The sequence below is a fragment of the Humulus lupulus genome, chromosome 7 (genome assembly GCF_963169125.1).
Source record: "Humulus lupulus chromosome 7, drHumLupu1.1, whole genome shotgun sequence".
NCBI lineage: Eukaryota > Viridiplantae > Streptophyta > Magnoliopsida > Rosales > Cannabaceae > Humulus > Humulus lupulus.
In genome coordinates, this window is record NC_084799.1 from 52,991,409 (window position 1) to 53,063,497 (window position 72,089).

The window sequence follows — 72,089 nt, forward strand, 5'->3', positions numbered from 1 at the left end:
TCAAATCCTAACTCGTTGTTTCCATTCTTGGTTAGGTATTTAAGTTCTTTGAACTTAAGGTTTCTTTTCAGTAAGTTCTTCTTGGTGGTTTAGTTCATTTCTTTATCATCTCTTTCTTTAGAAATACTCACATTCTTATTGTTGGTTTTAGGAGTGTTCCAAATCTCGTCCTTGTTCTCACAAATCTCGGTGTTGGTAAGGAAAATAGGATAGATTTTGTATGTTTTTATGTTTTGGTATATGCTATGATTTATGTATTATATGTTTTAGTTTTTTTTAGCATATAAATTGTTTAGATAACAACCACATAAATTGTTTAGATAACAATCACATAATTTGTTTAGATAACAAATATATAACTTGTTTAGATAACAAGTCCCAATAATTTATTCCTTGGGCATATGATTGTTTAGATAACGAGCCCCATAAATTTATATGACTTGTTTAGATAACTAAGCCCCATAAATTTATGGGCATATGATTGCTTAGCTAGCAAGCCCCAAGAAGTATGATGGCCATTATAATGCATGTTTTATAGTATATGTTTAGTAGTCTTATGTTTATGTTTTATGCTATATGTGCTAGTAGATTTTCCTTGTTGGGCATTAGGCTTATTCCTTTATTTTTATGTATGCAAGAAAATAGTTATCGCAGCGGAAGGATTCTTGGCTGGTTGGTTTGTGTATTAAGGATGAAGGGATTCGATGGACTGCGTGAACGATTCGAGGACGACGTTATTTTAGTCTCTTTAAATTATGTTTTATGTATTTTTCGCATTTAGTTTTTTAAACAATTTCCTTTAGTTTAAAGTTATGTTTTAATTTAAAACAATGGGATTACATACCCTGCATTTATGTATTTCAATATTTACTTTGGAGTTTTTAATAAAGTTGTGAATATTTCTTATGTATGTTTTCTCAAAAATAGTAGCTAAGTCTAGTAGTTTTAATGGTCCAAGATCTTAGAATTAGTTGGGTCATTACATGTTGTAATTAATATTTCTAAACTATAGGTTAAACTTATAAAATCCATAACTATTGCTATGAGTATCCAACTAAATCCCGGCTTGAACCAATATCCGCTAAAACTAACATACTATAAGCTATTACTACCTACTACTACTGCTATCTAACTAAGTAAAATTTCGGGACGCTACACATACTATAAACTAGTAATGTGTTCCAAGTAATTCTCAAAATATGATATGATATAAGATAGAAAAAGAATATAAACAAGCCTAAAGACTTTTCATAAACTTTTTGATAGAATTCCATACCATAACAAATACGAGTCAAGGGAATGGACCCTTGTCCTTTGATTTCCTTATAAAGAACACGACGAGCATAAATACCTTCTTTAACTTATATTTTGATGGATTGAATGTCTTTCATAAAGAATCAGAGGAAGATTCGATGATTTTTTCTAGGAAATCCCCAACGAAAAATTCACACTATTCCTTCTTTTAGATCAAATCGATCATAACCACTACCCACATTCCACGAAATTGTGTACCACAAATAGGAACTAAAAAACAAAAAAATATGCTGATTTGGGTCGGGCATACTCGATTTTCATTTTCAACCTTTAAAGATTAAAGAAAGAAAAAGAAAGAGTAAGGCCATTCCATTATTTTTTTTCAACAAGTTTTGATCTTATCTTGCTAATGATCTAGATTCCTATCAAGATCTAGAAATGTAAAGTCTAAGGAAAAAGGAAAAAAAAAGGTAAAGAAAAGAAATTCTTCGATTTCTTCTGGAAGCAGATGAATAATCATCTGCTTCTCACGTTCCGTGAATAGCCGGGACATTGAGGAATATCCAGAAAGACATTTAGGGGGAAAGAATTGTCTTTTATGTATACTTTCTGCGGTTCCATTGCAAAGCAGCACCCAATACCCCTGCAACTCCCATCATATGAAATGGGTTCAATGTCCAATTATGAAACCCTTGGAAAAAGAGGATGAATTGAAATATAACTGCTACACCAAAACTTGGTGCAAAGAACCAACCAGACTGAGTTATCAGTATTTATCAAAGTTGTTCCTATCTAACGAAACGCTATTGGATCAAATGACAAAGACATTGTTGAGAAAAAGATGGATTTTCCCGGATGAAATGGTTGTTTCTATCTGCTACAATAATGAATCATTGGTTTAACTGAATAACTAAATAAAATAGATAGACATTTCTCTTTTTTAGTTAGGGATAGTTACTCTATATATTTTGATATTGAAAATCAAATTTTTGAGATTGACAACGACCCTTCTTTTCTAAGTGAACCAGAAAATTCTTTTTGAAAATTCAAGTGGCTGAAGCCGAAATGAAGGAAAAATAAAGAGTAAAGTTAGTGCATCGACATAACGAAGCTCCCTACCACGGAACAGATAGGCCAGTAGCTAGGGGCTTGTCTATTACTAAGGAGAAAAAAATGAAGAAATCAAGGGAAAAATCTATATAGGGGTCGGCCCAGTGAGACTAAGCTCAGGCCGACCACCATAGGACTTCCCTAGATTTGGAAAATTTGATCGAAGTCTTAAAGTGGGGGTCGGCCTAGTGGAACTAAGCCTAGGCCGACCACCCTGAGTCATTGAGCTTACAAAACGTAAAAGAAAAGACCTAGGTGGTTGGCCTAGGCCTAGGCCGACCACCCTAGGATATTAGAGACCCAATAACGTGCAAAAAAGAAGACTAGGTGGTCAGCCTAAGCTTAGGCGACCACCCTAGGGATTGAGGAACACTTTGGCGCATCAAGGAGACAAAGAGGAGCTAAGGTGGTCGACCTACCATCTTAGGCCGACCACCCTGAGGATTTAAACTCCAGAAAATCGCAAAAAGGCTAGGGTTCAAGTCTCCAAAATATTGTGCAACACAAGGAGGATCTAGGGTCAACCAAAAATGAGGATCTGAAACCCTAGAAATTTCCTATGCTAGGGCACATAAGCCTGGAAATTGCCTAGCCAAGAAAACCCTAGGGGTAGTCAGCCTAAACCCTAATTCCATAAGCCTGGAAATTGCACAGGCTAAGGAAACCTAGGATGGTCGACCTATGAGGGAATTTGAAGACCTGGAAATTGCCTATGGCTAGATGGGGAACCCTGGAAATCATTCAATCCTAATTTCCTAAGTCTGGAAATCACCTAAGCCAATGAATCTAGTGGGTAGTCAGCCTATAGGGATCTAAACCCTAAGCATTACACAAAGAGGGGTAAAGAACAAGCCAATTTTTTTTTTATTATTAAAGAACAGTCTTTGATTTAAACAAGTCAATTATTTTGGATAAGAATACTTATCAAAGAGGAGACACACAGAGTTGAAGAAGAATTGGAGAATTCCAAAGCTTAGAACTTCTTAAAGGAGGCGCATGGGTCAAGAATCTAATGAGTGAGGCCCTACTTATAGCCTCTCAGGCTAATCATATTTTTAGGAATTCAAAATCCTTGAAAAATATCTGGTATGGTTAAAAATTCAAATTCCTTGAAAAATATCTATATTTTTAGGAATTCTAAATTCCTTTAAAAATATCTTATATTTTTAGGAATTCAAATTCCTTGAAAAATATTTTATATTTTTAGGATTTCAAAACTCCTTGAAAAATATATTATATTTTTAAGACTTCAAATTCCCTTGAAAAATATACTAGATTTTTAAGAAATTAATTTTCCTTGAAAACTCTAGTTATTTTTAGGAATTACAAATTATCCTTGAAAAATTAGTGCTGAGCAAATTACCGATAGTTGATGAAAATACTACATAATGTTCCGAGGGACTTTACTTTTAGAGTATTGCTACGATATGTTTCTCGGGCCAGATCAAGTTTACCGTAATGTTGAACACATTACGATAAACTTGGGGGGAAAATGTTATCCCTCAAAAATTCAGGGATGACGTGGTGAATGAGAAAGCGGCACGTGGCATCACAAATCAGGGAAAAACGTTGAAGTATTGAAAAAAGGCCGATAAGCAAAAAAGATAGGTCCAGGACCTATAGGGAAGTCGACCAAGCCTAAACTCCCTAGGGGTGGTCGGCCTGACCCCAACCCCTAAGGGTGGTTAACTTGAGATGTTCAAAAGCCACATGGGTGGTCGCCCACCCTATTCTTCATAGGGTGGTCGGCCTAAACTCCCAAATACACTTTGTTGGATAAAGTTCACACTCGTTCAAGTTGAAATCATCAGGCCTAGCACCCGGAGGATCAGCAGGCCTAGTACCTAGAGGATCAACAGATCTAGCACCCAGAGGGTCATCAGGCCTAGCACCCAAGCTCTGAAGGGTCATCGAGCCTAGCACCCAAGTCTCATAGACCAACCGAGACTTAGCATTTTCCCATAGGTTTCAATCGTGCATTGTCTACCATGATCCAGAGAAACAACGAGAAGACCCACGATCTCATAATCATGGGGAGGTGGACACGTATCTCCACTACCTAATAATCATGTACCAAACTACGATCCCAGTATTACTAATCATGTAACAGCCCCTGGGTACTATAAATGAAGGACCCAGGACTTCATTAAAGGGGATCTGACGAATATTTTGGGAGAAACTTTGGGCAAATTAGTAACGAGGGAATACTTTTGTTCATCAATGTAATTGTCTATCGAGTGATTCAATACTAAAAACTAAGTGGATTAGGTTATTACTGTTCATTAGAACAGGGCTGAACCACTATAAAATTTTTGTGTGTTTGTTTAAGATATTTGTACTCTTTCGTATATTATATTTATTTCGTTCAAAATGTGTCATATACTGTACATACGATCGTTGGCCAATTGCACAGGTCAAATATATATTTATATATATAAAATAAAATATATTTATGTTATTATATACATTTTACTAAGAAGGAAAAACTTATTTTTCTTATGATATACATTATATATAATAGTTATATTTGGTTAGTTTTTTGTTTCCTTTATATTAAAACTAGGTAAGTGCTGAGTGAGCTCAATTCAAATTGTCTTTTAAGTAAAAATTACTTATTTTGGCAAAACAAGCTTTGTTTTTTAAAAAATTACTTATACGAGGAATTTAATTTTTAAAATAATAAAAAAAGGTGCAATGAATTAGAATGGCAATACATTTAGCCCGTTCGGTAACCCTTAAAAAAATATTTTTTTAATTAAAAATCTGAAAATATGGTTAGGAAGCATGTTCGACGATTCAATTTTTTTATTTTTTTAATTAAAATCAAAATTAATTAAATTTTGAAAACATAATTTTGAAGCTTTTAAAAAAAATTAGAACATATTTTCATTTGGTTCTCTCGTCTTCCTCACCTTCCTCAAGCAGCAAAGCCCAATAATGGCGATTTCTTCCTCTAGCTTCCACTCTCCACTCTAATTTCTTCAAGTAAGATTATCATCTCATTCTCTTGTCTTTGTGATCTATATCTCACTCTCTTTCTCCCTATATCCCTCTCTTATATCTCTAAGATTTGTTTCTCACTCTCTTTTAGTTTAAATTTTAGATTTGTGCAAGAATAGGTTCTTAGAGGAAGATTTTATGTTATTAAGGTATGAAGTTCTGTCATTTTCAATTTTAGGTCTGTGCCATTGAAATTGTTTTGTATTTCTCTTATTTCTGCTCTTAATGTTTTTTTTTATGCTATTTCTCTCTATCTCTTGTCAATCTGTAATGTGTCGTTTATTTAGTGTTAGGGTTTTGCACAAAATTTGGGTTGGACTTGTTTGATGGTCTACAGAACTGGGTTTTGAATTTGATGCTTTTGGTTTTCTGTTTGTGTATTGTATCAGTATTTTGTATGTCTATTTCATTGAATCTATGATTTTAGTGTTCAATATCTTGAGTACGTATTGTGTTAGTATTTTGAATTCGTATGTTATTGAGTTTTGTAAGGTTAATAAAATTTGTACAGTTGACTCCATTGGTTGATGGATCTTGATATTAATGGGTCAACTTTACGAGGGAAGAATCATCGAAAATGGTGTTGTCTTCTTTATTACGTGTGTTGATAGCGTGAATTGCAACTCTTCTTTGCTAGTATACTTTTTTGTAAGAGATGTTGAACGCTGTTTTGATGAACCTAAAATAGTTTGAATTAGGACAGATCAATTTTACATTTTTCCCCTTCCTTTTTTAGCTGCAAAAACAAGTGTATTTACATTTATTAGTTTTGGATCTCAATTATCAGTACATTCTATTTTTTAGTTTTCATTAAGCATGTAGAAATAATTCCTATGTTTAAAGAATAATGGATTAAGCCTTTCTAGCAATTTATACTCATAAATTCATTTTAGTTTTATATTTTATTGATATTAATATATATATATTTATATTTGTGCATGTATAGATATACAATTCAAATTTGTGAATATGATGTCTTATAGCTTTTGTGGTTAGAACTTGAAAGCAGTAAACAATTTTATGCAAGTGTGAGATTGGATATCCTATTTTCTACTTCTCTAGTTATCAAATATACTATGTTGACTATAAGCATCCTTATGCACTTTCACCATTTATTCATTTTTCTCTTTTTTCCCTTTTAACAACAAATTCACTGAATTATGTGCTTGTTTTAAATATGGAACAAGAGGAGATTTGTTAGCATCACTGTAAAAAATATATTGTTGTATGTACAACTTTGTACCTTAGGCATTGTTTTACATTCATAGATATTTATTTTTTCGGGGTTGTGCTGATATTGTAACCAAACGTTAATTCTTAATGCTCACCATTGTGGTATTTAAGCCTTTTGCCTTTGTCAAGTGTTTAATTTGGTGTTGCTTGACCTCCACTCTCATGAGAGAAAAGAAGTGTGTTCACGTGCCTTTGCAACTTAGTAGAAGGCCATTTATAAATTTGAAATATGTGAAATGAGTAATCACAACATAAACTTGCTTACAACTGAATATTGATTATTAGTTAATTCTAAATAATCAAATGAATATCTTTCCATATTTTTGTTTGTGAATGTTTTGTACATTTGCATTAGCAGCTTGTGCATTGTAGCCCATTTTGGAGGTCTGCCAACTCCTATCCTAGCATGCCCTTTTAGTTGTTTATATATTGATTCTTATGCCGAGAATTTGTGTTTGATGAGCTATGTATCGATTTTTATGAACCTTTTTCTGGTTTGGTTTGCACAAGGCATTGTATTTTACTTTTATTTTCTTGTTGCTTTGAGTTGTTTGTTTTTTGTTATGTTTATTTTAAATATCTTATCTAGTTTGTTCTTGATCTGGTTTTACTAGTTTCTTGTGTTGTTTTTGGATAACAAATATATGGCATATATCTAGCTTCTTATTGTTGTTCTTGAAATGACTGTTTCTTTGTCATTTCCTTTGGAGACTTATGTTTGGACTCAAAGACATGAAGAAATTTATATTGAAATTATGGAAGAAGAAGTTTTAAAGGGAAATAAGAATACCACAACCTTTACAAAGCAATCATGGAAACATATAAAGGAAGAGCTTTATGCATGAGCACAAAGAAATTATAGTGATATGCAACTAAGGAACAAATACAATCAATTAAAGCAAAAGCATAAGGATTTTAAGTCTTTACTGAAAAAGACTGGTATGGGATACAATGCAGTGACTGGACAAGTTAGTTCGACTGGTGAAGTTTGGGATAAACTTATTCGGGTAAAAATTATTTAAAATAGATTTTATGCTTGTTTTATTTTAATATGTATTGGTATATTTTATCATTATAGTTTCACTTCATGTAGGTTAAAAAGTATGCTAAAAGATTTAGAAAGAAATGTTGTAAGTTTTATGAGAAATTATGCACTATCTTTGGTGATTACACTACAACTGGTTCCAATGTTCATCCTTCAACTCGAAGTCCTTTTAATGATGATGATGATGATGATGATGCAACATTGATAAGTCCTTCTACTAGGAATGAAGAAAGTGGTTTTGATGAGGATGGTAGCAAAAGAAGAGGTAAATCAAACGCCATTTCGAACTCTCGATCAGTAAAAAGAGCAAAGTTTTCATTAACTTTGGCAGATGCACTGGTGACATATAATGAAACTACAAAGTGAAAGACAGAATTAATAGAGAGATCAATGGCAACATCTGCATCACATTACTTATTGAATGAGAGTGTTGAAGCTCTTAATCAAATCAATGACATTAGGGGAGAAGTATACGCAAAAGCTATTGAGAAGTTTGAGGTGTCTAGAGCAGTGTTTCTAAAGATGCCAAAGCATAGAAGAATAGATTGGTTGCTGAATTTGAAGTGAAAAGTTTAGACTTTGTTTAGTTATGAACTAGATGACTTTGCTTAGCTATGAAATGAAAAGTTTAGTTTTGTTTAGCTATCGACTGAATAAATTTGTTTAGATATTGACTGGATGACTTTGTTAGCCATTTATTAGATGACTTTGTTTAGCTATTGACTAGATGACTTTGTTAGTTATTGACTGAATAACTTTATTTAACTATTGACTGGATGACTTGTTTAGCTTATTTTGTTTTATGGTTTGAGTTGGATTTTGAAAGTGCACAAATTTAATCAAATGTTTATATATTTCGATGGTTTGAGTTGGATTTTGTTTAGCTATTGATTGGATGACTTTGACTTTCAGTGTTTATATATTTCTATATATTGAATGTAAAATTTAAATATTTTTTCTACTATTAGGGTAAAATGTCTTTAAACATTGTTCGGTTCAACAAGGATAATTTACTGGACGATTCAGATGATGAGTTTGGAGAGATTTTGCTATATTTTGCTTGCGAGGAATATAATCAATTATATCTATCTAAGCGACCTTGCAGAAATTCAGCACTTCCAGGCCATGAATACGTTATGGAAGTGTTGCATGACCATTGGAGTAGGTGTTATGTTTGTTCAGAATGAACAAAGATATCTTCAAACTATTTTGTGGTGTTCTAAAATAATTTTTTTTATTGAAGAATTCACGATATATGTCTGTTGAAGAACAAGTGGCTATGTTCTTATTTGTGATTGACCATAATGAATGACATCGTGTGGTTGCTGAATGATTTCAACACTCCATTTCAACCACTTCTCATTATTTTAGGAAGGTTTTAAAGGCAGTATGTCATTTATCCAAAGAACTAATTACTTCGGCTATTCGATTCAATCCAAGATAATATCCATTTTTTAAGGTACAAAAATTTGAATTATTTTTTTCCTTTCTTTCAATATTCAATATAAAAATTCCTCTCATTTATTTTGTATTTTAGAATTGTGTTGGAGCTATAGATGAGACTCATATTTCTGCGCGTGTTCCAATTGATGAACAAATACCATATCGAGGTCGGAAAGTGGATACAACTCGGAACGTTATGTGTGTATGTTCATTTAACATGAAGTTTACATATGTTGTCCCTAGATGGGAATGATCAGCTAATGATGCACGAATTCTTCTAGAATGTGTCACAAACCCAAATTATGGATTTCCAATGTCGCCCCAAGGTAAGTGTTTATCAAACTTATTATGTTGATTGATATATTAAATATCTATATGTAAACACTAACACGAATTATCGTTAGATCAAGAAAATATTATCTTGTTGATTCTGGCTATACAAACATGCATGTTTATTTTTTTGCCATATCGAGGGGAAATGTATCATTTGGGCCAATACACAGATCTTAATCCCATGGGAAGAAATGCACTTTTTCAATTATCGACACTCTTCCTTGAGAAATGTCATTGAGCGGTGTTGAAGGAGTGTTGAAGGCTCTCTTTCCAATCCCAAAGAAAATGTCTTCATATGATCTAAGAATGCAAAAGTACATTGTCATTGCTTGTTTGGGATTCACAATTTTATAAGGACTAATGCAGATGTGTATTTTGATGGAGGTGAAAGAAATTTTGAAGTACAGGCAACTACTTTACAAAACACAAATGGAACTTTGACTGATAGTGTATAGTTCAATATTTCCATAACTCATATACGTGAAATGACTAATGTTCGTGATGAAATTGTTAATCATATATGGAGAGCTAATCGACGATAGTGAGATTGAGTAAAGACATTACTTGATGGTTATGACTCGTTTAATATTTTTCTTTAAGTTTGGACAATTATCAGTTCATACGTTTTTATTTTATTATGTAAACTTTATTGATCTTGTGTTATCTCATAGATTGATATTAGTTTTAAAATTTGAGATTACTTGGATATTATTAATATAATCTTTTTTTTACTAAAATTTTCTTATTGTGTTTTTTTGAAATAGTAGTCACAAAAAATATTTTTTTTAATTTAGAAAATAAAAATATGTCTACCAAGCATGTTTTTTATTTTCTATTTTTTTTAAAATAAAAATAAAAGTTACCAAACACATTTTTATTTTATGAAAATAAAAAAAATAAAACAAAAATATATTTTTATTTTTTAGTTTAAAAAATTTTAAAACAAAAAATTTACCAAATGCAACTAATTGGGACTGTTGAGTAGTCATTAACTAATGAGTTTTTTTATTTATTTAAATAGGTTTTGGATAATAAAAATACAAAAGGTGTTTGGTAAACATATTTCCATTTCTTGTTTTTTATAATTCACAATAGAATTAATTAAATTTTGAAAACATACTTTTTTTTACTTTTAATTTTTTTTTCTTTCCTTTTCTCGATTTCTTCAAGCAGCCATGGGTCTTTCCTTTCAAGCATCCATATTTTCAAGTAAATGCTATTAAGTTAATAAAAATTACCAAGTATTTTTTGATTTTTTAAAAAAAAAATAAAAATAAATATTTAGTAAAAATAAAAACATATTATGGCCAAACATTGTTACCAAACATATTTTTTATTATTTAAAAATAAAAAATAAAAAAATATTTCAATTTTTGTATTTAAAAAATTAAAAAAACAAAAATTTTAACGAACCCAACCAATATTAAACAAATTTAATGGAGTATATTTAGTAATTGTATTTATTTTTTAATACTTATTATGGCCATGACCCGATTGAAACCCATGCCCGGAAGAATTGGATAACTTCCTTCCAAGACAGGGAAGGAATGTAAAATTTAGGGGTGATAATGAAAATATAAACTATCAATATTCTTTTACACATTTTTAAGAAATCTTTGTGGAGCAAAATACAAATTTCATAAAATTATAGCCCAAAGTCACTACTCATCTCCAGTCTCCACTCTCCAGATGCACATTCAGCGAATCAGTGTACAGTTTGTTCATCAGCCAATATATAGATTTAAATATTCAATATCAAAGTTGATCAATTAAAGGGACTACTACAAACCAGATTAAATATTACTTCGATACATACGTATTTATCTTATATATAAATATATCTATAGACATTTTCATCGACTTTCTACTTTGTCAGATCGTCCATGGCTTCTTCCACCAGCAAAATTGAATCTGATGGTGAAGATGAAGACCATGAAGAAGAGGTTCTTCCTCCATTAATCTTGTTATTCTATTTTAAACTCAAATTCATTTTCAGTAAAGAACACTGACTGTTTACGCTATAATTGAAATCTTGGCAGGTTGAGCATTTTGATGATTTCACTCTCGCCTCTTCATGGGAAAGGTAATTTTTAATTTCACATACACATGTAATTTATATATATGAGTTCGTTTTTGAGGTTTATGTACGGACATGTAAATTGGGATATTTACACTTGGCTTTGGGTGGATAATTTCGTTTCTTTATTTTATATATATGTATATATATATATATATATATATACATATTTAGGTTTATATCTGAAATAGAGGCAATTTGTCGGCAGTGGATGGCTGACGGTCCAAAGAATCTTTTGGTAGGTTTTGGAAAATAGACAATATGAGCATATGCATTTTGAGTTTTCAATGGAAGTAGTACTGTGTTATCTTACTTCATAGTTCATTTTGCCCCAGTGATTGTTATGCATTTCATTTGGTTGTAGAAAAAGAATGCAGTTCAGTTGGAGTCCTTCGAGGGTTTATTTAGGGTCAAATCTGAGTTGAAGGATGTCACGAAAAGTTATTCCATGGAATTCTACTTTCATTCCAACAGTGATGGTATTCCTCATTGTTATTTTTTAACGGTTTGTAATTTGATTATCAGTATGTAAATGAGAATAATATGTTATACTGGTTTTACAGTCAAAACTATGGACTGGAATTCTATGTCACATGATCTACAGTTGTGCTTTGGGGTGAAGGAGTTTTTGGTATGCTTCAACTCCGCTTCGCTGTATATCTTTCTTGCTGTGTGTGGGGATGTATATATATATATATATAATGTATATGTGTCTCTTTGTCTATTATTCATGGTGCTTTCACTGTTTTTACACATGTTGCGTGTCCATAATCAGGTAATCGCTCCTCAAAGTGCAAGTGGAGTGGTTCTTGATGCACCCGAGGCTAGCAAGCTACTAAGCGCCGTTGCAATTGCTTTATCTAATTGTTCAAGGTATGGTCTCTTTTTCGTAACATTTTTTTTTATTGTAAAATTGAATGAAGCATGGAAGAAAGCATGCCTCAACTGTCTCTACAGTGCACCTGTACAAATTATAGTGTTCCCTAATAGTGTTCAAGTTTGGATTTTAAGGGTTTTGGATTGCTAGGGAAAACTCAGCTCAAACTGAGACAGAGGCAATAGCATTTCATATATATAGACAAGATACAGAAAACAATCAGCCAATGGCTGGAGTACACGACAGCAGCAATTCTAAGAGGAAAATGTTCTAGAACAAAATATCTAAGAGCGAGTACAATGAGGTACAGAGGTCCATAGGTAAAGTAGGACAACACCCAATACTATACTAAGATAGTAAAAATTCATTGTCTAACACCACCCCTCAAAACAAAGGGTGTAGTTGCACCCTGAGTTTGTCAACTAGAAATCTGAACCGAGTGTGAGATAGGCCTTTTGTCAAAAAGTCTGCAATCTGATCATGTGAAGGCACATAGCAAATCTCAACCTTCTTTTGAAGAACCTTGTCTCGAACAAAATGAACATCCAGTTCAATGTGCTTTGTCCTTGCATGATACACCATGTTAGACGCTAAGATACTAGCACTCATATTATCACACCAAATCACTGGTACAGTTGGTTGATGAAACTTCATTCCTTGGAGTAAAGCTTGTAACCAAGAAATCTCTGTTGCTAGGTGTGCTAGTGCTCGATATTCAGATTCGGTACTCAAATGAGCCACTACCGTTTGTTTCTTGGATGACCAAGAGATAAGGGAATCTCCAGAAAAATACAATAACCAGCCACTGACCTTCGATCATCCGGGCAACAAGCCCAATCAGCATCTGAGAAACCTGGTAGAACAATTCTGTCAATTGGAGCAAGATGAAGTCCACGATGCATTCTCCCTTTGAAATACCTTAGTATTCTTTTGGCTACACTCCAATGAACTGTTGTGGGGCTCTTGAGGAATTGACTGAGCTTGTTTACAGTAAAGGATGTGTTTGGTGTGGTGTGGCTAAGGTATTGTAGTGCTCCAATCACACTTCTATAGTTTGTAGCATTTGTGAGTGGTTCACCATCTGTTATGGATAAAGGCTTGCTCGCTACCATAGGTGTAGGAACTGTCTTCAGATTTTTCATGTCTACTGTTTGCAGCAGCGCAACTATACATTTTCCTTGTGAAAGGTTAATCCCAGTTGCATCTCTAAAGACTTCTATTCCCAGAAAATAGTGTAGAGACCCAAGATCCTTGAAAGCAAAAACTTTGTTCAGCTTGTGAATAAAAGCTTCAAGTTCTTTAGTATTGTTCCCTGTCACTATAATGTCATCTACATAAATGAGAAGCATTATAACAAAATGAGGATCCTTCAGCATGAAAAATGAAGTATCAGTCTTGGAGTGTTCAAAGTTTCAGCTTAGCAAAGTTTTTTTCAGTTGCTCAAACCAAGCACCTGGTGCTTGTTTGAGACCATATAGCGACTTGTTTAACTTACAAACATAATCTGGTTTTGTTTGATCTTCAAAGCCTTGTGGTTGGGCCATATAGACAGCTTCATCAAGAGTACCATCCAGGAAGGCGTTGTTGATATCAAGCTGTCGAACATCCCAGTTTTTAGCCACTGCAATGGTAAGCACAACTCGGACTGTAGAGGCTTTGATAACAGGACTAAAAGTCTCACTAAAATCAACACGAGGTCGTTGGTGAAAACCCTTTGCAACAAGTCGAGCTTTGTACTGTTGAAAGCTGCCATCAGCATTGTGTTTCACTTTGAACACCCACTTGTTACCCACAATGTTGTAACTAGCTGAGTTGGGTACTAAGGTCCATGTATTAGTTCGTTGGAGAGTACTAACTCTTCAGCCATGGCATTTTTCCACCCCTCATGCTGAAGGGCATCCGAGATAGTGAGAGGTTCATGGGCAGCAAGATCCCACTGAGCTTGGCCAAGAAAAACACAAGGCTTAAAAATTCCAGCTTTACTGCAAGTAATCATAGGATGGGTAGGTTGAGGTGCAGTGGGAGCTGGAGCAGAATCTACAAGAGAAATAAAGTGTGGTTCTGTAGAAGCAATGTCAGGAACAATAGAAACCAGAGAACCAACTGAGAGCTCAGAGGGATGTACCTGACCATGTGAGGAAGAAGCATCAGTAGGAGGCGAAGGTGGTGCTAGGGACTCATCACGAGGCCCTGAAGAGGAAGAATAGGAAGGAGTTGTGGAAGTAGGAGGGACTGAAGGGAGAAAGAACCAAGCTGAGGGAGTAGGAACCTTGACAACCTATTCTGGTTGAAAGTTGTTTAAAAAGCTAGATCGAAAAGGAAAATCCTATTCGTTAAAAACAACATTCTGAGAGAGATAAATGCGACCTTGGGGACTTAAACATTTATAGTCTTTGTGGGTGTCACTGTAGCCTAAGTTAACACATTTAATAGAGTGAAACTGGAATTAGTGTGCTTGGTAGGGTCTGAGACAGGGAAAACAAGCTGAGCCAAAAACTTTGAGAAACCCATAATCAGGAAGTTTAGAATAAAGAACCTCAAAGGAAGACTTACCACTAAGCACAAGTGTAGGGAGGCGATTAATGAGGAACACGGTAGTGTGGAAAGCATCAATTCAATACTTATGGGGCATATGGGCTTGTGCTAGTAAGGTGAGGCCAGTCTCAACAATGTGGCAATGCTTACGTTCAACACGACCATTTTGAGCAGAGGTGTAAGGACAAGGGTGCTGAAAAATGATACCACATTCTTGGACAAAACGAGTGAAGGCCTGATATTCCCCGCCCCAATCGGTGCGGAGTTGCTTAATTTTGGTGCCAAACTGAGTTTTTGCCATAGTTTTAAACTTAATAAATGCAGCCAAGGCATCAAATTTGTGTTTAAGCAGAAAAAGTCAAGTGTAGCGGCTGAAATCATCAATAAAATGTATATAAAAACGACAATTATTGTTAGACATGGTGGGGGTTGGTCCCCAAAGATCAGTGTGAACTAATTCAAGTAAGTAGAGGCACGACCAGCGGAATGTTTGAAAGGTAATGAGTGTGACTTGCCAAATTAACAAGCATCACAAAAAGCTTGTTTTTCATTATAGCCGTTTTTACATTGTGAGATTTCAACACTTGACTCAAGACTACACTAGAAGGGTGACCCAACCTCCTATGCCAAAGGTCTTTTAGGGAATGCTTAGACACACTAATACTAGAAACAGGCTCAGTTGTAGTGGCTGAAAATAGTGACACTGGCGAAGAGCTTGAGGATGGATGATGGAGTTTGGAGATGATACAACCCGTCTTTAAGAGTCCCGCGTAGCACCACTGTTTCTGTTTGAATGTCCTTCACTCAACAAAAATTAGAGAAAAACTCAATTGAGACATTATTATCGGCAGTCAACTTAGAAACACTTGTAAGATTTTTGGCAATCTTGGGTACATGTAGCAAATCTTTTGATAGACCTCCTCTCTTAGTTTATAAGAGGAGGGGCCGAACATAAAATGTGGCTGTTATTTTGAGAATGTGGCTGTTATTTTGAGTTTTTTTTGTATTCTTTTAGATTCTGTAATTAGGGGGCTGAGTTGTCTTTTTGTTATAGGCTCCTAGTTGGCATTAATTAATTGTAACTAGTGCCTATTTTAAGGAGAGGAGGTCTTTCTTTGAGGGTGGAGAATTGTATAGAGAAGTTTGTGGAGAGTTTCACCCTCTCGAAAGGTGAAGATAGGAGAGTAGAGCCTCTCGAACAGCTTTGTGATTGTATCTACTTTTCTGTGATCAATAAAAAGCTTCTTTGAGGGAATCAATTCTGGTGTTGTGTTATTGATAGAAATTACTAACTAATAAGATTCTATCAAATTGGTGCAGTGAGCGTGGAGGCCATGGGACCCAAGAAAACCATGGAGAAACAAGACACGGTCATTGACGAAGAGGTAGGCACTTTGAAGATGGAAATGGCATCTGTCAAGGAGTCCATTCAAGAATTGGGGCGCCAACTTCAGCTACAGTTTCTAGAACAGCAGAAGCAACAACAGCAGCAGCTCAGATTGATATTGGAAGCCCAAGACCATCCAAGAATCCACCAAGAACCAACGGAACCAGTCCATACAATGACTGCCACCATCGGCGATGCGACGGAGAATAGTCTAGGGGGTGTTCGCGAGTCGACAGACGGACGGAACTGACCAGAAGTGCCTCCGGCAGCAGCGAACATAACACCCACAGGGGACTTTCGAGGTACTCGGTACTCAGGAGGAAGGGAAGAACGTGGCAGTCACTCCTACTCTAATTACCGTCATGAGAAACGCATGAAGAAATTGCGAATGCCAGGGTTTGATGGAGAAAATCCAGACGGATGGATAATGCAGGCTGAACGGTATTTTGCTTGTTACGATTATGACGAAATTGACAAAATAGAAGCGGCTTTCATTTCTTTCACAGGGGATGCACTGCTATGGTATCAGTATGAGAATAAAAAGAGGACCATTATGAGTTGGGAAGAGTTGAAAAGGTTAGTGCTGAAACATTTTTGCGACACCCAAACCGGCTCCTTATACGATCAATTTGTATCTATACGACAAGAAGGGACTATGGCCGACTATAAGAAGAATTTTATTCGTTTATTGGCTCCATTGGACAATGTATCCCCAGAAATACAGCTGAGCACTTTCCTTAATGGTTTGATACCCTCTCTATGGGCGGAAGTGCGGGTGCACCGACCAAGAAGCGTTGATGAAGTTATGGAGATGGCCCAAGATATTGAGAAATTGCGAACTGCTGGCTCTTCGAGGGCTAAGTTTTACAGCAGTGGACGCACGAATTTCTCGAGTCTTGGACAGCCCTTAACTAAGAACTTCCCACCCCGTCAGCAAGGAGAAGTAAGGCGGCTTACCGGGGCCCAAGTGCAGCAGAAAAGGGAGAAGGGGCTGTGTTTCCGATGTGATGACAAATGGGCTCCGGGACATCGCTGCAAACAGAAGGAAATTAATGTCCTAATCATGTCGGCTGATGAAGAAGACAACCAAATTGACCACGACAATTCCAGCAACACTAGTGACCATACTAACCCCGAATTAGACTCAACCGAAGTTAGCACTAAAGTGGAGGTATCCCTACAGTCGGTGGCTGGTCTTTCTTCCAATAATACCATGAAATTAAGAGGGAACATCGACAATAAGGATGTGGTAATTTTAATCGACCCCGGAGCCACCCACAACTTTATCTCCCTAGATTTGGTCTCCCTTTTAAAACTACCAACCACAACCACCGATACATATGGGGTTACAATGGGAAATGGAGAGTCTACAAGGAATGAAGGCATATGCAAAGGGGTTCATGTCCATTTTCAAGGGGTGGATGTTTATGATGATTTCTTGCCACTTAAGTTAGGGAGTGCAAATGTAATACTCAGTCTTCAATGGCTAGCTACCCTCGGCATGACTCACACCGATTGGAAGCTCCAATCTATGTCCTTTCAACTAGGCAGCCAACACGTCACTATACGAGGGGACCCCTCCCTTGGCCGAAGCCTAGTTTCCTTAAAAACCATGTACAAGACGTTACTAGCTGAGAAAAACGGGTTCCTTGTTGAACTAAATGTGGTCACCAAGGAGCCAGCCCCTACGGATGAGTGTCCCCATTATTTACAAGACATAATCCAGAAGCACGATTCCATTTTTGCTCTACCTGAGGGGTTACCACCATCACGGCAGTGCGAACACAAGATCATTCTCCAACCCGATGCACCCTCGGTTAATGTTCGGCCCTATAAGTATCCTCACTACCAAAAGGCCAAAATTGAGAGGCTCATAAAAAAAATGTTGGACAGCGGCATCATACAACCCAGTAACAGTCCCTTTTCAAGTCCTGTACTACTGGTTAGGAAGAAGGATGGATCATGGCGCTTTTGCATCGATTATAGAGCCCTAAACCACGCCACGATTCTAGATAAGTATCCTATCCCTATTATCGATGAATTATTAGACGAGTTACATGGAGTGGTCATTTTTTCTAAACTAGATCTTAAATCTGGCTATCATCAGATTCTTGTCCATAAAGAAGATGTCCACAAGACAGCATTTCAGACTCATGATGGCCACTACGAGTTTCTAGTGATGCCCTTCGGCCTCACCAATGCCCCCGCCACTTTTCAGTCATTAATGAATGATGTGTTTCGGCCTTACCTCGGAAAGTTTGTTCTTGTCTTCTTTGATGACATCCTCATTTATAGCAAAACCGAGGAAGAACACGTACTACATTTAGACAATGTCTTTGAGGTACTCTCAACTCACAAACTGTTTGTTAACAAGAAGTGTGCCTTTGGACAAAGGAGGATAGCATATTTGGGTCACTTTATCTCTCAACAAGGAGTGGCAGCTGACCCCGATAAAGTACGAGCAATGACGGAGTGGCTAACACCGCGAAACATCAAACAGTTACGGGGATTTCTGGGCCTTACAGGGTATTACCGAAAATTTGTGGCCCAATATGCAAGGATAGCACAGCCGTTGACAATGCAGCTCCAAAAAGACCAATTCGGATGGAATTCCGCAGCTGAAGATGCCTTTGCTGCCCTTAAAAAAGCTATGATTTCGATTCCCATACTCACTTTACCCGATTTTTCTAAGCCATTTATTATAGAGACCGACGCATCCGGGTTTGGGTTGGGAGCTGTTTTGTTGCAAGATAACAGACCCATAGCATATTGCAGCCACACTTTGGGTCTACAAGCTCGAAAGAAGTCGATATATGAGAAGGAATTAATGGCCATTGTCTATGCAGTAGCTAAGTGGAGGTCGTATCTCTTGGGTAGAAAATTTCTGGTAAGGACAGACCAACAAAGCTTAAAGTTCCTCCTTGAGCAGCGAGTCATTGGTTCTGAGTATCAGAAGTGGGTGTCTAAACTAATGGGGTTTAATTTTGACATCGAATACAAGAGTGGAGCTAGTAATTGAGTGGCCGATGCTCTTTCCCGACAAGCTGAAAGTATCCTACAACATGTATTAGTGACGACTGAATGGACTTTGTGGCCTGAGTTGGCCAAGGAAGTAGCTGCCGACCCATTACTGGCCAAAATTACATCAGATTTGGAACAAGGGACTGCACATCACGGGTTCACTCTGGAAAAAGGGGTACTGCACTATAAAAACAGGCTGGTCATTCCAAAAAAATCAGCTCTTTTGTAGAAAATTATGGCCGAATTCCATACTACTCCTATTGGTGGTCATTCCAGTGAATTGAAGACATTTAAGCGAGTACAGGCTGAACTGTTTTGGGAAGGTATGCGGAAGGATATCGCTAAGTTTGTGCAAAGGTGCACTACATGCCAGCAGAATAAATATTTGACAACCACACCCGCTAGTCTTTTGCAACCTATTCCATTACCGGCTCAAGTTTGGGACGAGATCACCATGGATTTCATTGAGGGCTTGCCTAACTCTGCGGGTTGGGACACTATATTGGTTGTAATTGACCGTCTTTCCAAGTATGCTCATTTTTTGAAGCTTCGTCACCCTTTTACAGCCAGCACAGTGGCTGACCAATTCATGCAAGAAGTAGTGCGATTATATGGATTGCCACTCTCCATAATAACAGACCGAGACCGTATCTTCCTCAGCAATTTTTGGCGTCATTTGTTTACATTACAAGGCACACATCTCAAGCGAAGCACCGCCTACCATCCACAAACGGACGGCCAATCCGAGGTATTGAATAGGTGTTTGGAGACCTATTTACGTTGTTTCACCTATGAGAACCCAAAAAAGTGGTCTAAATGGTTAGCATGGTCGGAATTTTGGTATAATACGTCATACCATTCAGCTATCCAAAGTTCCCCCTTCAAAGCATTATATGGTCGCAAACCACCACCTCTACTTCCCTACAAAAAGGGGACAGCAGTAGTCTCTGCCGTAGATTCCTTACTTGAGGTTCGGGATGCTATCCTTGATGACCTTCGAATGCACTTATTACGAGCTCAACAGCAAATGCAGCGTTATACGGCTTCACAGCGACATCTCCTCGAGTTTCAAGTGGGAGACCTGGTGTACCTCAAGCTCCGTCCATACCGCCAGAAGTCCCTTGCACGCCGTACAAATGAGAAGCTCTCCGCCCGGTATTATGGCCCTTATCCTATTTTAGAGCGAGTTGGCAAGGTTGCTTACAAACTGCAGCTTCCCGATCAGGTCACCATACACCCCATTTTTCATGTTTCCCAGCTAAGGCGTGCCCTCGGAACCAATCAGTCAACACCGACCATACCCCCTTAGCTTAACACCGAGTTGGAACTTCGTGTTGTGCCAGAAGCAGTCCTCCAACAGCGTCCCAAAGTCTCTGATCCCACTGCCACAGAAGTCCTCATTCAATGGCACTCCCTTCCCGGCTTTGAGGCGACTTGGGAAGATTACAACACAATCCTAGAGCAATTTCCTTCTTTCCACCTTGAGGACAAGGTGAAGGTTCTTGGGGGGTAATGACAGACCTCCTCTGTTAGTTTATAAGAGGAGGGGCCAAACATAAAATGTGGCTGTTATTTTGAGAATGTGGCTGTTATTTTGAGTTTTTTTTGTATTCTTTTAGATTCTGTAATTAGGGGGCTGAGCTGTCTTTTTGTTTTAGGCTCCTAGTTGGCATTAATTAATTGTAACTAGTGCCTATTTTAAGGAGAGGAGGTCTTTCTTTGAGGGTGGAGAATTGTATTGAGAAGTTTGTTGAGAGTTTCACCCTCTCGAAAGGTGAAGATAGGAGAGTAGAGCCTCTCGAACAGCTCTGTGATTGTATCTACTTTTCTGTGATCAATAAAAAGCTTCTTTGAGGGAATCAATTCTGGTGTTGTGTTATTGATAGAAATTACTAACTAAGAAGATTCTATCATCTTTTAAAAGTAAAGGTGGAACATATTAAGTGTTCAAGTGTCCAAGATCAATATGGGCAATAGAAATCTGACTACCGTTACCGACTTTAATTCGTTCCTTACCACCATAGTCATACTTGATCTGCATTTTGTCAAGTTTAGAAGTGATATGATTGCTAGCCCCACTATCAATGTACCATCCTTCATCAGTGACTGTCTCAGGAGTAGCTACAAGAGCCGAGGGAGTTGGCTTGTCCTGATGGTTCACAACATAAGGGTTGGAGCCCATATAACTCTCATCATTTCTGTTATAACAGATAGTAGCTGAATGTCCATATTTCCCACACACTTGACACGCGAGTTTGGATCCAATACCCCGACCAGCTCTGCCCCTAATACGAGGACCACCTCCACGAGAAAATTGAGACGAGGGAGACGAAGAGCCTCCTCGAGTGGAGGAAGACACTGGAACGCCTCTGAGAAGTAGATAGGGATTTGTTGGCAAAATTTGCAGTAGGTGGAGCTGGAGATTGAAGAAATTTGCTAGTTGGAGACATTGAGTTAAGCCTCTCCAAGCGACTGTCGTAGCTGAGCAAAATACTCAGCAACTCCTGCCAAGAGAGGTGCTCACGAGCCTCAAGTTGAACCATGATTGGTAAATAATTTGCATCTAAGCCAATGAGAACATTAGTAATCAAATGTTTCTCAGGACATGGGTCTCTAGCCAAAGTGAGAGTATCAACCCACATTCTCTATTGTTTGAGATACTCAACCATAGATAAAGACCCCTTGCTGGTGGTCTGAAGTTTGGTGCAAGTCTCATCCATATGCGCCTTAGAATGAGCACTGTAAAGATTTTCAAGAGCTCTCCAAAGAGCAGCAGCTGTAGAGCAACCCATGACCTCAGTAGCAATGCCTTCTGTCATGGAACCACAGAGCCAACCCATGGGGGGTTGGTCATGGACCATCCAAAGCTCATACTTGGGATTCAAACGAACACCAAAACCAGGAAGACTCGAATCAGAGGCGGAAGTAATAGCAGGAAGAAATTCGGGAGGACACGACTTCTAGCCAGTGAGGAAACCATCTAGACGATGACCTCGAATAATTGTGGTGACCATCGTTTTCCACAAGGCAAAATTATGCTGATCCAACTTGAGAGCGAACGGCTGGCTGAGTGTGTGTCTGAACGGAGCAGCAACGGAGGTCAGAGCAGAGGTGAAAGGCGGTTGAGGGTGCTGGAGACCAGAGCTTGCTGTACCACTGTCAGTGACAGCTAGGGACGGCTTCGCAGCAAGAGGAGGGACCTTGGGAACTTCGGCCGGTCGGGAGGGAGTCTGACTTCCCGACATCGGGAGCAGCAGCTACAGAGTTCTCATACCAAGTTTGGATTTTAAGGGTTTTGGACTGTTAGGGAAAACTCAGCTCAAAATAAGACTGAGGCAATAGCATTTCATATATAGGCAAGATACAGAAAACAATCAGCCAATGGCTATAGTACATGACAGCAGCAATTCTAACAGAAAAATGTTCTAGAACAAAATATCTAAGAGCAAATACAATGAGGTACAAAGTACCATAGGTAATGTAGGACAGCACCCAATACTATACTAAGACAGTAAAAATTCATTCTCTAACAGTTCATACAAACATATTTCCGTACCCTAAAAAGCTAGTTAGCTTGCCTTTGTGAACTTCTGATGTTGGATAGGTTGTCTAGTTAATTTGATTTATTGATTTATAGTTATTTGTGACCTCTCATGTGATTCTCTATGCAGTTTATGGCCAGCATTTGTGCCTGTGCATGCTCCTTCTCGAAAAGCATATATTGGCATCCATAACATGGGAACTGTTTTTACTAGAAGATTTGAGGCAGATCATATTGGTAGTCAGGTCCCAGTAAAACTTATGCATTTAGAAGGATTATACGAGTTGTTTGTTTCTAAATTTGTAAGTTTCTAATTTATACAAATATACAATCAGTTAAAAAATTCATGTTTATTTACTTCATTCTTGGTTTCTATACTGAGTAATGTCTAATGGTTCTGTTCATTTGCCCAATGTGCCCTAATTTGGTCCTCTTGTATTAGTTGTTCTTAAACACAATTATAGCTAATTTGGCTAGTAAGTAAGAAGTAAGAACTAGGTAATGCTCGTTTGGGAATTCGGTCTGTGTTTTTTTACAAACCTAGAAATGTTTTCAATATTTTTTACGGGAGTATTATGCCATGTTTTTTTACTCATGCTGTTGGAAGTTCTTTTCTTGCCATATATTTCTAGCAAAATTTTTGAAGTGTTATTTTAGAAGCTCCCTGAACTTGTGTTGGTTTATTGTCCCCATTCCTTTTTCCCGGCTGGTAGTAATATTTTTATTTGATGTTGAAGGCCTACTCCACATTGGACTTTTCTGTTCATCTTTTCAAAGTCCATTTTACGATGAAGCTAACCTACAGAACCCTTCCCAATGATGAAGATGACAATGATGTTCTAGAAAATGATGTTGAAGTTACTCAAGATGGGTCTAGTCCTCGTGGTGATATCCGCAGCAGAACACAGTGGGATGATAGTTGTCCTTGGAGTGAGTGGTATTCTGCAGAAGATCCCATAAAAGGTGATAGAACTAGATGAAATTCATTTTTTTTTCTCGTGCTTCATGATTGAGATTGATTCTACATTAGTGCTAAGGGTATGTAAGGAATTGGATCATGCGCTAGTCATATTAATGCTCTTTGAAATAATTAAAAATCATGTGTTCCGTGTTGAAGAAATTATCTCTATTGATCGTGGATTACAATACTATTTTTTTCTTTTAATATTCATCTGTTTTATCTTTATTAAGACGGGCCATTGAAATTCATTTTCTTTTCTTTCATAGTTGACGCATCTAATGCTTTTCATAATTCATAATATGGGTAACAGTTTTTCCCCTTTTAAATGGTTTACTGCCTGCAGGATTTGAATTGATTGCCTTGTGGTCAGAAAAGATGGTTGAAAACTCTCTGGAAATGGCTGAACTTGAGAATTGTTCACCCCACGAAGCTGAGAAGTGGATCTTATATCCAATTTTGTCTCCAAATCTGTAAGAAACCACTTTCTTAGTATGTAATAAAAATTACCAAGATTTAGAATATAGACATTATTCTACCCGAGAGGGGTAGCTCAAATGGCCAGGCATGTGGTTTGCTCCCACAAAGTTTGTGGTTTGAGTCCCCTCTTGGGCATCTACATAGCAATTGTTATAGTTTTCTGGTCCCCAAATATCATAGGGTTAAAAAGAAGACATTATTCTTATGAGCTGATATGTTTGTGTTGGTTTTTTAGCACACATTATTTCATACACTTGGCTTTTGGTTTGCTGCTCTCTCCTTTTCTGGTACAATTAAATGTATGCATAATTTGCCACATTCTTCAGAATTATTGTATGATTTTGATAAGTTGTTGCTCTATTTAGTTATTTAAAGCCTTAAATTTTGAGTTATTAATATTTTTGTAAACTAAACTAAACTGTAAAGCATGTTAGTAATACATCATTCTTGTTTCTAGATCTGAGTAGTATCTACAAGGTAATGTGATAATGCTGTATGCTTTTCAACTTTCATTGCCCATATAATAAAGGAGGCATTATATTTTTAATCTTATAAATTCACTAAAATGAATTAGTGGACTAGCTTCTTTTGAACATTAGTAGTTTATTTAGTTATTTACTTCTTTTAAGTGTCCATATGGACGTTAAACTATATTTACTAATACTATGTACTTATGTAGTAGTTTCTTCTACTACCTCCATATGCTTGGTTAGACGTACTTTTTGCACAAAATACATACCACTTTCTTTGTTCGTTGTGTATGCATGCTGTCTATGTTGTTTTCTCCATATGATGCTCAAAAACATCTATTTTAATATTATCATATTTTATAAAAATGATAATGTTTTTTCTACAGAAATGATGGTTCCCAAGGAAACTGGGTTGGTTTTTCCTCGCAGTTGTGCCTATTAGTTGATGCATTGGATATGTCCTTCACAGCTCAGTTTATGGAAGATTTTGTCTCAGGTTCGAATTAATTTATGGAGAACATTATGCCATATCTAATATGTTAAACTGCATTCGGTAAATGTATGTTCTGGTCATATTAGTTGGAGATGATGATTTCAATCCTTATTCTTTCGTGCTATTTTCTGCAGTTGAAAACCCAGGTTCTGACACTTTGAAGTCCTCGAGTGTTATTCCTCCACCTACGGTTATTGATCGTGTGCTTAAAGAACTATTTCCGGAGGGTATTCTCCTGCCTAAATTATTATTATTTCTTTTTTTTGATCTATTGTTTTGTTTTTGTTTTTGTTTCCCATGTTTCTCTTTTGACAAAATTGTTCAGTTCTCTGGGCATGATTGTTTGATATTATAACTTCAGCATGCCTTTAAAGTTAAACGATATATGACATATGCTTGGTTTATTTTCTGAATTAGCTCCGAAAATCCTTTTGGCACTGAGAGAGAATTTTGTAACTAATTTCACACGTGCTTGCGTGAACTTATGTTTTTAGAGATAACACAGCACAAGCAATTCATTGGTGTAAGTAATTGATAGGTTCACTTAACAACTAATTAAGTTAGTTGTTATGCTGTTTTGTGACTTGTAATTAGTAGTTGCTGATTTTGTGGCTGTTTGTGTGGGATTGTAACTGATTAGTTAGTTGGATTGTTGGGGTGATTAGTAGAGTAAAAATAGCTTGTTTTAAGATTGTAGAGGGGTCTTTTGGACTAGGGAAGATTGGCTATCTCGAATTAGCTACTGTATTGTTCTTTGTGATTGTTCTACACTTAGTCTCTGATTTGGGGACTAGGATTTGAGTAATAAAGGAGAGGAATTTCAGATATTAATTGAATTTTATCAGTAATTTCACATGTGCTCTTGTGAACTTATGTTTTTAGACACAACACAACACAAGCAATCCATCTATTTGACTTGTGGAGGCTTTCTATGGTGGTTCAGTTGTAGTGTTTCTTGCTCCTTCATTCTTAGGGTCTGATTCATATGAAGCACATGAAGAGAACTTATGGGTTCAATTTGTCTTATCTAATATATCTGTTGACAGTTAGAAAAAATGGGGTATTAATATTTGATCTTTGAGATTCCTAGGAATAGGAATCGATTTCTATTTCTGTGATTATTGTAATTATTCTTGTATATCCTATATATATATATCTAGTCCTAGGTTGTACAAAATATATCATCAGAGAATAGAAATACAGCAAGAAAGGTGTTTTTTTCTCACCATTTCGACATGGTATCAGAGCCATAAGGCTCGGTTCCGACCACCCTCTGTTTTTTTTCCTCCATTTTTTCCGGCGGTCGTCCCTCCTTCCAGTCGCAAACCAGTCTGGTGACACTCCAGCTCCAGGCCTCCGGCGAGTCATTTGGCACCTGCTCCAGATTTGCAATCCCTTCAGTCGCTCCAATCCGGCGCTCAACCTCTAGTCGCTCCACTCCGGTGTCTCGGCTAGTCCAGTCCGGCGGCGCTACAGTCGGCCCCTGTAGCCCTCAGAAGCTCTCGGCCAGCTCTCAACTCTCTCCCTCACAGCAGCCAATCTCACTGTGATGTCGAATAGTGAGGAAGTTACCTCTCAGAATATTGGGCCTCACCCAACCCAGCCCAATGAAGGTAACCCTAACCCCAACTCAGTCCACACTCAGCCCAGTGGGTCTATGGGCTCTCTTTATAGTCTTGATAGTGGTTCACTTAATATTACAGCCCATAAACTTGATGGCAAAAATTATTTACAATGGGCCCAATCTGTCAAACTTGTCATTTGTGGTCGTGGTAAACTAGGATACATTATTGGTGATCTCCCTACACCTCTTTTCAATGATCCTACATACAAGGTATGGCAAGCTGAAAATTCTATTGTACTTGCATGGTTAATTAATTCAATGGACTCAAAAATCAGCCACAGATATCTATTCTTTAAGACTGCTAAGGAGGTGTGGGACGCTGCTCGAAAAATGTATTCTGACCTTGGTAACGCCTCTCAAATTTTCGAAATCCGTACCAAGCTTAAAGAAATCAAGCAAGGTAATCAAACTGTTACCCAATATTTTTCCGACTTACAAGACTTATGACAGGAGCTTGATTTGTATCTAGATACCACACCACTATGTGCTAACTGCACTACAATCCAGTGGCAGCAGTTAGAGAAAGAACGAGTTTTTGAATTTCTTACGGGGTTAAACAGTAATCTTGATGAAGTTAGAGGTCGTCTGGTGGGTCGGGCCCCATTTCCTGACACTGAAGAAGCCTTCTCTGAGGTTAGATGTGAAGAAGCAAGTCGTCGTGTCATGCTCACTACTCCCGACCTGCAGCCCATTGAAAGCTCAGCTCTCGTATCAAAATCTGGCCCTCCACCACATGGCAAATCCACTCCTGACCCTCGACCTAATCGTAAGGGTGATCGGCCTTGGTGTGATCACTGCCAACTTCACAGTCATACTCGATCTACTTGTTGGGTAATCCATGGTAAACCACCCAATTGGACCCCTCGCCGCCAAAATGAAAGAAAAACTCAAACTGAGAGTACCAATGATCAGAATAGTGCTGGTACCCCTTCATTCAGTAAGGAACAACTTGCCCACCTATACACTCTTTTGAGTCAATAATCCATGAACCCCAGTTCCGGTCCTGAGACTCATAGTGTCTCTGTTGCACACTCTGGTAATTTTTCTTCCACCTCCAACACACCATGGATCATCGATTCGGGCGCCACTGATCACATGACAGGTTTACCACATTTGTTTGATACTTATTCTCCATGTTCCACTAAATCTAGTGTCACAATTGCAAACGGCACCCATTCTCCTATTGTTGGAATAGGCACTATTAAATTATCTGCTGACCTCATTCTTAAATCAGTATTTTATGTTCCTTCTTTGCAATGCAATTTAATCTCTGTCCAAAAATTAACCAGTGATAATCATTGCTTCGCTAAATTCATGTCAAATTCTTGTCAATTTCAGGATCTATCATCGGGGAGGATGATTGGCAATGCTAGGGTTCGTAACGGACTTTATTTCTTTGAAAGGCAACATCCAGTTAATGAGCTCTCTTCTCTACTACGTTTGGGTTCAAGTTCTATTTCTAATTCTTGTTCAAGTTCATCGTTTGTTTCAAACTCTGTTTCAAAAACAATTATGTTATGGCATTGTCGACTTGGGCATCCAAGTTTTTTATATTTAAAACACTTATTCCCATCTTTTTTTGTAAATAAGAATATTACTGATTTTCATTATGATATTTGTCAATTTGCCAAGCACACACGTATTTCGTTCCCTCACAAAATATATACACCTTCCACCCCATTTTCTCTAATTCATAGTGACATATGGGGACCTTCCAAGGTCAATACTTCTCATGGTAAGCGATGGTTTATCTCTTTTATTGATAATCACACACGTCTCACTTGGGTCTATCTTCTTAAAAGTAAGTATGAAACATGCCAAATTTTTCAGAACTTTCATCAAATGATCCAAACACAGTACCAAACATCTATAAGAATACTCCGTACCGACAATGGTACTGAATATTTCAATACTACTCTTGGTCCTTCTCTTCTCAAAATTGAGATTGTTCATCAAAGCTCGTGTGTTGATACTCCGCAATAGAATGGAGTTGCTGAATGCAAAAATCACCATCTCTTAGAAGTAGCTCGTGCTCTTATGTTCACTATGCATGTCCCTAAACATCTTTGGGGCGATGCTATCCTTACCGCTGCTTATCTCATTAATCGCCTCCCTAGTTGACCCCTTCAGTTCAAAACACCATATTCTGTTCTTCAATCTCTACATCCTCACATCTCTACAAATACTCTACCTGTTAAAGTATTTGGTTGCACTGCTTTTGTGAATGTTCACTCCCACCATCGGAGTAAATTTGATATTAAGACTGTGTTTTTGAGTTACTCTCCTACCCAAAAAGGTTATCGATGTTATTGTCCCATCACCAAAAAAACATTTGTAGAATTATGTAAATATTTTATATTTATTTTGTATCAATTATTTAGGGAAACAGAATAATCTTATATCCTAATATATTGTATATCCATGATTTTTAGGAGATTAGTTGACCTAGGTTAATTGTATAGCTTTGTAATCTGCCTATTAATATGTAATTCTTTGATGAATAAAATTATTCCAGCCATTATTCAAAAATCTACATGGTATCAAAGCACGTTGAAAATTCTATGCCCTAATCGTATTTTTTTTTCTTTTCTTCTCTGCCCTAAACGCACTAGGCCCTAAAATCGTACCAGCCTTTCTCATCTTTTCAACGCATCACATTCTTCATGGCTACTGGAAAAGAAAGCCTAAACTCAGATGCATCCTCCTATCCATCAACCCTCTCTAACCCACATGCATCAATAGGTTCTTCATCTCACAGTAATGATGCTGTTTCTCTGGTCACCAGCCACAAGTTCAATGGCCATAATTATCTTCAGTGGTCACAGTCAGTAATGATGTATATCGGTGGAAAGGGGAAGGAAGAATATCTCACAGGGGAGATTGAGACTCCAAAACCAGACGATCCAAAGTATAAAAATTGGAAAACAAATAACCACATGATCAAATCTTGGCTGGTTAGTTCAATGAATAATGATATAGGAGAAAATTTTCTTTTATATTCGACAGCCAAGGAACTTTGGGATGCTGCCAAAGACTCTTATTCTAGTTCTGATAATACATCAAAATTATTTGAGATTGAAGCTGCTCTTTATGATCTCCGCCAAGAAGATACTACAGTCACACAATATTTTAACACTCTTACTCGTTTTTGGCATCAATTAGATTTATTTGAAACTTATTCTTGGAAGTGTGCAGATGATACTGCTCTATACAGGAGTATTGTAGAGAAAAGGAGAACTTTCAAATTTCTTCATGGTCTCAACAAGGAACTTGATGCTGTCAGGAGTAGGATCATGAGTATCAAGCCACTTCCAACCGTCAAAGAAGCATTCTCAGAGGTTCGACATGAAGAAAGCAGAAAGAAGGTCATGATGGGCGCTTCTCCTCTTCCTTCTACTCAAGAGTCCTCTGCTCTTGCTGCAAGAGGACAGCAGAAGGGTCGACCATGGTGTGATCACTGTCGCAAACCTGGGCATTTCAGAGAAACTTGCTGGAAACTTCATGGAAAGCCTGCCGATTGGAAGCCGAAATCATGGAAAGACAAAGAGGGTCACGGGAACGTCGCTGCCACTCTAAATACTGCTGCTGTTATAGGAAATGGGGACACATCTGATTCATCACCATTCACTAAAGCGCAGCTAGAGGCACTTCAAAAACTCCTAAGTCAGTCACACATCACTGCAAAGCCTGATACTACACCTGGTACAGGACATTTGGCCATGAAAGGTAACCTTTCAGTAGCTTTTATTGTCAATAAAAGAACTACTAACCCTTGGATTTCTTGATTCGGGGGCATCAGATCATGTGACAGGAGATGCAAATATTTTTTCTGAATTTCACACAAGTCCAGAGCATCATACAGTGAAAATTGCAGATGGCACGTTCTCTAAGGTTGAGGGTTTGGGTTCAGTCAACATAAATCAGAACCTAACTCTTACTTCTGTTCTCTATGTGCCTAAACTGGATTGTAATTTACTGTCTATTAGTAAATTTACTCGTGACCTAAACTGTGTGACTAAGTTTTACTCGAATTTGTGTGTGTTTCAGGAATTGGATTCGGGGAAGATGATTGGCAGTGCTAAGATGTGTTCTGGGCTCTATATCCTACAAGATTACACTCCATCCGTTAGGATAGCTCCGAAATTCAGTTTGTTTTCTTTAAATAAACAGTCTATTTCAAATAAAGATAGTGATATTATGTTGTGGCACTATCGTCTTGGTCATCCAAATTTTCTATATTTGTCAAAAATGTTTCCATCTTTATTTACTAATAAAAATCTGAAACTTTTTTGTTGTGAAATCTGTCAATTTGCAAAACACACTCGAAATACCTATTCTAGAATACCATATAAATCTTCCAAACCTTTTTCATTGATCCATAGTGATGTGTGGGGTCCCTCACGCGTAAACAATATAACTGGACATAGATGGTTTGTATCTTTTATCGATGATCATACTAGCTTACCTTGGGTGTTTCTCATGAAATCAAAATCAGAAGTAAGTGAAATTTTTAAAACTTTTCATTCTATGATCCAAACTCAGTTTCTTACTAAAATTCAAATCCTCAAGACCGACAATGCCAAAGATTTCTTCAATTCTATCCTCGATCCTTATCTCACACAACAAGGCATTCTACACTTAAGCTCTTGTGTTGATACTCCTCAACAAAATGGGGTTGCTGAACGGAAAAATAGACATATTTTAGAAGTTGCTCGTTCTCTCATGTTTTCTACTCAGGTCCCCAAACATTTCTGGGGTGAAGCTATTCTTACAGCCACCTATCTAATCAACCGAATGCCGTCTCGAGTACTCAACTTTCAAACTCCATGTCACACGGTTTTGAGAGAATTCCCTCATACAAAATTCATTAGTCTTCTTGATCCTAAGATCTTTGGCTGCACCGCCTTCGTTCATCTTCATTCTCAAAATCGTAGTAAGCTAGACCCTAAATCTATCAAATGCATTTTTCTTGGTTATTCCTCTCATCAAAAGGGTTATAAATGTTATTCACCTATAACTCGAAAAATGTATAACACTATGGATGTCACCTTTTTTGAAAATCATGCTTACTACAAATCTGAGACTCAGGGGGAGAATGCAGGTGAATCTCATCTTTGGGACACTATTCCGAGTATTAATAATACTTCATCTCCTAGTGTTCACTATGAGGATTCTTCCGACTCTCAAGTCATAGAAAATCAAGTTTCATCTTCCTCTAAACTCATGGGTTCCCAAATCATTGAAAATTGTCCAAGTCCACCCATGGCTCTTGCACCTTGTCAAGAACCAGAAATTCGTGTCTATACGAGAAGGAAAAACTCTGGTAAAGATATAGAGCACACAACACATCTGGAGGACCACCATGCATCGGAACCGGATCCTCATTCTCCAGAAACTCATTCAGGTTTAAGTAACTCTAACCATGATAAGGTTGTGCAAATAAATGATGATTTAGATTTGCCGATTGCATTGAGGAAGGGAGTTCGCGCATGTACAGAGCATCCAATTGGTAATTTTGTATCTTACAAAGCATTATCACCATCCTATCAGGCATTTGTCTCTGTTATTGATAACATACAGATTCCTCAAACAATTCAAGAGGCTCTGACTGATTCTCGATGGAAAGAGGCTGTAGCAAATGAGATTAGTGCTTTGGTGAAAAACAATACTTGGACAATCACAAGTCTACCACCTGGGAAGAGATCCGTGGGTTGCAAGTGGGTCTTTACCGTTAAACATAAAGCAGATGGGAGCGTTGAGAGGTTTAAAGCTCGCCTTGTTGCTAAAGGCTTCACTCAGTCTTACGGAATCGATTATCAAGAAACGTTTGCGCCTGTTGCCAAGCTTAACACTGTACGTGTTCTATTATCCCTTGCTGCAAATAAAGATTGGCCCCTCCATCAACTTGATGTGAAAAATGCATTCCTAAACGGCGACCTTGAAGAAGAAGTTTATATGGACATTCCGCCAGGCTTCGAGAACTCCTCAAATCAGAACAAAGTGTGCAAACTCAAGAAATCTTTGTACGGTCTTAAACAATCTCCACGGGCATGGTTTGGTAGATTCACTAAAGCAATCATACAGAATGGGTATACTCAGTGTCAAGCAGATCACACTTTGTTTGTTAGATTCTCGCCAGATAAAAGGATAGCTATCCTAATTGTCTATGTGGATGACATAATACTTACAGGTGACTACAAGGAGTAAATGGAGAGATTGAAAGAGTTCTTATCTAAGGAATTCGAGATTAAAGATCTTGGTTATCTTAGATATTTTCTTGGCATGGAAATTGCTCGATCAAGACATGGCATATTTGTTTCTCAACGTAAGTACGTTCTAGACTTATTGAAGGAAACAGGAATGCTTGGATGCAAACCTGCCCCAACTCCAATGGATTCCAACAAGAAAATGGGTTCAGGAAAGGACATGACACCAGTAGACAGGGGGAGATATCAAAGGTTAGTTGGACGCCTGATCTACCTATCTCATACGAGACCTGACATTGGTTTTTCAGTTAGTGTTGTCAGTCAATACATGAACAATCCTACTGAAGAACACATGGAAGCTGTTACTAGAATCTTAAGATACCTCAAGATGAATCCTGGGAAAGGTCTTCTATTCAAGAAAAGTGATAGCAGAGAGATCAAAGTCTACACTGATGCAGACTGGGCAGGAGACGTAACAGATAGGAGGAGTACTTCAGGATATTGTTCTTATGTTTGGGGTAATCTAGTGACTTGGAGAAGTAAGAAACAATCAGTGGTTTCCAGAAGTTCAGCTGAAGCAGAATTTAGAGCTTTTGCTCTAGGTGTTTGTGAAGGGATTTGGCTAAAACGATTATTGAGTGAACTACGACTATTTGCAAGAGAGTCCATTAAAATGCTTTGTGATAATCAGGCTGCTATTAGTATCGCTAAAAATCCTGTTCATCATGACAGGACAAAACATATTGAGATAGATCGACACTTCATCACTGAGAAGATTGAGAGTGCCACAATTCAAACTATCTATACTCCATCAAGACTTCAAATAGCCGATGTTCTTACCAAAGCCCTTCCCAGAACTGTCTTTGATGAATTAGTGTGCAAGCTGGGAATGTTTGATATACATTACCCAACTTGAGGGGGAGTGTAGAATTATGTAAATATTTTATATTTATTTTGTATCAATTATTTAGGGAAACAGAATAATCTTATATCCTAATATATTGTATATCCCTGATTTTTAGGAGATTAGTTGACCTAGGTTAATTGTATAGCTTTGTAATCTGCCTATTAATATGTAATTCTTTGATGAATAAAATTATTTCAGCCATTATTCAAAAATCTACAACATTCATCTCATGTGACGTCACATTTTTCAAGGATACTCCTTCACTCCCACATCGCTTCAGGGGGAGTCCAACCATCACCAGCAAGAAGCTCAGTGGTCGTGGGGGTTAGAATTACCCTTAACAACTATTTTTCCATTTACCTCTTCCACTCCACTTTCTTCTGAACTAGATATCCAGACTTTCCCTCCTAAACAAGAAACTCCATCAACCTCTCCAAAAAACACTGAACCATAAGGACATCCTCAAGACCAAAACGACCAAAACGTACAAAAAGAGATTCGGGTGTATTCCAGGAGAGAAAGAAATAAACAAGTTATGAATCCTCAGCACAGTCAAACGCCAAATCCGGTGATGGAACTACTTCCCTCAAAAGATCCAGGTATTCTCCCATCTAACAAACAGTCAGATCTAGATATTCTTATTGCATTAAGGAAAGGAACCAGATCATGTACCCAACACCCCATTTCAAAGTTCATTTCTTTCTCAAAATTGTCATCTCCATTTAAAGCTTTCACCTCGAATCTATCAAATGTCGTGATTCCCAGGAATATCGAAGAAGCACTTGATTCTCCTCAGTGGAAAGCAGTAGTGCTTGAAGAAATAAGAGCACTTAAACATAATGGAACGTAGAAATTAGTGGAGTTACCACCAGACAAGAAGGTAATAGGGTGCAAATGGGTGTTCACCGTCAAATTTAATGCAAATGGATCTATTGAGAGGGACAAAGCTCGGTTAGTTGCCAAGGGGTTTACTCATACCTATGGAATTGACTACACGGAAACATTCGCTCCAGTTGTCAAACTCAACACTATCAGAGTTTTACTCTCACTAGCGGTTAACATGGATTGGGAATTACATCAGCTTGATGTAAAGAATGCGTTCTTAATGGGGAACTTGAAGAAGAAGTGTATATGAGTCAACCTCTGGGATTTGAAGAATCTCTCAAGACAACCACAGTTTGCAAACTGAACAAATCTCTCTATGGCTTGAAACAATCTCCCCGAGCATGGTTCAATCGTTTCTTGAAAGTTGTCAAAGGGCTTGGATACATACAAGGCCAGACTGATCACACTCTCTTTGTCAAACACTTAGGAAGTGGAAAAATTGCGGTGCTAATCATATATGTTGATGACATAATTATCGCTGGTAATCACATTGAGGAGATAAACTCAATCAAAGAAATGTTGGCAAAGGAGTTCGAATTCAAAGATCTCGGTGCTCTCAAATATTTTTTGGGTATGGAATTTGCTAGAAGTAAAAAAGGTATTTCCGTGTCCTAGAGAAAATACACTCTAGATCTTCTAAAGGAGACAGGAGATTTAAAGGAGACAGGAATGCTCGGAAGCAAGCCCAGCAAAACTCCAATTGAGCTCGGAGACAAAAGGTAAATGTTTGAAGGAAGTCCAGTTGACAAGGGGAAGTACCAACAGCTGGTAGGAAAACTCATCTACCTTTCACATACTTGCTTTTGCAGTGAGTCTAGTCAGTCAATACATGCATGATCCGTGTCAGGGACATCTCAATGCAGTGTATAGAATTCTGAGATATCTCAAGCAAAGTCCAGGAAATGGCCTTTTTTTCAAGAAGACAACTGAGAGAAAGGTTGAAGTGTTCACAGATGTAGACTGGGCTGGTTCAGTTGATGATAGAAAGTCTACATCTGGATATTGCACAATGGTATGGGGGAATGTAACCACATGGCGAAGTAAAAAGCAAACTGTGGTTGCAAAAAGCAGTACAGAAGCAGAGTATAGAGCCATGGCTCATGGAGTGTGTGAAGCGATATAGATCAAACATCTACTAGAAGAATTGAAGATTGAATATGAAGCCCCTATTCAGCTCTACTGTGACAACCAATCTACTATCAGCATTGCTCATAACCCTATATATCATGATAGAACCAAATACGTGGAAGTTGACCGTCACTTCATCAAAGAAAAAATTGATGGAGGAGTTATCAGCATTAGATATGTGCATACTAATCAACAGCATGCTGATATTCTCACAAAGGGACTATCTGAACAAACATTTGATTTTCTTGTAAACAAGCTTGGACTCATCAATATCTATAGTCCAGTTTGAGGGGGAGTGTTGACAGTTAGAAAAAATGGGGTATTAATATTTGATCTTTGGGATTCCTAGGAATAGGAATCGATTCCTATTTCTGTGATTATTGTAATTATTCTTGTATATCCTATATATATTTAGTCCTAGGTTGTACAAAATATATCATCAGAGAATAGAAATAAAGCAAGAAAGGTGTTTTTTTCTCACCATTTCGACAATATCTATCCATAATTACTGCAAAAGCAGGAGAAAAATCCAACTTGCTTGGAAGTATATGCATGCAACAATGTAGTTATAATTTGTAAATACTTAGAATCATACAGATATGAATTCTCATGTAACTTTCTAATCTTGTACTGCAAATTTTGGCTTGTTGCAGGTGGATTGCTCCCTAACTTTTCTGATGGTGAGCATAAGACTTCACGAGTTATTAAAGGCGCACCTCTCCAATCCCTTTTTGCTCAATTTTGTTTGCATTCTCTTTGGTTTGGCAATTGCAACATACGTGGTATGTACGGAAGATCATTTGGGAACTTCTAATTTTCTTTAATTTTCAAAAAGAAAATTTTCTAGCACATGTAGTATTCACCTTGGTTTCTTCTAGTAAGCATTAAAGCATGTGGAATTAAGAATTTCATGACAAGATGTTTATAATCTATGTGGATCAGCTATTGCTGTACTCTGGGTAGAATTTGTTCGAGAAGTTCGGTGGTGTTGGGAAGAGTTACAATCATTGCCTCGAATGCCAGTTGATGGTTCCATTGACTTGTCTACTTGTTTGATCAACCAGAAGCTACAAATGGTAATGCTATGAACTCTTCGCTGGAGTTTTAGAGAACATGTATGATTGCTCTTGGAATTAATAATATTTAGGTGTGGAAACTTTACATATTATGTATAAACTCTGAGAATTTTACTACTTTTTTTTAAAGATGTCAGGATTAATTCATACCCTATGTAGCATTATTGGATGTGAATGTCTTTTTAAAGGTAGATGCATGTTATGGGTCTAAAATTCTGATAGAGGCAATTGCTGAAACAAATTAAAGTCTGTTTTACTTTACCCCATTTGTTTTCAAGCTTAAGCAGTTGAGCAATTTGGTAAATGAGTTTTGAGTTTTTTTTCCTGTAACTTCATAATATGTTTTGCACAATATACAATAATAATAATAATAATAATAATGCAAAGTTCTCAATTTTCTGCTTTCTTATGTAGCTTGCAATATGCATTGAGAAAAAGCGTGAATTGACCGAAGACTTTCAAGATTGTATTGGAAGCAATGATCAACTTTCCCCTAAGGTCGTGGTCATTATGATGCTTTGTTTCGCTTGGATTTTTTCTTAATTACAATTTTCTTCCTATAGTCATACTTCCTCTTAACTTTGGTGGCATACTACATGAACTAAAAATGCAGGAAAAAAGTATAGCTGGGGAGGACTCATCAACTATGCATACACCCACTGAAGACTTTTATGGGAAACGTGACAGGTGAACTATGCAAGTGAGATCTCTGTGGGATTCTTCATAAATGCTAACTCATTCTCTGGAATAATATATATTTATTTGATTTGTTATTATTATTTTGTAATCAGGAAAAAAATTTCATGGTTTAGATATTGGAAGTTTGATAAGATGGTCTGGTCATGATATGTGCCATCTACATGCCAAACGATCAATTAATATGGGAGTGTACTATTTAATAACCTCTTCAATGACTAGGATATTTAATTTATTTCAATCAGGAATTTGGGTCATGACCATCATGTTTATTGGATTCCCCCTTTTGTGGTGTGACCAAAGGTGGTGTTGAAAAGTACTTGTAAACTGTTTTCCTCATTCTGGGATTTGAATGAATAGAGCTGAGGATATTTAGAAAACTTAGAATATAGTGTAAAACTTTCATGTGTGCACCTACAAGTGTGGGACAAAACAAGAAATTTTTGCTTGTAATCTTTGAAATTTGTTTATATGTTTGCGTTTTTTTTTTGTTTGTTCCATGATTTCATTTGGTCACACATAACTCCTTGTTTATTAAACAGCCGAACAACAAAAAATGATTTACAAGGTATAGGAAGAAATTTATTCGAGGAGTCTGAAAGTGTTGTGTTGTCTCCTGATCTGAAGCCAGAAGACCATTTAAGTAGGGGTTCTGCTGGTGTGGCAGGGTCCATGAAGCTTTTAAACTCATTTCAGAGCATGCATGTGCCCTATACACAGGTTTCTATAAATGTCTACCTCTGATAGTACTTTTCCAACCTTATCACATTCTATCTCTGAGCAGTTTTAAGGATATGAAAGTTGATATTTTCTGCTCTTAATCAATATAGGCGGCACCACTTATGACAGAAGACATGCATGAAGAACGACTCCAGGCTGTTGAAGCGTTTAGTGATTCAATTGTAAGCATATATAACTTATCATACATGCGATCTATCTCTCATTTATTGCTACACGGTACATGGATCATAGAAAAGATCAATATGTTGGTGTTTGACATCCTTGGCTGTTTGTTTCTAGTTTTTTTTACAAAGTTCAAGGAATTTAAGTCATCGGAAAGTTAAAGAATCTGTTCAGCAGTATGTCTGTTCAGGTGCTCAATGGGTATCTCCAAGGATGTGTAGGTTCAGGTGCTGAATAGGTATCTTGAGCAATGTTCAGAAATGTTGGAACCAGCATTATGAAGGTTCCAATCAGGTCATTATAGTTGCAAACCAGCTAGTTCGAACAGAGTGGGGCATGAAAAAACTTGGCATACTGATACTCTGAAATTTCAAAAGAATCTCTTGGTGATTTGGGGTTCATAAATGTATCTTTAAAAAAAAATATTATCAGCATTGTTGTTTGAAATGGTAATACTTGTTTAGTTTTGTGGAAGTTTAATTTAAGAATCACTACGAGTTAGCAGTTTACTGAGGAAACTCTAGTGTAATCAATGACTTGATGCCTACGCTTGTATGAATTGTCATATAAGTTAATGTGTCTATGGATGTGTACAAGTTAGCAGTCAAGTGTTATTGATGACTTGATGCCTACACTTCTAGAAATTGTGATATAAGTTGATGTACATGTGTATTGTATATGTACTGGAATCTGTCAGAGAGAAGTCTTGCCTACACTTCTAGGAATTGTGATATAAGTTAATATACATGTGTATTTGTATATTTACTGGAATCTGTCAGAGAGAAGTCTTCTATTTTTCTAGAAATATTTTGATTTCAGTGGTGTATATGTTTCTTCAACTATGGCCTATCATGTGTGTTTACTTGTTAATTTAGAAGAACCTTTTTTTTTTTGCAGGACTTTTCTGCTCAATTGGAAAAGGAGATATTATCATCAGGTGATAAGCTTTACTTTCTATTCCATCAGTGGGTGGAATTGTGTGTTGTTAAAGAGAGCGATAGCAAGTGCTTTTTTCCCCATAGTTTTGTTTTTTTGTCTTGTTATTTTATTTTGCAGCCAAGATTACTAGAATAACAGGTTTTTGCTACTTTTCCTTGTGCTCTTAAGCTCTTTTTGTAAACAGTTTATATTGCATTACAAAAATTTGTAATCTTACTAAATACTTTTTCTGCTTTATTTCTTCTTGAAACTGTGTTTTGCAGTAACATTAAAAATGTACTTCCTTTCTAAAGTAATGGTTAGAGTTCACACTTGTCTTTTTTCCTACAGACAACTTGCATAATTTGATAAGATTTTAATATTTGAATCAGATATGTCAGCATTTAAAGCAGCAAATCCAGATGCAGTTTTCGAAGATTTTGTTCGTTGGCATTCTCCTGGAGATTGGGAAAATGTAGAGGAAGGTGAGTCATCTAAAAGTTTTGCGGAAGATAATTGGCCTCCTCGAGGAAGACTTTCACAGAGAATGTCTGAGCAAGGAAATATGTGGCGAAACATATGGAATGATGCACCTGCTTTACCAGCTTCTGAACAGAAGCCACTTCTGGATCCAAATAGAGAAGGAGAAAAGGTTAAGTTTCTTTGAAACATTTAACCTTTTGTTCTTTCTCTCTTGTGAAATTACATTGTTGTCTTCTTTTGCTTATTAGCTTTGAGATCCTTTTCCTTACATTCTCTAAGGTTCAGTACTTGACATATGCAACTTTGTTCTCATTGGCGCATTAAAATTCTGCAGATACTTCATTACCTTGAAACAGTAAGGCCTCACCAGTTGCTCGAGCAAATGGTCTGTACTGCCTTCAGAGCAGCAGCAGACACATTAAACCAGACTAGTTATGGAGGTTTGAAGGAGATGGAAATTAAAATGGATCAACTTTACCTCACTCTGGCGTCAGTTTTAAAGTCTTTACAAGGTTTTGTTGTCTTTATGTGTTTGGCTTTTGCTTTGCATGTCATTGGTAATAAATGATAACGATTTGACAAATTTATTGTCTTCAGTAATTGATTTATCTCCTGGAAGCGAGACTATTGAGGACTTTAGACGACTCTCCGGTGTTTTTCAACATGTTGAGAAGTTACTCACCCTTGCAGCTTCTCTTCATCGCAAGTTCTTGCAAGCACCGCGACTTTCTGAAGCCATCTTCAGCGACTACTACAATTATTATCTTCCAAGAATGGGAACCAGCTCCAGTTCAGACAATGTTCCAAAGGTAATATTTCTTTATTCATCTATATATATTTTGCAGAAATTTAATTCTAACAGCCTTAAGCCTTATGAGCCTGATGGATGTTAATAAAGAAGCACATATAAATATGTCATGGGCGTTAAATCAAGTACAAACAACTACGCGCTGTTGGTTATGGCTACCTATTACATCAGTTTACTATGTTCCAAGGCACAAAATATCTGTTTCAACATAGAAATTTAAAAAAGAAAAAGAAAAATCACATTGTCTAATTGAGAAATTGTTCAACATTGACTTAGCTCACTTTTGGCCATCATTTGGTTAGAACTGAAGAACCATAAGAAGTACATGTTAATCTAATTATAGCTTGGACTAATATACTTAATGATTCTCTTTTCTTTGCTGAAGGAGTTTGACAAGAGGCAACAAGTAAGGGTGCGCGAACGTTCATTAGTTTCTAGTATGTTTTCGCATCCCACAGCTAACCAATCATGGAGAAAAGTTTTAAGCATGGGTAATCTTCTCAATGGTCATGAACCAATTCTCAGGGAGATAATATTTTCAATTCGTGACGGAGTGACAGGTAACCACTATGCTAGCCGCTCTCTTGGATTGCATCAACAACAAGAAATAGAAACATATCGAATGTATACATGTGGAACCTCAAATGATCTTCGAGTAGCCCTTTCTGTTACCTCATGTGATTAATTTTTTACCAAAAGAATGAACATTAGTTCTTCTTAACATCTCAGTTTTTACGCTGCTCATTTTTCTTTTTCTGATTCTTAACAAAGTTCTGTGGCAATTGGGATTGCCTTGGCTGACCCTGTACGCTCCATTAGAATGTAATTATAATATTACAATTATAGTTATCGGTTTGATTTTGTTACGTGGGAATTTCAACTTGAAAACTCTTGTTTTACCTTAAGCTCATACTTAAAATTGTAGTCATATAATATTTCGATAATCATTCTAAATAGACTGGCCAGTGGCCAATTGTTATGGTAGTTGACCGGAACGAGGTATAGAGGTAAATGAGAGGAAAAGGCTTTAAAAGAAAGATTGTTTGTTTATTTCAAAGTTGGGTATGTTTTTAATCTTTGAACTTCCCAAATGTGTGTGTATACATCATAAACGTGTAGATCTAAAAAAAATACTCAAATTAAAAAAAAAAATCACCAAAAACGGACACCCGAGTGAAAAGTTATGCACTTTCTATGAATTGCATCGAGTTTCATTGAGTTCTATCGAGATCTATTGAGGTGGCATTGATTTTCATTGAGGTTTGTTGAGGCAAATGATTTTTTTCCATCAAAATCATGATTTTCATGATTAGCCTCGATCATCTCAATATACCTCGATGGGCCCTCAAAAATCATGTGTTTTCATGAAAAAAGTAATCTGCCTCGATGAAAATCGATGTTACCTCAACAGGCCTCGATAGAACTCGATGCAATTCATAGAAAGTGCATAACTTTTCACTTGGGTGTGTTGTTTTGGGTGTTTTTTTTTAATTAGAGTATTTTTTTGAGATCTACACGTCTGTGATGTGTACACACACATTTGAGAAGTTCAAAGATTAAAAACACCACAAAGTTAAAAACAATGTCCCCATATTTTCAAAGTGGCTATTTAGGATTCCCCCCCCCCCCCCCCCCGAACTATTACATATACCAAATCGTGCTCCCTCAGTTTTTAAGCCCGGTAAAAATTCCCCCTGAACTATTGAGTGTGTTGAATTGTGAGACTTCCTTCCAGTTCCGTTCAATTTTCATAACAGAGCTGTGATCTGGCATTTTTTTCATGTGACGTGGCTTGCACTTAGACCACCTATGGCTGGTGATGTGGGAATTTTTAGGAGGGAAAATCAATTGGATCAGGTAAGTCTGGGGAGGAAAATAGGGCTGTCATTTGGGGAAATTTTTAGTGTGTTGAATTGTGAGTGTTGGGTTGACGATAATGGGGAGGAAGAAGGTTCGTGCTGGAAGAAAGAAAGGCCACCCGAAGCAGACTAGTGAGGATGCGATTCCATTTTATGGTAAGTTTTTTTTTTTCCTTCGTTTCATTTTCTCCTTTGTTTCGGCATTTTCCTTTCTCGAAAATGTTATATGAACAAGGTGATGGGCTGCTATGGTTCCAAAAATAAATGCTTATGCTTATGCTTTAGGTTATTTATACACATAGAAATAGGTGTTTTTGGTCATTTTAGTGATGTTGGGTCCGACTGTAATTTTGTCCTTTTGTAGTCAGGGTGTAGAGTATAGTGAAATTGTTTAAGACTTTTGATGGGTGATTGTGGTGGGGTATTGGTGTGTGTGTGCTTTAACTTGGTCAAGATTCCATTTATTAAATAAGTACAAAGTTTTTTTGGGACCACTAATTGCTTAGTTTTGACATATTAACATATTATATTTTGTTTTTTTATTGTGCAGAGCCAACATCTTCTGCATTCACTCTCAAGGTGCATCATAAATGAGAAATAAAGTACATGGGTAACCTTCCTAGTACTTACATTGGTGGGGTGGTTAATCATGTGTATCACTGTAGTGTCGACACTATGAGCATATTTGAATTACATGGGATAGCAAGGGATTTAGGTTACTTGGATCCTGCTTCAATTGGTTATTATCTTAAGTGGGCAAATTGTAAGACACTGGAGTGTGTAAGCAGTGACACTGTGTTACTTAAGAGAGTTAGTGCTTCTGTTAAGATTAATCAAGTGGTTGACTGCTTTTTTAGTCAAATTGAATTAAATGAAACTCAAGCTTCTGTTGTTACTGGAATTGATTTAGTGAGTGGGGTTAGTGTGGGACCTAGTTTGGGTGTTGAAAATGATGGACTCAGTTCTGGTTTGGGTGAGGAAAACTTGACCCAAAATGTAGAACATGACATTAGTTTGAATAGGTCTGATCTGGGAAGTGCTGGGGTTAATGTTGGGCCTGCTTTAGGTAATCAAAATGATGATGTTGGGCCTCTTTTTGGAAGGCCAGATTTGGTTAATGAAACAACTCAGTTTGGGCCTGGTTTGGTAAAGGAGAAATTAAGAGAAAGTGCTCAAGATGATGTTGGGCCTCTTTTTGGTAGGCCTGATTTGGTAGAGGAAAACTTGACAAGAAATGCAGCTGATTTGGTAGGGGAACACTTGATAGAAAATGCTTCTCATTTGGTTGATGACACAACTCAGTTTGGTGATGAGGGTGCAGTTCGAAATGAATCTAAAGCTGGGGATGACAGTACTGAAGAAAGTGATGTTGAAACTGATGATTATGAAGGAGACCCGGAGTATGCACAGGATGATGATGGAATGGATGTCGACCAAATGGCCGAACAACATTTGCTAAGGAAGGGAAAAAGGCCTATAGAAATTGATGTAGGAGATGGGGGTATGGTGGAATTTGACAATGAAATGGGTGCACGTGATAGCTCAACTGAGGATGAGAGTGATGGGAATGATGGTAGTGAGTTCCACAAAGGAAAGAAAAGATTTTAAAAAGTGAAACTACTTGATTTTCCTGAGTTTGTAGCAGCAACTGACATGGCCAAACCAACCTTTAAATTGGGATTATCATTTCCATCAGGAAAAGTGTTTAAGCAATAAGGGAGTATGCAATACAAAATGGAAATGATATATGGTTTAAGAAGAATGATCCACATAGAGTCAGGGCACAATGTAAGGGTGTTAACTGCCCTTGGGTGTGTTTTGCATCTAAGGTTGATGACACTCCCACTTTTGTCATCAAAACATATGAAGCTGAACACAAGTGCTCTAGGACAAATAATAACCGGTTTGCAACTTCCCAATGGTTGAGTGACAAATACTTGGAAGAGTTCAAGATTAATGAAAAGATAGGTGTTTCCACATTTATGCACAAGGTTAGTAAGGACCATGTGCTTGAAATATCAAGGGATAAAACTATAGAGCTCGACTGATTGCAACAAAAAACATTGAAGGGAGCTATGAGGAACAATATGCTGCTCTTTGGGACTATGCAGAGGAAATTAAGTCAACTAATAGGGGTTCAACAGTTGAGTTTCTGACAGAAATGGCAGAAAATGGGGTGCCACGGTTTAAGAGGATGTACATATGCTATTCTGGGTTGAGAGATGGTTTCAATGTAGGATGCAGACCTGTCATTGGTTTAGATGGGTGTCATATTAAAGGTGTACATCCAGGACAGCTACTAACAGCAGTTGGTGTAGATAGAAACAACCAAATGTTTCCTGTTGCCTTTGCTGTGGTAGAAATAGAAAATAAAGACTCTTGGAGTTGGTTTGTGAACCTGCTGAGGATAGACTTGAAAATTGACAACTCTAACCACTGGACCTTTATCACAGACAAACAAAAAGGATTGGAACAAGCTTTGAAGGGGATGTGGGAAGAAGGGATACCTGAAGCTGAGCATAGACATTGTGCTAGGCATTTGGAGAAAAAATTCATCAAGGTGTTCAAGGATAAATCATTAAAAGACCTGTTATGGAAGGCTGCTAGAGAAGTAACTATTCAAATATTTGAAGCTGTTATGGAAGAGATTAGAAAGATCAATAATGAAGCCTATGAGTGGTTGTAACGACCCAAATTCGCCAATAAGGCTTAAGGGCCTTGATTAGTGTGCCTGGAGGGCATAACGGGACTTATGTGTGACTTTAATGAGTAAGATGCATGATTACAATTTAAAGCATGATATTTGACTATTTGAATATTTGAGATGCATGACTATGTGTATTAGTATGCATGTAAGCCCTGATTAGGTTAGAAGGGCATAATCGTAATTTTGGCCATTTTGGGCATAACTGTATTGATATATGTGATAATTGTTGAGACCACATTATTATGTAGATATATTCATGATCTGTGACTCGAGACGATCCTAGTGAGCAAAATAGCGAAAAAGTCAAGGCGGGGATTTATTCCCGGCTCAGGGTGAGCCTAGGGGTATAAATGGGAATTTAGTGAGTATATTGGAGTCTATCTTGACATTGAGGAATATTATTGGTGATTAATTAGGTATCGGGAGTTAAGCGAGAAATATTAGAGACACTCGAGGAGTTAGCGAGAATTGGGTAAAATGACTAGAATGCCCTTAAGTGGATTAAAGGGTTAGAAATAAAAGGGAGGGCATTAAGGTCATTTGGCTTTCTAAAGATGGGAATTACTGAGGCTTTATGTTAGTGGAAATTGTAGAAAAATATAGAAGTCTGAGGAAAGAAAGAAAAGAAGGAAAAGGAAGGAAAAGAAAGGGAGAAAACAGAGAGAGTTTTCTAAGGTCGGTTTATGCTTCCTTCATCAGTTTCTTGAGGATTTTTGGAGCAAAGCTCAGAGGAGAGCTGGGTTAGGCTGAGCATCAAAGATCCTAAGCTAGGTTTGAGGAATTGGCAGAGGTTTAGCAAGAACTCACCAACACTTGAGGTAAAATTCTGTAAGTCTCTTCAGTTCTGGTTTTGGTTCTTAGCTAAGTTATCTAAGCTATGTTGATGGGGAATTTTAGGAAAGTTGGAGCCAAGGGTTGAGGAAGAGCAAGCCAAGGAGGTCTAGAGGCAACTTGAGGTCGAAATTCCACCAAAGGTATAAATTCTAAGCTTCTAACTTTGATGTTTAACTGGTTTCTGCTGAGTTTTAATGTCTAGAAGTGGCTATGGTGAATTTTGAGATTAGGGATGCATGTGTTTGAGTTCTAGGTATTTGGGGTGCTTGGGATGAGTGGAGTATGTTCATAAGGTTGTTTTTGAGTTTGGTAAAGGTTTGGAGAAGTTTTGGTTGAGTTTGGTTCGAGGAAATCGCAGGAAGAGAAATTTGGAGTTTTCCTGTCTGTGACTAGCGCTACAGGCTAGCCTTTGGGCGCTGTAGCGCTAAGCCAAGCTACCTGGGGGATTTTGCTTCTGTTTGTAGCGCTGTAGCGCCCTCCTAAGAGCGCTGTAGCGCTGCCTTGTTTTCAGAAGGGGATTTTAGGGTTATTTGCAAGGGTTTTTGACCAAGGATGTGGGGTTTGATTCCACCACCTTGTTTGGTGGAACTAGGACTTCCCGGGGGCTCGGGATTGGCCCCAAGGCTAGGTTTTGGACTTGAGGTTTGATGATGACTTTGGCCTGTGATTGTGTTTAGGTGAGCGCTAGGGCTCGAGAGGGATCGTGCTCAAGGAGTCAAGTGATCAAAGCTAGCAAATCGAAAGGTAAAAAAACTGCACTCGGTTATATGATTGTGATGGGACTAAGTGCTCCCGATATTTGTATCGTGTCAATGATGATATTATGCCATGGGACATGTAAAAGCGGCCTAAGGGTACCGTACACTATATTTGCGTACAGGGCGCGGCTCAGCCACTGGTAGCCGAGGACAACTTAATAATCACTAAGCTCGGTTTAAGCGGGCCGGAGTCAGTGGGATAACGGAGGGAGCGGCCTGAGGGCGCTATCCCTACTTATCACTTATGAACTGATATATGATATGAGATGACATGTTAATGTGCTGAATACTTGATTATACTGAATGATTATATGGTTGAGAACTTGTGATGCGATATGAGATATTGATTTTTCTGTTGATTGCTTATGCTCTATTGTTGTGCTTTCTTGTTGGGCCTTGGCTTACGGGTGCTACGTGGTGCAGGTAAAGGCAAAGGTAAGCTGGACCAACCCTGAGATGGAGGGCCGCGGGGTGGAATGTACATAGCCAGCTGTTCAATCACCATGGTCGAGGAGTGGATCAGGACAGGGATTGCCTAACTGTTTGTTTTGCCTTAATATGGCTTGTTATTGTATTTAAACCTTATGTCTTTTGTAAACGGTCTTTAATCTTAATGATTTTGGGATCCCATGTTAACAGGAAACGTTTCTTAATGAAAAATGTGACTTTGAGAGCAAAACGTTTTAACCCTAGTTCCTTTATAGTTTCAGTAACACGTTTTTAATTAAATTACTTGATTAGCAAGTCTAGCACTTAATAAACACACAGTGTAGCGGTCTTGGCTATCCAGGGCGTTACAGTGGTTGATTGCTGCAGGTTTAAAATATTAGTCTAGATCACACTTTAGGACTAACCCTAAATGTGATATTTTGTTGAATAACATGTGCGAGGCTTTTAATGGGACAAAAACAATATTGGCTGCTTGAGACAGACCAATATTGTCAATGCTAGAGCAACTCAGGATGTACTTGATGCAAAGAATGACCAAAAATAGATAGACTGCAAACACATGGAATTCTAACCTTGCACAAAAAATAGTGACCATTCTTGAAAAAATCAAGGTTGAAGCTGGATCACACTTGCCCACAAAGTCAGGAGATTTGATTTACCAGATCCAAACCATGTATGGGTTCATGTACTCTGTGGATTTGAAAACGTGGGTGTGTTCATGTAGAAAATGGGAACTTACTGGCATTCCATGTAGTCATGCAGTGGCTGCTATTTGACATAATAAACAAGATCCTGAGTTGTATGTCAGTAAGTGGTACATGAAAGAATACTACATGAAGGCTTACTCTCACCAAATTTTTTCGATTAGAAATCAAGATGAGTGGCCTAGAAGTGGGAAGGTTGCAATGTTTAGCCCTATTTGCAAAAAAACAGCCAGGTAGGCCAAAAAAAAAACAAGGAAATTGGAGCTTGATGAAATGACTTTAGCTACTGGAAAGAAATTGAAAAGAAGATATATCACAATTAAGTGTTCTGGCTGCGGTGGAAAGGGGCACAATTTTAGAACATGTGCAAGAAATGCAGCAACCTCGGTATGCTCTTTTTAATTTATTTATGATGTTGTTTCTATTTCAGTTTTGAAATTACATAAATCTTGTTGATTTGGTTGCTTTAACTTGTTTTATAGGCTAAGAAGAACCCACCAAAGGATCTTGGAACTTATGCAAGAAACCATAATCCAATGCCTCATGATTCAGTAATCTCATCAACCCAAAAAACAAGTGCACAAGAAACCACTCAACAGTTTCAGGTACTTCAAACAACTTATGAAATCATCAATTATTATTAGCTTGGTTTTTTAACCTTTATAACCTCAGAACTTGTTGATTTTTGCAGAATAGAGCTCAGGCCAAGCAATCTATTCGAATGAAACCAGCAAACAAGCAAGATAAAGGTGGAAACATTTTGAGGAAGAAAGTGAGAGTTGCATCAATGTGCAATGACCCATGAATATGACCACTGCATGTTTTTTTTTTTTTTTATACTAGGATGCTTTTCACCATTTTGAATGTGTATCAGCAGGGAAATTGACAAATCATGTCTTCCATTTTGATTAGTTTGTGTAAAGGATGACCATGAACTTTGAGATTTTAGATTTGTCATATTGATTAGTTTATGTACAACATCTCAGAAGGTAAACATGTTTGTAAACTCTTTGTAAACATGTTTCTTATTCAAGCACAAGTGCTATCATGAGTTCACATTATTGTTTGGAGTTCTTATTTTAACCGTTCATAACAACAAATGATACAGACTGCTAGATTAGTAACCATTAAAAAAAATTCATTTCTTTTAGTCATAACAACAAAATGATAATTGCTACCCATTACATATATCAATCACTACCTATTACATATATCAAACACTTTCAAAGATCAAATACAAAATAAAAGCAAATATTACAACACAAATACATACACCAAATTTAACATTTTTCAACAACTTTAACATTCTATCAACTTCTTCATTTCTTTCTTCAACCAAAATTTGCAGCTACTTAACATTAGCCTCAATCTCCTCCAACCTTCTAAACAACCCTCCTAAATCATTCCTATTTCTTGCACCGTGTATTGGGTCTATCCATCTAAGAAACTGAAAACCATCATTCACATTTCTCTGCAAAACAAAAAGAAAAAAAATGGCACTGGACCAATATTGTAAAACGTCATAACCCCATTTAAAAGAAAAATAATTAACTAACAACTAACCTTGTAATTTGGGCAGCCATAAAACCTTCTACCTGGATTATCAATTGTCCAAGAAGTGCGGATTACAGACTCGAACCCACAATCACAAATGGGTTTATTAAATTGAAGCTCTTCCTCATACCTTCTACCACTATTGATTGAATTGCTGGAATAAGACATATTTGCTTGCTGCCCATGAAAAATGAAGGTCTTCGCTGGTGCTGATTGAGAGAAAAAAACTGAATAAGTCGATTGCACATGAAGAACTATGTTCTTAACAAAGACCCTAAACCATTATATATAGAACTAGGGTTATTTTTTTGTATTATTTTTCAATAAATTTATCAACAATTACTGACGTGTTAGGCCACATGGTAGGGGTAATTGCCAGATCACAGCTCCGTTATGAAAATTGAACGGAACTGGAAGGAAGTCTCACAATTCAACACACTCAATAGTTTGGGGGGAATTTTTAACGGGCTTAAAAACTGAAGGGGCACGATTTGGTATATGTAATAGTTCGGGGGGGGGGGGGGGGAATCCTAAATAGCCTTTCAAAGTTGGGTATGTTTTTAATCTTTGAACTTCTCAAATGTGTGTGTACACATCATAGACGTGTAGATCTAAAAAACAATACCAAAATTTAAAAAAAAAAATCACCCAAAACGGACACTCGAGTGAAAAATTATGCACTTTCTATGAATTGCATCAAGTTCCATCGAGTTCTATCGAGCCCTGTCAAGGTGACATCGATTTTCATAGAGGGTTGTTGAGGCAGATGACTTTTTTCATGAAAATCATGATTTTCATGAAGAAAAAAAATCACTTGCCTCGACAGACCTCGGTGAAAATCGTGCCACCTCGGCAGGCCTCAATAGAACTTGATGGAACTCGATACAATTCATAGAAAATGCATAACTTTTCACCCAGGTGTCCATTTTGGGTGTTTTATTTTTGATTTGGTTATTCTTTTGAGATCTACACGTCTATGATAAGTACACACATATTTAAGAAGTTCAAAGATTAAAAACACCCCAAAGCTATAAAAACAATGTTCCTATAATTTCAAAGTTGGGTATGTTTTTAACCTTTGAACTTCTCAAATGTGTGTGTACACATCATAGACGTGTAGATCTAAAAAAAATTACCTAAATTCAAAAAACAAATCACCTAAAACGAACACCCGAGTGAAAAGATGCACTTTCTATGAATTTCATCGAGTTCCATCGAGTTCTATCGAGGCCTGTCGAGGCAGATGACTTTTTTCATGAAAAAACATGATTTGAAGGCCCATCGAGCTAGGCATCGAGATATCGAGTTTTCTGCAAATTTTTACATTTTAGATTTAAAATATTGTAAAAAAATTGCAAAAAAAAAAAACAACAAAATTAAACACAGACTTGTTCGAAATGCATATATTAGTGTTTTAACTAAAATTTTTACTTAGTATAAGCTTTGAATCATTAAAGATAAATGAAATTAGAAAAAAAAAACAAAGAGCAAAAAGATGGCAAGAAAGCTTCCATGGTATTCGTGGGTCGACGTGTGGTCTTCAAATCTAAAAGAAATAAATGTGGGTGTGGTGTAATTGTGCTATGGAAGTGTCTGAGATTGAGAAAGAGAGAGAGGGAATAGAGCTTTGTGAGAATAGAGCTTCGTAAGGTGAGAAGATAGTTAGAAAATCTGGTAGGGGTATTTTTGGTAATTGGGCAAAGTTTAGCATCAATTTTACATGATGCGAAGATTAATAATGATTTAGATTTAGGACACCTCTTTATGCATAAAATCTCAAATTTCCCTTAGAAAGAATGGTAGAAGTATTTTCGCTAATTAGGTAAAATTATCATCAATTTTACATGATGTCAAGATTGAGAGTGATGAGATTTAGGTCATCTCTTTAAGCATAAAATCTCAAATTTTCCTTTTCTTTTATCCCAATTAAAAGTTTGTTTCTGTTCATGGCATCATTGATTTGATGCTGATGAGTCATGACTCGAGAAAAGGGTGGATTTGAGTTTACATTAACGACTATAAAAGTTTTCCACTTGTCTTTCTTCTTTTTGAAAACGTTATCCTTGAAGGGAAGTGCTATGCTATATCAAGGACCTCTCTTTTAGCCCTACGATGGGACTCAATTGTCACAGCATTGGATTTAAATCAAATGATTTTAGTGAGGCAACCTTACGTGACACGTCACATATATGCACTACCAATTTTATCATTATTATTATCTAAACAAAAGGTGATTCGAAATTGAGATCCCAATCCCAGTTTGAAAAATCACGAGTTATTCAAATAAATACATTATTTTAGGGGAAAACTAAATACATATTGTCATTGTATCACCTTGTCAGTATGAATTTCATGCCTCTAAATTTATATTTAATAAAAAAAAAAGTGTGATTTTGAAATTTTATGGAGTAGTGCATTCTCTAAATAAATACATATTGTAATTGTATTACTTTGTCAGTATGAATTTCATGTCTCTAAATTTATATTTAATAAAAAAAGTAAATTTATAATAGTATAACTTTCTTTACAATACTCACATAACTACTCTTTGATTATATTAATCGCCACATCAAATCAAAATAGGATGGTATTTTTGGGTTGAGTAAATATTTTCAATTGAGCAAGTAATAATACCGGGCGGAAACTTTTTTCAAATTGATGAGAAATTTAAATTATTATTATATTAAATACATATTCATGCTTATGTTTTACTTAAATATTTAGTTTATTTTTTTTTTACAACATAAATATCTATCGTTTATTTTTGTTACAACAATTATTTTTTTTTCGTTAGAAGGCAAATGCCAAAATTTTTAATTAGGAATATTGGCGACATAAATACATAAATTTATGTGATAGTTGTACTTAAATACCTAACTTTTAACATTTATAACATAAATAATAAAATTAAAAAAAATTAATTTAAAAAATATATATTTAAATATGAAATTTGATAAATACAAAACTAACGCTTAAAACATTAAATTTAGGATTTAAATATTTTCTTTTAATTTTTTTTATTATTTATGCTACAAAAATTAAAAGTTAGATACTCAAGTACAACAGTTACATAAATATAAACATAAACATATGTATTTATACCAGCAATATCCCTATTTAAAAAGTTTAGTATTCGCCACTTAACAAAAAAAAGTAACGATTGTAACAAAAAATAAACGTTAGGTATTTTAGCGGCGACAATATTAGCAGCGACCACAAGTCCCCCTAATAGTGCTAATATTAGAGGCGACGAAGTATGTTCCCCGTTAATATAAGGTCAGATTTTTTTTTTAATTTAGAATATTATTAGCGGCGACATTGCTCATACAATGTCACCCCTAGTAAATTCAAAAATACCAGAAAAAAAACATGGGAATTTTTCCACTAATTTTTTCCCCTGGAATATTAGCGGCGACACTTGGACTATCAACGACGACATTGGTAATATTAGGGGAATAAATTCAAAAATACCAGAAAAAAAATGTGGGAATTTTCCCACCAATTTTTTCCCTGGAATATTAGCGGCAACACCTGGACTATTAGCAGGGACACATGTCGTCGCTAATAGTCGTCCCGTAATAAAAAAATTATCCGTGACGACTATTAGCGGTGACACGTGTTGCCGCTAATAGTCCAATATATTTCCCAGGCCTCAATTATCTTCTTCATCTGGGGAAGTCGAGTAAAATCCCTAGAACCACTGCCTCTGCCGTGAGGTCTTGTCGCTGTCGTGAGTTTGCCGATGTCGCCGCGAGGATACCGCCACATGCCCCTCCACACCCACCCCGTCTCAAGTATATATATATATATTTAGTTTATATTTTTTTATTTTTATTTAATTTTTACTGTTTTTATTTATTTAATTTTTCTGTTTATATATATTATATACGTGTGTATATATTTGTGTATATGTATCTATATTAACATATATATATTTGTTTGTGTCCGTGTATATATATAAATAAATATATATGTATAGATATATACATATGCGTATATATATTTGATTTTTATTTTTTTTGTTTTTATTTTTTAATTTATTTCTGTTTTTATTTTTATTTGTTTTTTATTTTTAATTTAAGTGTATATATATGTGTACATGTGTATGTGTGTATATATATGTGTATGTGTGTTGTTACACCCAGATTTCGAGCTCTGAGAATTGTGATCTCGAAAGTTGGATTCGTCAAGTGTGAGCTCACAATATTTAGAATACGTGTTCGTAGCCTAGGCACCGAGTCTTCACAATGGTGGCAACCTCGAAGATAGGTAATCTCAAAGTTCTCATAAGCTCGAAAGATTGACATCGGAAGGCGTCCGTTTTCGGGGGTGACCTCAGATCAATTGGCCCGAGCTTGGGCATGAGTGTGAGCTCGGGGAAAGGCAGCCTCGGTGATATTCACCCTTTCCGAATTGATCCTGAGAAAACAAGGCAACTCGTACTTCATTCAGAGACTTAGACGGGTATGATGCCGATCGCTGATCTCGAGTCACTTAATAGATCACTTGAAGAGACCCAGTCAATGCATTCAAGAAATATTGTTGTTGTAACTTCCCTATAATAAAGAGATATTTATTAGTCAGTTACATGCCCCCTGGCCTTCAGGGGACGTTTCCTTGTATATAGGAGTTACAGGCGTTGAAGCCATTAAGTTTATTAATGTAAATGATAACTTCCCAGAAACGTGTGGGAAAGTATCCTGAGACTTCCTCTATAAATAGAGGAGTCCTGTACCCTTGAAAATGACCGAAATTTTGTAATCGGGGGGAGAAACTCTGGAGAATTCATTCTTGAATAATTTCCAAAAATCATCTTAAGTTCTAATAACAAAGACTTGTGGACTAGGCAGAGTTAACTGCTGAACCACGTTAAAAATCTTGTTTATGCTATTATACTTTTATGGCCATAACTAATTATTGTTTACGTGCTCTATATTCACTGTTGACGAAAAACGGTGTCAACAGTTTGGTGCTTTCATTGAGAGCCTTAAGCATTCAATCCCTGAACAAGTTATGACCGCTAACGATCAAAACATTCCTGAAGAAAACTATCCGAGACGCCCTGGGAAATAGCCAATGGTAAACTCGGATGCTGAAGAGAGAAGCGAGTCCTCCGATTCTCGGGGACCACCCGCACCTCCAAGGGATGAGGATATGTACTACAATCCTGAGCGGTACGTTCCCATTGTGGAACTTGAAAACCGGCAGCTGAAACAGCAGTTGGCAGAAGCCAACAAACGGAATGAGGAGTTGGCTAGGATAGCCGCAGAGGCGTAGGCGGCTCAGCCCCCACCTCCGCGTGAAAACCAAGCCCCTCCTCCAAGGGACATGCATGTTCCTCCCCGTAGGCCTCGTGGGCCTCCACAAAAAAATGCTGCCACAAGAAGGCCGGAACAACCTCCGGCACCAGCAGAGCCATCCACTCCCTCGAGACCCCAGAGAAGTACCCAAGCTAGGGCCCCGGTTAATCCACCTGCGGAGGTACCAGCGGGAACTGAGAACAACCGAGCCCCTGTAGAGGCTCGGACTCAAGTCCCTGGAAACACACAGAATGCAACCAACCCATCTCGAGCAAACTCCGGACCGTCCAGGCCACGAAATGGGTGGCAGCCACCGTCACCCATACGATTCCCTCCATCGCCTATAAGATATCCTTCACCTCCTCTCAGGAATGCTCAACCAGTTCGAGATGATGAGGAAAGACGTGCGGGGAGGAGACATGGGAACAAGGAAGTTTTCCGGGAACGGAGAGGCGCCCTATCTGAAAAAAGTCAAACGTCTCGGTTTTGCACTGCAGAAACAAGGCGGCACGAAAGAGACCCATCTCGAAATAATCATGCAGCAAGTCTTACTAGTGACAACTCTGGAGATACCAGATCAGTCAGTATGCATGATCAAGGTCAAAAGAATACGGGGAGCCACAAGAATCGCTCCGACCTGCGGGAACACTTGAATCAGAATCGGGGTAATGTTAACCTGACAAACCCGGACCTGAGGGATTGCTTAAATAGGCGTAAAGACCCCATGCGGAGGCGCGAACCTGGAATTATGATCGACGACAACCAATTTCAGGTAAGACCCCTCGCGGACCCGGTCCAGGAAAGAATTGATCAGTTGGAAAAGACCTTCAGGCTTTTGAAAAATGAGCAAGGTCAGGGTCGATATGAAGATTCTGACGAGGAGCTTGAACCGTTTGCTCCCCATATTTCCAATACTCCGTTTCCCCAAGGATTTCGGATCCCTCACGTCCCAACGTTTGAGGGAAAGTCTGACCCGTACAGCCATTTGAGTACATTCAATACCATAATGAGAGCAAGTAACGTGCGTTATGAGCTCAGATGCATGTTATTTCTAGCATCGTTGACAGGAACAGCCAAAAGCTGGTTCGAAAAATATAGAAGACACTCAGTAACTTCTTGGGATCAGCTGTCTAAAGACTTCAAGAAGCAGTTCAGAGCCATGATGGGGGTTAGACCTGAGGCATCAACTCTGACTAACGTTCGACAGCAGCCAGGTGAGACATTGAAAAGTTACCTTACAAGGTTTAACTTGGAAGTTGCCCGAGCTCGAAATGTGGATGATAGCGGTCATCTAATGGCTGTCCAAGCTGGAGTAATGCCAGGGAGTGCTCTCTGGGACGACATGTAGAGAAAATCGGTAAGGTCCCTAACCGAGTTTAACAAACGAGCACAGAGGTTTGTCAATGTAGAGGAAGCGAGGTCGACACTTAATGTGACTTCCCAGCCCGTAACTACAACGATAAACGTAAACTCTGCCTCAACCTCGACGGACCCACCAGCTTCAAAGCTTGTTGCGGAAAACCCTTCCAAGAGAAAAAAGAATGAAGGGAGTAACCCCGAGGCTGAGGGAGGAAAGAAAAAGAAGGGGGAGAGATATTTCTCCGTGTACAGAGTGTACACCTAGCTCAACAAGTCTCGGGAGAACATATACCTGGCTAATGAAAACCAGGTCCCCTTCAGGCGTCCAGACCCAATGAGAAATTAGAAGTCCAAGAGGGACTCCAGCAAATATTGCCGATTTCACAGAGACACCGTACATACTACTGATGAATGTCGACAGCTGAAAGATGAGATCGAAGGATTGATCTCGAGAGGTTATTTCAGACAATATGTCAAAAACCATAATACTAATCAGGCGTCTACGAGCCAGAGGGCAGCCGCGCCACAGCCTGCACAAAACAACAATTCCCGAGCTAGGGAAGAAGATAGGCCCCCTCCAATTGATGGAGAAGACGTTATAACCATCTCGGGAGGGCCTCATCCCGCGGGCATGGGCAGAAATGCCCAAAAAAGATATGTGAACGAGCTAAAAACTGGGGACGGGTCTCCTTATGAACCCAAACCTAGGGCTCCAAAAAATCAAAAGATTGAATCCCAGCCAATAACCTTCACCGAGGACGACGCGTCCCATGTTCAGTTTCCTCACCATGACCCACTGGTCATCACTCTCCAGCTCGCAAATAAGAGAGTTCACCGGGTTCTCATTGACAATGGGAGCTCGGTTAACATTCTTTATAAAGCCACCTTGGAGAAAATGGGATTCACTCTTCGCGACCTGAAAGCATGTGCAACAACACTGTACAACTTTTCAGGAGAAAGGACTGCTTGCATGGGATCCATCGAACTCCCTGTAACCTTGGGAGACTACCCAGTCTCAACAACCAAGATGATGGAGTTCGTAGTAGTAGACCTACCTTCAGCCTAAAACGTGCTGCTCGGAAGACCCGCCCTGGTTGGGCTGGGGGCAGTCTCGTCTGTAAGGTATCTGTCCGTTAAATTCCCAACCCCTAGTGGCATCGGGACATTGAAGGGAGATCAGTTGGCTGGAAGGGAATGCTATAGCATTTCCTTAAGAGGAAAGAAACAGACGAGCGCACAGGCACTCGTCATTATTCAGAATAAAGATGGGACGGTCTTGGAGATTGATGAAGAAATCGATCCGAGGGTTGAGGAGAAAGTTGATCTCGAACCGTTAGAAGAGCTCGAAGAGATCCAGCTCGAAGAGTCCGATCCCTCGAAAAAGGTAAAGGTTGGGAAACACCTCCAGGAAGAAACCAAATAGCAACTAATTTGCTTTTTGAAGAGAAACCAAGATGTCTTTGCGTGGTCACATTCGGACATGGCAGGAATAAGTCCGAACATAGCAAGCCACGCGCTAAATATTGATAAAAGCTTCCCTCCAAAGCAACAAAAGCGAAGACAGCTGGATGACGACAGGAAAAAGGCACTGAAGGAGGAGGTCGACAGGTTAAAAGCAAACCGGTTCATTAGGGATGCTTTTTACCCTGACTGGGTAGCCAACCCAGTGTTGGTCCCAAAGCCTAATGGGACGTGGCGAACCTGTATTGACTATTCGGACCTCAACAAAGCTTGCCCGAAGGACTGTTTTCCCTTACCAAGGATTGACCAGCTCGTGGATGTCACGGCGGGGCATGGACTGATGTCGTTCATGGATGCCTATTCGGGATATAACCAGATTCCCATGCATGCTCCCGACCAGGAACATACGAGCTTCATACGGGCAAGGGGCTATACTGTTATAATGTCATGTCATTCAGGCTCAAAAATGCTGGGGCCACATACCAGCGGCTCGTGAATATGATGTTTTTGGAGCAAATAGGGAACAACATGGAAGTTTATGTTGATGACATGCTAGTCAAGTCTCAACTTAACGATAACCATGTTGACGACCTCGAAGAGTGCTTTGGCGTGCTCCGGAAGTATAACATGAAACTAAATCCTTAGAAGTGCTCCTTCGGGGTATCATCAGGAAAATTCTTGGGCTTTATTGTAAACGCTCGTGGAAAAGAAGCCAACCCAGACAAGATCCAGGCCCTGATCGACATGCCTTCACCTCGAAGACACAAGGATGTCCAAAGTCTGACCTGCAGGATGGCAGCGCTAAGTAGGTTTATTTTGAAATCTACAGACCGTTGTCTTCCGTTTTTCAACCTTTTGAGGGGAGGCAAGAAATTTGAATGGACGGAAGAGTGCGAGCTGGCCTTCCAGGAGCTTAAAAAGCACCTCGCAGAACCCCCCATCTTATCAAAGCCTATTACGGGAGAAGTACTGTACTTATATCTTTCCACTACCGAACACGCAATAAGTGCAGTGCTTGTGCGAGAAGAAGAAAAAGTATAGAGGCCCGTATATTACATCAGCAAAAGATTACTAGGGGCAGAGTCGAGGTACCCCTTGATGGAAAAGCTAGCTCTCAGCTTAATTCATTCATCTCGTAAACTTCGACCCTACTTTCAGGCGCACCCCATCCATGTATTGACTGATCAACCACTTAGGCAAGTCTTGTCTAAACCGGAGGCTTCAGGTCGACTTCTTAAATGGGCGGTTGAACTCAGACAATTCGAGATCACCTACCACCCGAGGATGACCATTAGGGCACAGGAATTGGCGGACTTTATAGTGGAATGTACTGGCATGACCAACGATGAAGTTATAACCCCGGCCCACGAGCTGTGGAAACTTTACGTCGATGGGTCTTCTAATGACATCGGAAGCTCAAAAGACTGACATCAGAAGGCATCCGTTTTCGGGGGTGACCTCGGATCAATTGGCCCGAGCTTGGGCATGAGTGTGAGCTTGGGGAAAGGCAGCCTCGATGATATTCACCCTTTTCGAGTTGATCCTGAGAAAACAAGGCAACTCGTACTTCATTCAGAGACTTAGACGGGTATGATGCCGATCTCTGATCTCGAGTCGCTTAATAGATCACTTGAAGAGACCCAGTCAATGCATTCAAGAAATATTGTTGCTGTAACTTCCCTATAATAAAGGGATATTTATTAGTCAGTTACACACCCCTTGGCCTTCAGGGGACGTTTCCTTGTATATAGGAGTTACAGGCGTTGAAGCCATTAAGTTTATTAATGTAAAAGATAACTTCCCAGAAACGTGTGGGAAAGTATCCTGAGACTTCCTCTATAAATAGAGGAGTCCTGTACCCTTGAAAAGGACCAGAATTTTGTAATCGGGGGGAGAAACTCTGGAGAATTCATTCTTGAAGAATTTCCAGAAATCATCTTAATTTCTAATAACAAAGACTCGTGGACTAGGCAGAGTTAACTGCTGAACCACGTTAAAAATCTTGTTTGTGCTATTATACTTTTTTGGCCATAACTAATTATTGTTTACGTGCTCTATATTCACTGTTGACGAAAAACGGCGTCAACATGTGTATTTATATATATATGTGCGTATATATAAGTGTATGGAATACTTCTCAATATTTATTACCCATAGATGGGTACTATCAATTATGATGATGTGACAACATATTGACTTGGTATAGCAAGTCACAATGTGTTTCGTGTATCTATGCTTCGGAAATATGTATCTGATTTTACGCATGTACTGAGTTATGAGAACTTGGAGCTGGACCAGGATTTATCATATGAGGAGAATCCAGTTCAGATTCTTGACCGAAAGGATAAAGTCTTGCGGAGCAAGACCATTGCCTTAGTGAAAGTGTTGTGGAGGAACAGCAAAGTGGAAGAGGCGACTTGGGAACTTGAGACAATTATGCGGGATCTGTATCCCGAGTTATTTATGTAATTTCGAGGACGAAATTTTTGTAAGGAGGGGATAGTTGTAACGTCTCAAATTTGCTAATAAGGCTTAGGGCCTTGATTAGCGTGCCTGGAGGGCAATAATTGATTTAATTATGTTAATATGTGAATTTGATGAGTATGTGAGTAGAAATGCATGTTTATGTGAATTAAATATATGCATGTGGGCCCCATTGGGCTATTAGGGGCATATTTATAATTTTAGCCCGTTGAGGGCATAAATGCAATATTTGCGTATATTGTGATTGATATCACGAGTGAGCAGTGATATATTTGTGATGTACGATCTGAGACGGTCATATGGAGCATTTAGCTAGAAAGTCACAATGGGGTCAAATACCCAGCTCGGGAGGAGCTCAGGGGTATTTTGGGAATGTTATATGTGTTCAGAATTTATTGAGTAACGAGTATTAGTTTAGTAATGATTTGGACATGTTGGGATTAAAAGGATATTTATGGGAATACTCGGGGAATTAGCGGGATTAGGCAAATGACAGAAATGCCCTTGGTGGCATTAAAGGGTTAAGGATAGGGGTGTTTTAGGTATTTTGGAACTGAAGCAGCTAGGATTACCCTTAGCCTTTAACATATTCTAGAGTGAAGCAAAGGACAAAAACAGAAGAGAATTCCCCAACTCTCTTTCTCTTTCTATCTCTTGGTTCTCTCCCTCTATCATGGTGTTGAGAATTTTGATGAAACCTTGAAGAATTAGGCTGGTGAATTGGAGGATTAGGAAGCTTAAAGCTTAGGGAATCAGTTTAGGAATTGATTTAAGTGTAGAGGTAAGCTTCTTAATTGAGTTAAACTGTTGAATTTTGCTTGATTATGTTAGAATCTTAGGCTTGCATGATAGTGGATTTCAAGTTTAATTGTGGGGTTGTTTATGGATTTGTTGTGATATCGGGGGTATATGAATAAGGAATTCAAACTTTGTTCTAGGTTTGATTGGAGTTTGGAGTGAGAATTTTTGGGTTAGGATCGGAGAAATGTGCAGAGAAAATGGTGATTTTCTGGGTTTCGGGCTCGAGCCGCGGCCATGTTCTTCAGGTGCCACGACCCGTGTGTGTCGAAGAGGCTGGAAGCCTCTGTCTGCCCAGGTGCGCCGCGGCCCAAGGATTGGAGCACTGCGGCTCGTGTCCCTCAACAGAGAGGCATTTTGCCTCTGACTTGAGCGCGTCGCGGCCCTTAAGGGGTTGGGTCGTGGCCCAAATTCTAAATATTGGCTATTTGAAGGTTTTTGACTCGGGAACCCAAAAGTTAAGTGTAACGCCCTAAACTCTAGGGACCGTTACGGTGTGCATTTTAAACAGTGCTAAACTCGCTAATCAAGTCATTTGGCCATAATCATGTTACTAAGTATGATTAGCAATTTAGGGTTAAAATTTTTAGTTAAGATATAACGTTTCACTAAAATGTTTACTGTATACATTGGGATCCCAAAAATATAATTTAAAGGTTAATTACAACAAATATTTACAACCAGTCGACCTAAGAGGAAAAATAGGGTTTAACCCTAGTTCCTCTTTCAACCCCCGGCCATGGCGGTCGAGCAGTCGCATATGTACACATCGTCACCTAAGCTCTCCAACTCAAGGATGGTACAGCTTTCTTTTGCCTTTACCTGCACCACATAGCACCCGTGAGCCGAAGCCCAGCAAGAAAACTCAATATGCTCATGAATAGTAATAACATGTCATCCAATCATAATGTGCATGCCTAACAATAATAGCCTTAATCACGCATACAAATAAGTTCAAATAATGATGGTTGTGGGCCCTGCCCTCCTGTATGGATGACTAACAAGTCAATCCTAAACAGATGAGTGATTAACACTAGAGGTTCCGATAACCATGCTGGGGCTTATAGCCCTAATCAAATGAGTGACTGAGGAGTAAGTCACTAACATGGGATCTGCACCCTTAGATGAATGACTGATAAGCAAGTCACTAACATGGGATATGCACCCTTAGATGAGTGATTGATAAGCAAGTCACTAACCTGAACCAAATGAGTGACCATGAAGTCACTAGTGTGGGTTTCGTACCCTTAGCCATGTGACGATATGGTCACCTGGGCCTTCCGGCCTTGGCTCTGAGTGACTAGTCATGGAACTAGGCAAGCACTTTTAGTTTTCATCGAACTTGAGGTCGGTCCGACATTAATGATCATGATGAGTCATTCAATGCAGATGTCGATTAGATCTAATATTTTCGGCTCTGCATTCATGACGCTTATGCCGCTCCTGACTCATAGGTCAATAACATACGACCAATGCTCAGTACTACTGTTGAACTTGACTTGTAAGTCACAACTTCACAGTCAGTTTTGATACCATTGCCGATTCTGACTAGTAAGTCATTGCCACGCACAAGTAAGCAATGCTACCAGGCACGATATGTCAAATATCCAAATGTAGGGCATTCAACATGCTTACTTAACAATTTCTAGCATAATTAGGATCATGCATAAACACAGAGACTCAAGCTCTGATCAATCTCATATTCAACCTTCATGCGCATGCCCTAACCACATGTTTCTCGTGCATCACATGCATCACATACTGGGTGCAGTTTTATTACCTCTGGTTCGAGCGAGAAATACGTTAAGAACGACCCTTGAGAACGATCGATCCTTTAATTCCTTAGCGGTCACCTAGTCATAACCAAATACAATCTCCAATTAATGAAATCAACAATAAAAGGGTCTTGACCTAAACCTCACTCCTGGGACCCTGAATTGTACCCAAACGGTGAGTAGATTCGATCCTGAGCCTTAGGAATTGAAACCCTTAGCCAAAAACCCTTAAAAACACCCAAAACAAGAATTTGAAGAAACAGGGTAGCGCTGTAGCGCTACTCCCTAGTGCCCCAGCGCTCTAGGCAGATTGGCAAACCCTCAGCTAGCGTTGTAGCGCTACAACCAGGTAGAAATGCCCTGGTTCTTCTCCCCTTTGACTCTACCATTTCCAACTTGAACCAAAAGCTCCCAAACTCAATTTAAACCCCCAATTGAACCCAAAAACATCTACACATGACCTAGGCATCATAACCTAAGCAACCCTTGCCAAAAACCCCCATTGAAACTCAGCTTTCAAACCAAAAACCCAACTGAAACTCAATGAGAAAACAGAACAAGAACTAAGGTTTTAATGGTCAGAAACTCACCTCAATCTCAGCTTAGCACCCTCTTCAATGGTGGAACACAACCCTAGATTAGCAAAGCTTGGTTCCCTGGCTAGGTTCCTCAAAATAAGCTTCAAATTCCAAAGAGAAATGGAGAGGAAATGATGATCAGGAGAAGGTGAATAAGGAGACTCTATTTTCTACAGCCTTCTAAGCTTTAATGGATGGATTATATCCTTTAGGGTTAAAAGACTAAAATGCCCCTAGGTCATTTAAAATCCTTTAAAGGCTTCCAAGGGCAAAATCGTCATTTCCCGCCTATCTCGTTAATCATAATTAACACCCTCCAATTCCCGGTATTCTCAACATTCTCAAATGCTAACAAATCATATCTTATTACCCTTTAATTCTCGGCAATGTTCTAATCACCAAATTACCCCGAGACTCACCTCGAGCCCCGAAACTAATCCCGTTATGACCAGACTGATAACTTGCATTCAAAGATCGTCTCATGCCAAATGGCTCAAACAAATCCACATATAACATGGTATTATTCATAATTCACCCACATGCATGAAAATACACAATCACGCCTTCAACGAGATAAATTACCAAAATGCCCTTATAACTAAAAATGGACCCATATGCATGCATTTATCATCATATTATAATATAATTCACATAAACATGCATACAATTATTTAATGGCATAATAAATCAATTATGGCCCTTCTGGCCTCCTAATCAAGGTCCTAAACCTTATTAGGGATTTTGGGGCATTACATTAAGGCTCGGGAAGGATTTTACCACCCGGATTGGTAGAATCCAAGGTCTTGGAGGCTAGAATTATATCTCGAAGTTATTTATTGGATTAGAGCTTGATAGATGGCTATTGTGAATGTGTTGTGACTAGGTTATTAGCGAGGCTCAGGTTAGAGGACTGTGCTCGGGATTGCGGTGCTCAAGAAGCTTGGGACACAGGTAAGAAAACTGTTGTACCTGTAGAGCAGGGCGTAGCCCTATTGTTTGTATTGCAGAGCATGGCCCTATGTGATTGAATTGCAGGACGTAGCCTTATTGTTTATGTCTAGTATATGTTTAAATATTTGTTGATATTATGCTATGTATTGCATATTTGTGAATGAACGGCGAAGGCCGAGAACGACAGGAAGCCGAGTACGACAAGGGGCCGGGAACGACATCGAGCACATGGAGTGCAAAGCCGAGTACAGCAAGGACCAAGAGCGGCGCTAGCACGCGGAGTGCAAAGCCAAGTACGACAAGGGGCCGGGACGGCATTGAACACGTGGAGTGCGAGACTCTCTTAGGATGTTGGAGTCATCCTCACGGTGAAGACCACAAACCCAGGGCCTGGTAAAGCGCTTGAGACAACAAGGCCACTATGTGTTTAGCCTGTTGGCTATTTTGTTATATGTTGATTGATAGATATGCATATGTTAATTGTTTTGTGTTGAGTTTTCTTGCTGGGCTTCGGCTCACGGGTGCTCTATGGTGCAGGTAAGGGCAAGGGTAAGGTCGACCAACCATAAGTGTGGAGAGCGTGGAGCGACAGGTACTTGTTCGGCCTACTTGGCTGCCACGGCCAGGAGTATTTTTTGGAAATGCAATGTATAGACTTGAATTTGTCGCCTAGTCGAACCTAAATGTATTTTAAGTTGTAAATATTTTCTAAACAGTATTTTGGGATCCCAAATGTTTAACTTTTAGTGCTTTCAATGAATGACTACATTTTTATATTTAATGACCTAAAGCGACCTTCAACGCAGTTTAGCTACACTTTTAATCTAAAACCTCGATTAGCGAGTTAATGACACATTTTTTTAAAACTCACTTAGTAACGCCTCTAAGGAAGTATGGCGTTACAGTCGAGGTCGAGATAGGGTCTTTATAGGGTCGAGCTAGAGTCAGGGTCGGGGGTCGGGATAAGGTCTTGATAGGGTCAGGATAAGGTCTTTATATGGTCGGAATAGGGTCGGGGGTCGGGATAGGGTCTTTATAGGGTCGGGGGTCGAGAAAAGGTCTTTATAGGGTCGGGGGTCAAGAAAGGGTCTTTATAGGATATGATGGTTATTATGACAAAGTGATAATTGTTATTATTTGTAATAACAGAAAGTCATAGACATACATCTATTCATCTAGTATTCCCCATTTTTTAAAGATATTTCTTCAAATATCTTGAAAAAGTGGGGAGTACTAGATGTCTGCTTACTATCTTCAAGGGATCCACTAGGTTGAGATATGAGTATTAAATGTAATTTTTGTTGATTATTTTATTTTATTTCATTTAAACTTTTTTTTATAAAACAAAATAAAATTGGTAAAAATTATTTTATTAAACAATAAATTTTAATTAATATATTATTGTATGCATACTTAATTTGGATAATATTATATTAGTTATGTAATTTGAACAAATTATTATTTTTATGCATATTTAGTTTTGATATTATGAATTAAAAAAATTATTTAAATATTTTATTTTTTTAATTATATAACACTATTAGGGGCGACATTTGCCTCCGATAATAATATAAAAGTCGCTGCTAAAATTGTATTTTATTAAATATTTTTTATTTTTTTAATTACATAAAATTATTAGGGGTGACTGTTGTCGCCGCTAATATTATATCATTATGGGCGACTTATTACTATTAGGGACAAAATTTTATCCAGGAGAGTCGATTTTTAAGGGCGACTTTCGATTTTTTAGGGGCGAAACTGTCGCCATTAATATTAATTATTAGGGGAGATTTTTTTGTTGTCACTATTAATCAATATTAGCGTCGAATTATTAGCAGCGACATGTCGCCCCTAATGACTATTAGGGGCGACTTCGGGCATTATTAGGGGTCCCTAAAACCCGTATTTGTTGTAGTATTGGTCATATTGATTAATTTTATTTATTAAATATGAGTCTAGGGTACCAAATATGTATGATTTTAAAATACAGGTACCATATAAGCATTATTGAAAAAAAAATTACCAAAACGATATTTTGAAAAAATACAAAGTACCAAATGAGTAATTTTCCTTATTTCTATATCTTTTTTAAGCTCTAGAAAATTTTCTTGTTGTTATTCATACGTACAGTGAGAACAAACTCGTCATATCTAAAATATGAGTAATGATACATGCACACACAAACTACACACAAATACTACACACCCTTACATGTCAAATAACTTTTACTTAGTGTGATCATCTTAAATAAATATGATTGATTAAAATGATTTATCACACAAAAGTGTGTAATATTTATGTATAATTTGTGTGTGCATATATCGTTACTCCTAAAATATTTATCCTTGAATAATTGAGACTTGCTTGCATTGGCGAGCTGGTAATTAATGGACAAAGCAACTCTTCAACTACGGTCTGTGGTTTGAAACGTAATGTAGGTGTTTTTATAAATTGTTGTAACTTTATTAATAAATAAACGTGTAAAGTCTCTTTAATGACTAATTAGTTGTAACAGTGGCTTATAATCTCATGAATAGGTGAACTAAATTCTTATAAAAAAAATTAATGGCAAATTATACTCTCAACTTAAAATAGTTGAACCACTATAATTGTTAGTGTTTATTGTATGCTCAAGCATTTGGTTCACTATTATCATATCAATCCTCGTTATTTTATTTGAGTACTCGTAGTCTTAATATACTCAAGTGCTCGCTATTTAAGTGTTGTTACTACAATCCTCCAACGACACCTGTGAATGGAAATACCTTTTGAGCGAAGTGTTATACTGGTTTGAGTTCAAAACCTCGGATTCCAAGCCTGAAAAATAATGGTGAAGAGTAAGAAAGTAAGAAACAAGGAGTAATATAAAACATAAGACAAAAAAAACAGCCTTATGAAAACAATGACACAAAAACAATAATTATAAGAAGAAGTCGGATTTATTATATGCAGCAAAGTCTAGTCTAATATCCATGCACTGTTGGATAGAATCTTATCAAGAGGTTCACAAGCTAAAACTTCACCACCATAGAAGCCAAAACAATTAAGGGTCCCTACTAGTACTAAATAGCCTCTAATTATCCCATAATTATGACCCTAAACTTGACATATACATGTATATATATAACACCGGGAAAGGACATGGTGATCATGATGAATAAGAGGATAGTCATTTAGATCACCTGGGTGTGGCTTTGGCAGGGTCAGGGTGGGGAGGGTGCGTGGGACCGTGGGTCATCAAAGAGTGAGACCCACGCAACATAGTGCACCTAAAGTGTACAGCCAAGGCTAAGATGGGGTCAGTTCTCAGTATCTGCATTAAATATAGGATGCTTCACCTTTAGAACGAGACAAAGAAAAAAGTGAGAGAGAGCCCTATTATACAGAAATTAACTATAGTAATCCACTCATGGAAAAATGAAAATGATATTCTCACCCTCAAGTTTTTTTTTATTATTATTATTATATTAATCTTAGCAACTGAAAACTAACCATATAAAAATTGAAAAACAAAAAAAGAAACTCAAAAACTAAGCCAAAAAAGGAGGTAAAATGTGATAAGAGGCACATCATTTTCCTAAACAATCATTTGTGAGAAGTTTGCGCTTTCATCAATTGCTTAATTGATTCAAATCAAAATGGTCTTTGTCAATATGTATATTTTATGAGCATATAATGTTTAGCAAAAAGACCCTTTATTGCTTTCATGGTTTTCATTTTCTTCTCTATATACAGGAATAATTAATTGTTCTTTCTGACCTATCTCCCTCTCCTTGTATATATATGTGTGTAATTATATGTGTATGTATGTAGTGGGGTTTTTCCAAGTAGTCAAACAATAAGTTTTCATGGGGTTCAAGGTCAACATCACAAGAAAATAGGCCCTACATAGATAAATAAAAAAAATTAAATGGAAAGCAAGGGACATGAATGGTAGGTGGGTGGTAATTAATGAAACAAGGACATGTGTACAACACACATGAGATGCCCATTTATGCAAACATCAATGCTTTCAACAAGGATCATGCACCTCCAATGGTACATATTTTTACTTCTTCTTCTTCCATTCATGGTTGTGAGCCCCACTACTACGTATCACAATACATTTCTTCATCAATATTTTTTTCTTATCAAAGTAGGAATATTTTGTGTAATCGTGACTGATCGATATAATAAACGATGCTTAGTATTAATTCTGTCAATACATGATTTTAGCATTTATTATCACTTTCGGTAAGGTAGGAAACATTCAATGTTTTACCAGAACCTTTTTTTTTACTGCTAAATTCTTTCTTTTGGGAATCGAAGTTGAAATTAGTCTTATTAAACATCAATGTTTTGAAATTGTATGCATATTTTTGCTTTTTCTGTACGTACACCGGTTTTTCGGTTGTTGAAGGTTAAGTTTGGTTGATAATAAAAATATCTAAAAGGACAGCAATTATGAAAAGTAATTAACACGATTTTATTGCCAATTTTTTACAAAGCGAATATATATGAGTTCTCATATCTACAAGTAATGAAAAAGAGCTCAAAGATTATAAACTATAATCATTAATTCCTTCTTTATTTCATAAGAAATACTAATATTATTATCACGCTTATTGTTTGGAATAAGTAATAGAATTTAGAAAATATATATAGTACATAATTTGATGTTAACGTTAAAAAGCAACCACCACCATAATTTAGTGGTTAATATTATTATTTTCTTTTTTCAAAAAATAGGAAATAATTAAAAGGATCAGCAAAGTAATATTAAGAAACGCTATGCAATAAACTATAGGCTAAATATCACTTAAGATCCCCAATTTATATCAATAGTATTATTTAGGTCCTCATTTTAAATTTTATAGCACATAGGTCCTCATTTTCTTTTAAATGCTACAATTTAGTCCCTATACACTATTACCATTTTAAAAACATTGAATTTAATGAGAAATATATAAGTATAGTGTTTTTTTAGAATGGAAAAAAATAGTGAATGATAAGATTATAAATTTTTTATAGATAAACATCAATTCTTTACACTTGATTAATGTTTAAACAGTTTATTTCATACACATGTAACATTTATTTGAATTATGTTTCCATCATAGTAAATTATTTATAATTTCTTAAAAATTTTATCATATAAAAAAATTGAGATTACAACTTCTTTATATGCAAAAAAAAAAAAAAAAGAGCAATAACACTAGAGAATTTTTCTAAAGAATTAAAGTTTGAGAAAAAAATATTACAGCAATAAAATGATGCAAACAAACAACCCATATATTACACAAATAATTAAAAAAATACTATAATTATTATTTTTCCTTTAAATTTAATAATTTTCAAATTGTAAATAGAGTGTAGGGACAAAATTAATTGTAGTATTTACTAAAAAAAAATGGGGACCTATGTGCTGCAAAATTTAAAATGAGGACCTAAAAAGTACCACAAGTGATATTATTATAGGGAGAGGCTAGGGCACTAGATAACCCCTATTTCTAACTAAGGGAAGGTATCATTTTTCGTAGCTAGGTTTGATTATTTGAGACGATAAATGATTGAAAGGAATCATCTTTAGTTTTGGTGGGGTTGGCCTAACCTATGAAAAACATTTTATAAAATTGGAATACTAAAATATTACTTAAAAGATAAATCGTGGGGTTTTGAAATGGACATCTTTTGTCTTGAATTTAGGGGTCTAATTAGAAGAAAATACGAAAAGAAAGGGCATTGGATGCGTTTTTATTTTTATAAAATATATATATATATATAAATATAATATAGAATACTTGCAAATAGATTGAATAGATGAGACCATGTAACGCATTATCTTTTATATAAATAAATATCTTTTCATACGCTACTAGTACACTCTTTGGTAATTATTGTTTATATATATTATATTATATAAATTAATTCATCAATAATAATATAATTTATTAATAGAATGATAAAGAGCGTTACACATGTTCCATTATTGGATGGCCATATTAATTAGATGTGTGGTATCCTCCTAGGTTGCAAGTCATGTATTTCTATAGAGTAGTACCTTTAATCAAGGAACTCATGAAGTGGCAACGCTTGTTGATTGAAACATGACCATCAATCAATGAATTAAAAAGAAATAAGTATTAAAGAAGGAAAAAAAAAAAGAAAAAAAGTTGGGAAAACATCTTTTCTTTCCCTCCCTATATTTGATGCGTGTACATAACAATGAACCATGAAAAACTTGCATATATAGCCAAACAAAATTTCTAGGCAATGTGTCAAAAATCATGTTAATTAGAATTTAGTACAACTCGTCCATTGCTAGATGAATTTCCAGCTAATTAATTCATTGATAAATGAAACATAACTTAAATTAAGAAAATTACAAATGCTCATTAATTAATCCATATAAGTTATGAATGTTGCTATTTGGTACTTAAATGTATCCAACACCACATGACAATACTTATTAAATTAAAATGTGTGAGACTCAATATTGAATTGCATCAATAGCAATATATATCTTCCTTGTGGTGTTAGACATCATTGGTGCCCTTTAGTATTTCTCATAAATCATAAGTTAGCCAGAATTAAGCTCCCTCAAGCCCAAATCCCCAAATAAAAAAAATCATTAAATTGTATAATTTTAATAAAATTTAGGGTCTAAAAATTAATTTTTTATTAGAGCCCAATATTTATCAAGTTCAGTCCTAAGATCACATTTGGTAAGTGGTACATTGTATTGTATAGTAATGTATAATTTTTTTTATACAATACTATATGTCTAGCTCAAAATTATAAAATGTGGTACTAACTATTAAATATTAATTTTTTTACAAAACAAAATTAACAATTTTATTTTACAGTAAAACTTCTATAGATTAATAATATTAAGATTTGACAAAAGTATAATTTAATTGAAGTTATCAATTAATTAAGTGTTAATTTATACAATTTCTCTTAAGTCGTAATTGGATAAAAGTATAATTTAATCGATGTTATTAATTAATTGAGTATATTAATTTATATTAGATTATAATGTAAATAATGTTTAGAAGTGAGATGAGAAAAAAAGAGGAGGGGTAAAAGAGATTGATGGAGAGATAGAAAGTAAGAGAAGATATAGTAATGTGATAGAAAATTACATATGAAAAAAAAATTGAAAGAGAAAAAATAACTAAAGTAGAAGTGAGAAAATAAAAAATAGAGAGAACCAAACTCTATCAATTTTTGTGTTGCGTGCTTTCCCATGCAATTAACTAAGGTAGGTAGCCACTAACTTAGGCTATAAGTACATGTGATAATGCAATAGTAGAGTACACTTGATTGAGCAATACATACTGTATATATATATGTATGAATGTGTGTTGCATCATCATGATCATAAAGTTGATGTAGCACTACTTAAGCACAAAATCTAAAAACAAATCTAAATTATAATTGTCAAATGTGACTGATCTCCATTAATTGCATTATTAATCCCAAAAACCTCATTCCATAGTGGATAGAATGGATTATTGTCTAGAAAATACAAATATGGTATATTCGTGTGTTACATGTTAATAGAATTCTTATCATGGACCACAAAATGATTCGGCAGTGACTAAGGTTTGCACTAATTAAACACTACTCATATACTGAACGAAA

At 37.2% G+C, this 72,089-nt stretch overlaps 2 protein-coding genes across 5 annotated transcripts; both read left to right on the forward strand.

Moving 5' to 3' along the window:
• The first annotated feature begins 10,987 nt into the window (after window positions 1-10,987).
• LOC133792717 (uncharacterized) lies at window positions 10,988-41,790 on the forward strand. 4 transcript variants are annotated; one of them, XM_062230623.1, is made up of 23 exons: window positions 10,988-11,128; window positions 11,295-11,361; window positions 11,458-11,501; window positions 11,670-11,733; window positions 11,860-11,974; window positions 12,059-12,126; window positions 12,271-12,368; window positions 22,987-23,158; window positions 23,594-23,819; window positions 24,161-24,287; window positions 25,151-25,260; window positions 25,392-25,484; window positions 36,661-36,789; window positions 36,950-37,083; window positions 37,498-37,581; window positions 37,697-37,770; window positions 38,322-38,499; window positions 38,610-38,681; window positions 39,580-39,619; window positions 39,993-40,252; window positions 40,418-40,595; window positions 40,681-40,892; window positions 41,277-41,790. In XM_062230623.1, exons 2-23 carry the CDS (start codon window positions 11,302-11,304, stop codon window positions 41,574-41,576), a joined length of 2,838 nt encoding a protein of 945 aa, XP_062086607.1. In that variant the 5' UTR covers window positions 10,988-11,128; window positions 11,295-11,301; the 3' UTR covers window positions 41,577-41,790. The 4 variants fall into 4 exon arrangements, with proteins under 4 accessions (XP_062086607.1, XP_062086608.1, XP_062086610.1 ...); XM_062230624.1 differs by lacking the exons at window positions 10,988-11,128; window positions 11,670-11,733 and having other exon boundaries at window positions 11,135-11,361; XM_062230626.1 differs by lacking the exons at window positions 10,988-11,128; window positions 11,295-11,361; window positions 11,458-11,501; ... (2 more) ...; window positions 12,059-12,126; window positions 12,271-12,368 and adding an exon at window positions 22,515-22,790.
• A 2,694-nt stretch (window positions 41,791-44,484) lies between these two features.
• Window positions 44,485-45,436, forward strand: LOC133791701 (uncharacterized). The gene is made up of 3 exons (XM_062229620.1): window positions 44,485-44,538; window positions 44,580-44,718; window positions 44,820-45,436. Exons 1-3 carry the CDS (start codon window positions 44,485-44,487, stop codon window positions 45,434-45,436), a joined length of 810 nt encoding a protein of 269 aa, XP_062085604.1.
• The last annotated feature ends 26,653 nt before the right edge of the window (window positions 45,437-72,089 follow it).

Bases quoted from the DNA above. Each gene is read 5' to 3' on its own strand.
- LOC133791701 (XM_062229620.1), top strand. From the start codon at position 44,485: ATGGAAATGATATATGGTTTAAGAAGAATGATCCACATAGAGTCAGGG. The intron at 44,539-44,579 runs GTAAGGGTGTTA...TTTGCATCTAAG, and splicing joins ACATAGAGTCAGGGCACAAT to GTTGATGACACTCCCACTTT. The intron at 44,719-44,819 runs GTGTTTCCACAT...AAAACATTGAAG, and splicing joins CAAGATTAATGAAAAGATAG to GGAGCTATGAGGAACAATAT.
- LOC133792717 (XM_062230623.1), top strand. From the start codon at position 11,302: ATGGCTTCTTCCACCAGCAAAATTGAATCTGATGGTGAAGATGAAGAC. The intron at 23,820-24,160 runs GTGATAGAACTA...TACTGCCTGCAG, and splicing joins TGCAGAAGATCCCATAAAAG to GATTTGAATTGATTGCCTTG. The intron at 24,288-25,150 runs GTAAGAAACCAC...TTTTTTCTACAG, and splicing joins CCAATTTTGTCTCCAAATCT to AAATGATGGTTCCCAAGGAA.